We start from the raw sequence: 54,210 nt of genomic DNA on the forward strand, positions 1-54,210 counted from the left end.
CAGCTGTTATTCAAAAGGTTTGTGGTTCGCGCCCATCCGGGAGCGGTGTTGTGAAGTCTCAGATGTGACGTAAAAAGTCAAAGTTTTTCCACAATACCTGACGAACATTTAATCTTTGGGCTTCCGTTGCACAATGGTTAACGCCGTCGGCTGTTAACCGAAAGGTTGGTGGTTCGAGCCCATCCGGGAGCGGTGTTGTGAGGTCTTAGATGTAACGTAAAATTCAGAGTTTTTTAAAAATAACTGACGAACCTTTAATTTTTGGTCTTCCGTGGCGCAATGGTTAGAGCGTTCAGCTGTTATTCAAAAGGTTTGTGGTTCGAGCCCATCCGGGAGCGGTGTTGTGAAGTCTCAGATGTGACGTAAAAAGTCAAAGTTTTTCCACAATACCTGACGAACATTTAATCTTTGGGCTTCCGTTGCACAATGGTTAACGCCGTCGGCTGTTAACCGAAAGGTTGGTGGTTCGAGCCCATCCGGGAGCGGTGTTGTGAGGTCTTAGATGTAACGTAAAATTCAGAGTTTTTTAAAAATAACTGACGAACATTTAATTTTTGGGCTTCATTGGCGCAATGTTTAGAGCGTTCAGCTGTTATTCAAAAGGTTTGTGGTTCGCGCCCATCCGGGAGCGGTGTTGTGAAGTCTCAGATGTGACGTAAAAAGTCAAAGTTTTTCCACAATACCTGACGAACATTTAATCTTTGGGCTTCCGTTGCACAATGGTTAACGCCCTCGGCTGTTAGCCGAAAGGTTGGTGGTTCGAGCCCATCCGGGAGCGGTGTTGTGAGGTCTTAGATGTAACGTAAAATTCAGAGTTTTTTAAAAATAACTGACGAACATTAAATTTTTGGTCTTCCGTGGCGCAATGGTTAGAGCGTTCAGCTGTTATTCAAAAGGTTTGTGGTTCGAGCCCATCCGGGAGCGGTGTTGTGAAGTCTCAGATGTGACGTAAAAAGTCAAAGTTTTTCCACAATACCTGACGAACATTTAATCTTTGGGCTTCCGTGGCGCAATGGTTAGCGCGTTTGGCTGTTAACCGAAAGGTTGGTGGTTCGAGCCCACCCAGGAGCGGTGTTGTGAGATCTCACATGTAACGTAAAAATCCAAAGTTTTTCCACAATACCTGACGAACATTTAATCTTTGGGCTTCCGTTGCGCAATGGTTAACGCCGTCGGCTGTTAACCGAAAGGTTGGTGGTTCGAGCCCATCCGGGAGCGGTGTTGTGAGGTCTTAGATGTAACGTAAAATTCAGAGTTTTTTAAAAATAACTGACGAACATTTAATTTTTGGGCTTCCGTGGCGCAATGTTTAGAGCGTTCAGCTGTTATTCAAAAGGTTTGTGGTTCGAGCCCATCCGGGAGCGGTGTTGTGAAGTCTCAGATGTGACGTAAAAAGTCAAAGTTTTTCCACAATACCTGACGAACATTTAATTTTTGGGCTTCCGTGAAGCAATGGTTAGCGCGTTCGGCTGTTAACCGAAAGGTTGGTGGTTCGAGCTAACCCGGGAGCGGTGTTGTGAGGTCTTAGATGTAACGTAAAATTCAGAGTTTTTTAAAAATAACTGACGAACATTTAATTTTTGGGCTTCCGTGGCGCAATGTTTAGAGCGTTCAGCTGTTATTCAAAAGGTTTGTGGTTCGAGCCCATCCGGGAGCGGTGTTGTGAAGTCTCAGATGTGACGTAAAAAGTCAAAGTTTTTCCACAATACCTGACGAACATTTAATCTTTGGGCTTCCGTTGCACAATGGTTAACGCCGTCGGCTGTTAACCGAAAGGTTGGTGGCTCCAGCCCATCCGGGAGCGGTGTTGAGAGGTCTTAGATGTAACGTAAAATTCAGAGTTTTTTAAAAATAACTGACGAACATTTAATTTTTGGTCTTCCGTGGCGCAATGGTTAGAGCGTTCAGCTGTTATTCAAAAGGTTTGTGGTTCGAGCCCATCCGGGAGCGGTGTTGTGAAGTCTCAGATGTGACGTAAAAAGTCAAAGTTTTTCCACAATACCTGACGAACATTTAATCTTTGGGCTTCCGTTGCGCAATGGTTAACGCCGTCGGCTGTTAACCGAAAGGTCTGTGGCTCGAGCCCATCCGGGAGCGGTGTTGTGAGGTCTTAGATGTAACGTAAAATTCAGAGTTTTTTTAAAAATAACTGACGAACATTTAATTTTTGGGCTTCCGTGGCGCAATGTTTAGAGCGTTCAGCTGTTATTCAAAAGGTTTGTGGTTCGAGCCCATTGGGGAGCGGTGTTGTGAAGTCTCAGATGTGACGTAAAAAGTCAAAGTTTTTCCACAATACCTGACGAACATTTAATCTTTGGGCTTCCGTGGCGCAATGGTTAGCGCGTTTGGCTGTTAACCGAAAGGTTGGTGGTTCGAGCCCACCCAGGAGCGGTGTTGTGAGATCTCACATGTAACGTAAAAATCCAAAGTTTTTCCACAATACCTGACGAACATTTAATCTTTGGGCTTCCGTTGCGCAATGGTTAACGCCGTCGGCTGTTAACCGAAAGGTTGGTGGTTCGAGCCCATCCGGGAGCGGTGTTGTGAGGTCTTAGATGTAACGTAAAATTCAGAGTTTTTTAAAAATAACTGACGAACATTTAATTTTTGGGCTTCCGTGGCGCAATGTTTAGAGCGTTCAGCTGTTATTCAAAAGGTTTGTGGTTCGAGCCCATCCGGGAGCGGTGTTGTGAAGTCTCAGATGTGACGTAAAAAGTCAAAGTTTTTCCACAATACCTGACGAACATTTAATTTTTGGGCTTCCGTGAAGCAATGGTTAGCGCGTTCGGCTGTTAACCGAAAGGTTGGTGGTTCGAGCTAACCCGGGAGCGGTGTTGTGAGGTCTTAGATGTAACGTAAAATTCAGAGTTTTTTAAAAATAACTGACGAACATTTAATTTTTGGGCTTCCGTGGCGCAATGTTTAGAGCGTTCAGCTGTTATTCAAAAGGTTTGTGGTTCGAGCCCATCCGGGAGCGGTGTTGTGAAGTCTCAGATGTGACGTAAAAAGTCAAAGTTTTTCCACAATACCTGACGAACATTTAATCTTTGGGCTTCCGTTGCACAATGGTTAACGCCGTCGGCTGTTAACCGAAAGGTTGGTGGCTCCAGCCCATCCGGGAGCGGTGTTGAGAGGTCTTAGATGTAACGTAAAATTCAGAGTTTTTTAAAAATAACTGACGAACATTTAATTTTTGGTCTTCCGTGGCGCAATGGTTAGAGCGTTCAGCTGTTATTCAAAAGGTTTGTGGTTCGAGCCCATCCGGGAGCGGTGTTGTGAAGTCTCAGATGTGACGTAAAAAGTCAAAGTTTTTCCACAATACCTGACGAACATTTAATCTTTGGGCTTCCGTTGCGCAATGGTTAACGCCGTCGGCTGTTAACCGAAAGGTCTGTGGCTCGAGCCCATCCGGGAGCGGTGTTGTGAGGTCTTAGATGTAACGTAAAATTCAGAGTTTTTTTAAAAATAACTGACGAACATTTAATTTTTGGGCTTCCGTGGCGCAATGTTTAGAGCGTTCAGCTGTTATTCAAAAGGTTTGTGGTTCGAGCCCATTGGGGAGCGGTGTTGTGAAGTCTCAGATGTGACGTAAAAAGTCAAAGTTTTTCCACAATACCTGACGAACATTTAATCTTTGGGCTTCCGTGGCGCAATGGTTAGCGCGTTTGGCTGTTAACCGAAAGGTTGGTGGTTCGAGCCCACCCAGGAGCGGTGTTGTGAGATCTCACATGTAACGTAAAAATCCAAAGTTTTTCCACAATACCTGACGAACATTTAATCTTTGGGCTTCCGTTGCGCAATGGTTAACGCCGTCGGCTGTTAACCGAAAGGTTGGTGGTTCGAGCCCATCCGGGAGCGGTGTTGTGAGGTCTTAGATGTAACGTAAAATTCAGAGTTTTTTAAAAATAACTGACGAACATTTAATTTTTGGGCTTCCGTGGCGCAATGTTTAGAGCGTTCAGCTGTTATTCAAAAGGTTTGTGGTTCGAGCCCATCCGGGAGCGGTGTTGTGAAGTCTCAGATGTGACGTAAAAAGTCAAAGTTTTTCCACAATACCTGACGAACATTTAATTTTTGGGCTTCCGTGAAGCAATGGTTAGCGCGTTCGGCTGTTAACCGAAAGGTTGGTGGTTCGAGCTAACCCGGGAGCGGTGTTGTGAGGTCTTAGATGTAACGTAAAATTCAGAGTTTTTTAAAAATAACTGACGAACATTTAATTTTTGGGCTTCCGTGGCGCAATGTTTAGAGCGTTCAGCTGTTATTCAAAAGGTTTGTGGTTCGAGCCCATCCGGGAGCGGTGTTGTGAAGTCTCAGATGTGACGTAAAAAGTCAAAGTTTTTCCACAATACCTGACGAACATTTAATCTTTGGGCTTCCGTTGCACAATGGTTAACGCCGTCGGCTGTTAACCGAAAGGTTGGTGGCTCCAGCACATCCGGGAGCGGTGTTGAGAGGTCTTAGATGTAACGTAAAATTCAGAGTTTTTTAAAAATAACTGACGAACATTTAATTTTTGGTCTTCCGTGGCGCAATGGTTAGAGCGTTCAGCTGTTATTCAAAAGGTTTGTGGTTCGAGCCCATCCGGGAGCGGTGTTGTGAAGTCTCAGATGTGACGTAAAAAGTCAAAGTTTTTCCACAATACCTGACGAACATTTAATCTTTGGGCTTCCGTTGCGCAATGGTTAACGCCGTCGGCTGTTAACCGAAAGGTCTGTGGCTCGAGCCCATCCGGGAGCGGTGTTGTGAGGTCTTAGATGTAACGTAAAATTCAGAGTTTTTTTAAAAATAACTGACGAACATTTAATTTTTGGGCTTCCGTGGCGCAATGTTTAGAGCGTTCAGCTGTTATTCAAAAGGTTTGTGGTTCGAGCCCATTGGGGAGCGGTGTTGTGAAGTCTCAGATGTGACGTGAAAAGTCAAAGTTTTTCCACAATACCTGACGAACATTTAATCTTTGGGCTTCCGTTGCACAATGGTTAACGCCCTCGGCTGTTAGCCGAAAGGTTGGTGGTTCGAGCCCATCCGGGAGCGGTGTTGTGAGGTCTTAGATGTAACGTAAAATTCAGAGTTTTTTAAAAATAACTGACGAACATTAAATTTTTGGTCTTCCGTGGCGCAATGGTTAGAGCGTTCAGCTGTTATTCAAAAGGTTTGTGGTTCGAGCCCATCCGGGAGCGGTGTTGTGAAGTCTCAGATGTGACGTAAAAAGTCAAAGTTTTTCCACAATAACTGACGAACATTTATTCTTTGGGCTTCCGTGGCGCAATGGTTAACGCGTTCGGCTGTTAACCGAAAGGTTGGTGGTTCGAGCCCACCCGGGAGCGGTGTTGTGAGATCTCACATGTAACGTAAAAATCCAAAGTTTTTCCACAATACCTGACGAACATTTAATCTTTGGGCTTCCGTTGCGCAATGGTTAACGCCGTCGGCTGTTAACCGAAAGGTTGGTGGTTCGAGCCCATCCGGGAGCGGTGTTGTGAGGTCTTAGATGTAACGTAAAATTCAGAGTTTTTTAAAAATACCTGACGAACATTTAATCTTTGGGCTTCTGTGGCGCAATGGTTAGCGCGTTCGGCTGTTAACCGAAAGGTTGGTGGTTCGAGCCCACCCGGGAGCGGTGTTGTGAGCTCTCACATGTAACGTAAAAAGCCAAAGTGTTTCCACAATACCCGACGACCATTTAATTTTTGGGCTTCCGTGGCGCAATGGTTAACGCCGTCGGCTGTTAACCGAAAGGTTGGTGGTTCGAGCCCATCCGGGAGCGGTGTTGTGAGGTCTTAGATGTAACGTAAAATTCAGAGTTTTTTAAAAATAACTGACGAACATTAAATTTTTGGTCTTCCGTGGCGCAATGGTTAGAGCGTTCAGCTGTTATTCAAAAGGTTTGTGGTTCGAGCCCATCCGGGAGCGGTGTTGTGAAGTCTCAGATGTGACGTAAAAAGTCAAAGTTTTTCCACAATACCTGACGAACATTTAATCTTTGGGCTTCCGTTGCACAATGGTTAACGCCGTCGGCTGTTAACCGAAAGGTTGGTGGCTCCAGCCCATCCGGGAGCGGTGTTGAGAGGTCTTAGATGTAACGTAAAATTCAGAGTTTTTTAAAAATAACTGACGAACATTTAATTTTTGGTCTTCCGTGGCGCAATGGTTAGAGCGTTCAGCTGTTATTCAAAAGGTTTGTGGTTCGAGCCCATCCGGGAGCGGTGTTGTGAAGTCTCAGATGTGACGTAAAAAGTCAAAGTTTTTCCACAATACCTGACGAACATTTAATCTTTGGGCTTCCGTTGCGCAATGGTTAACGCCGTCGGCTGTTAACCGAAAGGTCTGTGGCTCGAGCCCATCCGGGAGCGGTGTTGTGAGGTCTTAGATGTAACGTAAAATTCAGAGTTTTTTTAAAAATAACTGACGAACATTTAATTTTTGGGCTTCCGTGGCGCAATGTTTAGAGCGTTCAGCTGTTATTCAAAAGGTTTGTGGTTCGAGCCCATTGGGGAGCGGTGTTGTGAAGTCTCAGATGTGACGTGAAAAGTCAAAGTTTTTCCACAATACCTGACGAACATTTAATCTTTGGGCTTCCGTTGCACAATGGTTAACGCCCTCGGCTGTTAGCCGAAAGGTTGGTGGTTCGAGCCCATCCGGGAGCGGTGTTGTGAGGTCTTAGATGTAACGTAAAATTCAGAGTTTTTTAAAAATAACTGACGAACATTAAATTTTTGGTCTTCCGTGGCGCAATGGTTAGAGCGTTCAGCTGTTATTCAAAAGGTTTGTGGTTCGAGCCCATCCGGGAGCGGTGTTGTGAAGTCTCAGATGTGACGTAAAAAGTCAAAGTTTTTCCACAATAACTGACGAACATTTATTCTTTGGGCTTCCGTGGCGCAATGGTTAACGCGTTCGGCTGTTAACCGAAAGGTTGGTGGTTCGAGCCCACCCGGGAGCGGTGTTGTGAGATCTCACATGTAACGTAAAAATCCAAAGTTTTTCCACAATACCTGACGAACATTTAATCTTTGGGCTTCCGTTGCGCAATGGTTAACGCCGTCGGCTGTTAACCGAAAGGTTGGTGGTTCGAGCCCATCCGGGAGCGGTGTTGTGAGGTCTTAGATGTAACGTAAAATTCAGAGTTTTTTAAAAATACCTGACGAACATTTAATCTTTGGGCTTCTGTGGCGCAATGGTTAGCGCGTTCGGCTGTTAACCGAAAGGTTGGTGGTTCGAGCCCACCCGGGAGCGGTGTTGTGAGCTCTCACATGTAACGTAAAAAGCCAAAGTGTTTCCACAATACCCGACGACCATTTAATTTTTGGGCTTCCGTGGCGCAATGGTTAACGCCGTCGGCTGTTAACCGAAAGGTTGGTGGTTCGAGCCCATCCGGGAGCGGTGTTGTGAGGTCTTAGATGTAACGTAAAATTCAGAGTTTTTTAAAAATAACTGACGAACATTAAATTTTTGGTCTTCCGTGGCGCAATGGTTAGAGCGTTCAGCTGTTATTCAAAAGGTTTGTGGTTCGAGCCCATCCGGGAGCGGTGTTGTGAAGTCTCAGATGTGACGTAAAAAGTCAAAGTTTTTCCACAATACCTGACGAACATTTAATCTTTGGGCTTCCGTTGCACAATGGTTAACGCCGTCGGCTGTTAACCGAAAGGTTGGTGGCTCCAGCCCATCCGGGAGCGGTGTTGAGAGGTCTTAGATGTAACGTAAAATTCAGAGTTTTTTAAAAATAACTGACGAACATTTAATTTTTGGTCTTCCGTGGCGCAATGGTTAGAGCGTTCAGCTGTTATTCAAAAGGTTTGTGGTTCGAGCCCATCCGGGAGCGGTGTTGTGAAGTCTCAGATGTGACGTAAAAAGTCAAAGTTTTTCCACAATACCTGACGAACATTTAATCTTTGGGCTTCCGTTGCGCAATGGTTAACGCCGTCGGCTGTTAACCGAAAGGTCTGTGGCTCGAGCCCATCCGGGAGCGGTGTTGAGAGGTCTTAGATGTAACGTAAAATTCAGAGTTTTTTAAAAATAACTGACGAACATTTAATTTTTGGTCTTCCGTGGCGCAATGGTTAGAGCGTTCAGCTGTTATTCAAAAGGTTTGTGGTTCGAGCCCATCCGGGAGCGGTGTTGTGAAGTCTCAGATGTGACGTAAAAAGTCAAAGTTTTTCCACAATACCTGACGAACATTTAATCTTTGGGCTTCCGTTGCGCAATGGTTAACGCCGTCGGCTGTTAACCGAAAGGTCTGTGGCTCGAGCCCATCCGGGAGCGGTGTTGTGAGGTCTTAGATGTAACGTAAAATTCAGAGTTTTTTTAAAAATAACTGACGAACATTTAATTTTTGGGCTTCCGTGGCGCAATGTTTAGAGCGTTCAGCTGTTATTCAAAAGGTTTGTGGTTCGAGCCCATTGGGGAGCGGTGTTGTGAAGTCTCAGATGTGACGTGAAAAGTCAAAGTTTTTCCACAATACCTGACGAACATTTAATCTTTGGGCTTCCGTTGCACAATGGTTAACGCCCTCGGCTGTTAGCCGAAAGGTTGGTGGTTCGAGCCCATCCGGGAGCGGTGTTGTGAGGTCTTAGATGTAACGTAAAATTCAGAGTTTTTTAAAAATAACTGACGAACATTAAATTTTTGGTCTTCCGTGGCGCAATGGTTAGAGCGTTCAGCTGTTATTCAAAAGGTTTGTGGTTCGAGCCCATCCGGGAGCGGTGTTGTGAAGTCTCAGATGTGACGTAAAAAGTCAAAGTTTTTCCACAATAACTGACGAACATTTATTCTTTGGGCTTCCGTGGCGCAATGGTTAACGCGTTCGGCTGTTAACCGAAAGGTTGGTGGTTCGAGCCCACCCGGGAGCGGTGTTGTGAGATCTCACATGTAACGTAAAAATCCAAAGTTTTTCCACAATACCTGACGAACATTTAATCTTTGGGCTTCCGTTGCGCAATGGTTAACGCCGTCGGCTGTTAACCGAAAGGTTGGTGGTTCGAGCCCATCCGGGAGCGGTGTTGTGAGGTCTTAGATGTAACGTAAAATTCAGAGTTTTTTAAAAATACCTGACGAACATTTAATCTTTGGGCTTCTGTGGCGCAATGGTTAGCGCGTTCGGCTGTTAACCGAAAGGTTGGTGGTTCGAGCCCACCCGGGAGCGGTGTTGTGAGCTCTCACATGTAACGTAAAAAGCCAAAGTGTTTCCACAATACCCGACGACCATTTAATTTTTGGGCTTCCGTGGCGCAATGGTTAACGCCGTCGGCTGTTAACCGAAAGGTTGGTGGTTCGAGCCCATCCGGGAGCGGTGTTGTGAGGTCTTAGATGTAACGTAAAATTCAGAGTTTTTTAAAAATAACTGACGAACATTAAATTTTTGGTCTTCCGTGGCGCAATGGTTAGAGCGTTCAGCTGTTATTCAAAAGGTTTGTGGTTCGAGCCCATCCGGGAGCGGTGTTGTGAAGTCTCAGATGTGACGTAAAAAGTCAAAGTTTTTCCACAATACCTGACGAACATTTAATCTTTGGGCTTCCGTTGCACAATGGTTAACGCCGTCGGCTGTTAACCGAAAGGTTGGTGGCTCCAGCCCATCCGGGAGCGGTGTTGAGAGGTCTTAGATGTAACGTAAAATTCAGAGTTTTTTAAAAATAACTGACGAACATTTAATTTTTGGTCTTCCGTGGCGCAATGGTTAGAGCGTTCAGCTGTTATTCAAAAGGTTTGTGGTTCGAGCCCATCCGGGAGCGGTGTTGTGAAGTCTCAGATGTGACGTAAAAAGTCAAAGTTTTTCCACAATACCTGACGAACATTTAATCTTTGGGCTTCCGTTGCGCAATGGTTAACGCCGTCGGCTGTTAACCGAAAGGTCTGTGGCTCGAGCCCATCCGGGAGCGGTGTTGTGAGGTCTTAGATGTAACGTAAAATTCAGAGTTTTTTTAAAAATAACTGACGAACATTTAATTTTTGGGCTTCCGTGGCGCAATGTTTAGAGCGTTCAGCTGTTATTCAAAAGGTTTGTGGTTCGAGCCCATTGGGGAGCGGTGTTGTGAAGTCTCAGATGTGACGTGAAAAGTCAAAGTTTTTCCACAATACCTGACGAACATTTAATCTTTGGGCTTCCGTTGCACAATGGTTAACGCCCTCGGCTGTTAGCCGAAAGGTTGGTGGTTCGAGCCCATCCGGGAGCGGTGTTGTGAGGTCTTAGATGTAACGTAAAATTCAGAGTTTTTTAAAAATAACTGACGAACATTAAATTTTTGGTCTTCCGTGGCGCAATAGTTAGAGCGTTCAGCTGTTATTCAAAAGGTTTGTGGTTCGAGCCCATCCGGGAGCGGTGTTGTGAAGTCTCAGATGTGACGTAAAAAAAGTCAAAGTTTTTCCACAATAACTGACGAACATTTATTCTTTGGGCTTCCGTGGCGCAATGGTTAACGCGTTCGGCTGTTAACCGAAAGGTTGGTGGTTCGAGCCCACCCGGGAGCGGTGTTGTGAGATCTCACATGTAACGTAAAAATCCAAAGTTTTTCCACAATACCTGACGAACATTTAATCTTTGGGCTTCCGTTGCGCAATGGTTAACGCCGTCGGCTGTTAACCGAAAGGTTGGTGGTTCGAGCCCATCCGGGAGCGGTGTTGTGAGGTCTTAGATGTAACGTAAAATTCAGAGTTTTTTAAAAATACCTGACGAACATTTAATCTTTGGGCTTCTGTGGCGCAATGGTTAGCGCGTTCGGCTGTTAACCGAAAGGTTGGTGGTTCGAGCCCACCCGGGAGCGGTGTTGTGAGCTCTCACATGTAACGTAAAAAGCCAAAGTGTTTCCACAATACCCGACGACCATTTAATTTTTGGGCTTCCGTGGCGCAATGGTTAACGCCGTCGGCTGTTAACCGAAAGGTTGGTGGTTCGAGCCCATCCGGGAGCGGTGTTGTGAGGTCTTAGATGTAACGTAAAATTCAGAGTTTTTTAAAAATAACTGACGAACATTAAATTTTTGGTCTTCCGTGGCGCAATGGTTAGAGCGTTCAGCTGTTATTCAAAAGGTTTGTGGTTCGAGCCCATCCGGGAGCGGTGTTGTGAAGTCTCAGATGTGACGTAAAAAGTCAAAGTTTTTCCACAATACCTGACGAACATTTAATCTTTGGGCTTCCGTTGCACAATGGTTAACGCCGTCGGCTGTTAACCGAAAGGTTGGTGGTTCGAGCCCATCCGGGAGCGGTGTTGTGAGGTCTTAGATGTAACGTAAAATTCAGAGTTTTTTAAAAATAACTGACGAACATTTAATTTTTGGTCTTCCGTGGCGCAATGGTTAGAGCGTTCAGCTGTTATTCAAAAGGTTTGTGGTTCGAGCCCATCCGGGAGCGGTGTTGTGAAGTCTCAGATGTGACGTAAAAAGTTAAAGTTTTTCCACAATACCTGACGAACATTTAATCTTTGGGCTTCCGTTGCGCAATGTTTAGAGCGTTCAGCTGTTATTCAAAAGGTTTGTGGTTCGAGCCCATCCGGGAGCGGTGTTGTGAAGTCTCAGATGTGACGTAAAAAGTTAAAGTTTTTCCACAATACCTGACGAACATTTAATTTTTGGGCTTCCGTGAAGCAATGGTTAGCGCGTTCGGCTGTTAACCGAAAGGTTGGTGGTTCGAGCCCACCCGGGAGCGGTGTTGTGAGGTCTTAGATGTAACGTAAAATTCAGAGTTTTTTAAAAATAACTGACGAACATTTAATTTTTGGGCTTCCGTGGCGCAATGTTTAGAGCGTTCAGCTGTTATTCAAAAGGTTTGTGGTTCGAGCCCATCCGGGAGCGGTGTTGTGAAGTCTCAGATGTGACGTAAAAAGTCAAAGTTTTTCCACAATACCTGACGAACATTTAATCTTTGGGCTTCCGTGAAGCAATGGTTAGCGCGTTCGGCTGTTAACCGAAAGGTTGGTGGTTCGAGCCCACCCGGGAGCGGTGTTGTGAGGTCTTAGATGTAACGTAAAATTCAGAGTTTTTTAAAAATAACTGACGAACATTTAATTTTTGGGCTTCATTGGCGCAATGTTTAGAGCGTTCAGCTGTTATTCAAAAGGTTTGTGGTTCGCGCCCATCCGGGAGCGGTGTTGTGAAGTCTCAGATGTGACGTAAAAAGTCAAAGTTTTTCCACAATACCTGACGAACATTTAATCTTTGGGCTTCCGTTGCACAATGGTTAACGCCGTCGGCTGTTAACCGAAAGGTTGGTGGTTCGAGCCCATCCGGGAGCGGTGTTGTGAGGTCTTAGATGTAACGTAAAATTCAGAGTTTTTTAAAAATACCTGACGAACATTTAATCTTTGGGCTTCTGTGGCGCAATGGTTAGCGCGTTCGGCTGTTAACCGAAAGGTTGGTGGTTCGAGCCCACCCGGGAGCGGTGTTGTGAGCTCTCACATGTAACGTAAAAAGCCAAAGTGTTTCCACAATACCCGACGACCATTTAATTTTTGGGCTTCCGTGGCGCAATGGTTAACGCCGTCGGCTGTTAACCGAAAGGTTGGTGGTTCGAGCCCATCCGGGAGCGGTGTTGTGAGGTCTTAGATGTAACGTAAAATTCAGAGTTTTTTAAAAATAACTGACGAACATTAAATTTTTGGTCTTCCGTGGCGCAATGGTTAGAGCGTTCAGCTGTTATTCAAAAGGTTTGTGGTTCGAGCCCATCCGGGAGCGGTGTTGTGAAGTCTCAGATGTGACGTAAAAAGTCAAAGTTTTTCCACAATACCTGACGAACATTTAATCTTTGGGCTTCCGTTGCACAATGGTTAACGCCGTCGGCTGTTAACCGAAAGGTTGGTGGTTCGAGCCCATCCGGGAGCGGTGTTGTGAGGTCTTAGATGTAACGTAAAATTCAGAGTTTTTTAAAAATAACTGACGAACATTTAATTTTTGGTCTTCCGTGGCGCAATGGTTAGAGCGTTCAGCTGTTATTCAAAAGGTTTGTGGTTCGAGCCCATCCGGGAGCGGTGTTGTGAAGTCTCAGATGTGACGTAAAAAGTTAAAGTTTTTCCACAATACCTGACGAACATTTAATCTTTGGGCTTCCGTTGCGCAATGTTTAGAGCGTTCAGCTGTTATTCAAAAGGTTTGTGGTTCGAGCCCATCCGGGAGCGGTGTTGTGAAGTCTCAGATGTGACGTAAAAAGTTAAAGTTTTTCCACAATACCTGACGAACATTTAATTTTTGGGCTTCCGTGAAGCAATGGTTAGCGCGTTCGGCTGTTAACCGAAAGGTTGGTGGTTCGAGCCCACCCGGGAGCGGTGTTGTGAGGTCTTAGATGTAACGTAAAATTCAGAGTTTTTTAAAAATAACTGACGAACATTTAATTTTTGGGCTTCCGTGGCGCAATGTTTAGAGCGTTCAGCTGTTATTCAAAAGGTTTGTGGTTCGAGCCCATCCGGGAGCGGTGTTGTGAAGTCTCAGATGTGACGTAAAAAGTCAAAGTTTTTCCACAATACCTGACGAACATTTAATCTTTGGGCTTCCGTGAAGCAATGGTTAGCGCGTTCGGCTGTTAACCGAAAGGTTGGTGGTTCGAGCCCACCCGGGAGCGGTGTTGTGAGGTCTTAGATGTAACGTAAAATTCAGAGTTTTTTAAAAATAACTGACGAACATTTAATTTTTGGGTTTCATTGGCGCAATGTTTAGAGCGTTCAGCTGTTATTCAAAAGGTTTGTGGTTCGCGCCCATCCGGGAGCGGTGTTGTGAAGTCTCAGATGTGACGTAAAAAGTCAAAGTTTTTCCACAATACCTGACGAACATTTAATCTTTGGGCTTCCGTTGCACAATGGTTAACGCCGTCGGCTGTTAACCGAAAGGTTGGTGGTTCGAGCCCATCCGGGAGCGGTGTTGTGATGTCTTAGATGTAACGTAAAATTCAGAGTTTTTTAAAAATAACTGACGAACCTTTAATTTTTGGTCTTCCGTGGCGCAATGGTTAGAGCGTTCAGCTGTTATTCAAAAGGTTTGTGGTTCGAGCCCATCCGGGAGCGGTGTTGTGAAGTCTCAGATGTGACGTAAAAAGTCAAAGTTTTTCCACAATACCTGACGAACATTTAATCTTTGGGCTTCCGTGGCGCAATGGTTAGCGCGTTCGGCTGTTAACCGAAAGGTTGGTGGTTCGAGCCCACCCGGGAGCGGTGTTGTGAGGTCTTAGATGTAACGTAAAATTCAGAGTTTTTTAAAAATAACTGACGAACATTTAATTTTTGGGCTTCCGTGGCGCAATGTTTAGAGCGTTCAGCTGTTATTCAAAAGGTTTGTGGTTCGAGCCCATCCGGGAGCGGTGTTGTGAAGTCTCAGATGTGACGTAAAAAGTCAAAGTTTTTCCACAATACCTGACGAACATTTAATCTTTGGGCTTCCGTTGCACAATGGTTAACGCCGTCGGCTGTTAACCGAAAGGTTGGTGGTTCGAGCCCATCCGGGAGCGGTGTTGTGAGGTCTTAGATGTAACGTAAAATTCAGAGTTTTTTAAAAATAACTGACGAACCTTTAATTTTTGGTCTTCCGTGGCGCAATGGTTAGAGCGTTCAGCTGTTATTCAAAAGGTTTGTGGTTCGAGCCCATCCGGGAGCGGTGTTGTGAAGTCTCAGATGTGACGTAAAAAGTCAAAGTTTTTCCACAATACCTGACGAACATTTAATCTTTGGGCTTCCGTTGCACAATGGTTAACGCCGTCGGCTGTTAACCGAAAGGTTTGTGGTTCGAGCCCATCCGGGAGCGGTGTTGTGAGGTCTTAGATGTAACGTAAAATTCAGAGTTTTTTAAAAATAACTGACGAACATTTAATTTTTGGTCTTCCGTGGCGCAATGGTTAGAGCGTTCAGCTGTTATTCAAAAGGTTTGTGGTTCGAGCCCATCCGGGAGCGGTGTTGTGAAGTCTCAGATGTGACGTAAAAAGTTAAAGTTTTTCCACAATACCTGACGAACATTTAATCTTTGGGCTTCCGTTGCGCAATGTTTAGAGCGTTCAGCTGTTATTCAAAAGGTTTGTGGTTCGAGCCCATCCGGGAGCGGTGTTGTGAAGTCTCAGATGTGACGTAAAAAGTTAAAGTTTTTCCACAATACCTGACGAACATTTAATTTTTGGGCTTCCGTGAAGCAATGGTTAGCGCGTTCGGCTGTTAACCGAAAGGTTGGTGGTTCGAGCCCACCCGGGAGCGGTGTTGTGAGGTCTTAGATGTAACGTAAAATTCAGAGTTTTTTAAAAATAACTGACGAACATTTAATTTTTGGGCTTCCGTGGCGCAATGTTTAGAGCGTTCAGCTGTTATTCAAAAGGTTTGTGGTTCGAGCCCATCCGGGAGCGGTGTTGTGAAGTCTCAGATGTGACGTAAAAAGTCAAAGTTTTTCCACAATACCTGACGAACATTTAATCTTTGGGCTTCCGTGAAGCAATGGTTAGCGCGTTCGGCTGTTAACCGAAAGGTTGGTGGTTCGAGCCCACCCGGGAGCGGTGTTGTGAGGTCTTAGATGTAACGTAAAATTCAGAGTTTTTTAAAAATAACTGACGAACATTTAATTTTTGGGTTTCATTGGCGCAATGTTTAGAGCGTTCAGCTGTTATTCAAAAGGTTTGTGGTTCGCGCCCATCCGGGAGCGGTGTTGTGAAGTCTCAGATGTGACGTAAAAAGTCAAAGTTTTTCCACAATACCTGACGAACATTTAATCTTTGGGCTTCCGTTGCACAATGGTTAACGCCGTCGGCTGTTAACCGAAAGGTTGGTGGTTCGAGCCCATCCGGGAGCGGTGTTGTGATGTCTTAGATGTAACGTAAAATTCAGAGTTTTTTAAAAATAACTGACGAACCTTTAATTTTTGGTCTTCCGTGGCGCAATGGTTAGAGCGTTCAGCTGTTATTCAAAAGGTTTGTGGTTCGAGCCCATCCGGGAGCGGTGTTGTGAAGTCTCAGATGTGACGTAAAAAGTCAAAGTTTTTCCACAATACCTGACGAACATTTAATCTTTGGGCTTCCGTGGCGCAATGGTTAGCGCGTTCGGCTGTTAACCGAAAGGTTGGTGGTTCGAGCCCACCCGGGAGCGGTGTTGTGAGGTCTTAGATGTAACGTAAAATTCAGAGTTTTTTAAAAATAACTGACGAACATTTAATTTTTGGGCTTCCGTGGCGCAATGTTTAGAGCGTTCAGCTGTTATTCAAAAGGTTTGTGGTTCGAGCCCATCCGGGAGCGGTGTTGTGAAGTCTCAGATGTGACGTAAAAAGTCAAAGTTTTTCCACAATACCTGACGAACATTTAATCTTTGGGCTTCCGTTGCACAATGGTTAACGCCGTCGGCTGTTAACCGAAAGGTTGGTGGTTCGAGCCCATCCGGGAGCGGTGTTGTGAGGTCTTAGATGTAACGTAAAATTCAGAGTTTTTTAAAAATAACTGACGAACCTTTAATTTTTGGTCTTCCGTGGCGCAATGGTTAGAGCGTTCAGCTGTTATTCAAAAGGTTTGTGGTTCGAGCCCATCCGGGAGCGGTGTTGTGAAGTCTCAGATGTGACGTAAAAAGTCAAAGTTTTTCCACAATACCTGACGAACATTTAATCTTTGGGCTTCCGTTGCACAATGGTTAACGCCGTCGGCTGTTAACCGAAAGGTTTGTGGTTCGAGCCCATCCGGGAGCGGTGTTGTGAGGTCTTAGATGTAACGTAAAATTCAGAGTTTTTTAAAAATAACTGACGAACATTTAATTTTTGGTCTTCCGTGGCGCAATGGTTAGAGCGTTCAGCTGTTATTCAAAAGGTTTGTGGTTCGAGCCCATCCGGGAGCGGTGTTGTGAAGTCTCAGATGTGACGTAAAAAGTTAAAGTTTTTCCACAATACCTGACGAACATTTAATCTTTGGGCTTCCGTTGCGCAATGTTTAGAGCGTTCAGCTGTTATTCAAAAGGTTTGTGGTTCGAGCCCATCCGGGAGCGGTGTTGTGAAGTCTCAGATGTGACGTAAAAAGTCAAAGTTTTTCCACAATACCTGACGAACATTTAATTTTTGGGCTTCCGTGAAGCAATGGTTAGCGCGTTCGGCTGTTAACCGAAAGGTTGGTGGTTCGAGCCCACCCGGGAGCGGTGTTGTGAGGTCTTAGATGTAACGTAAAATTCAGAGTTTTTTAAAAATAACTGACGAACATTTAATTTTTGGGCTTCCGTGGCGCAATGTTTAGAGCGTTCAGCTGTTATTCAAAAGGTTTGTGGTTCGAGCCCATCCGGGAGCGGTGTTGTGAAGTCTCAGATGTGACGTAAAAAGTCAAAGTTTTTCCACAATACCTGACGAACATTTAATCTTTGGGCTTCCGTGAAGCAATGGTTAGCGCGTTCGGCTGTTAACCGAAAGGTTGGTGGTTCGAGCCCACCCGGGAGCGGTGTTGTGAGGTCTTAGATGTAACGAAAAATTCAGAGTTTTTTAAAAATAACTGACGAACATTTAATTTTTGGTCTTCCGTGGCGCAATGGTTAGAGCGTTCAGCTGTTATTCAAAAGGTTTGTGGTTCGAGCCCATCCGGGAGCGGTGTTGTGAAGTCTCAGATGTGACGTAAAAAGTTAAAGTTTTTCCACAATACCTGACGAACATTTAATCTTTGGGCTTCCGTTGCGCAATGTTTAGAGCGTTCAGCTGTTATTCAAAAGGTTTGTGGTTCGAGCCCATCTGGGAGCGGTGTTGTGAAGTCTCAGATGTGACGTAAAAAGTTAAAGTTTTTCCACAATACCTGACGAACATTTAATTTTTGGGCTTCCGTGAAGCAATGGTTAGCGCGTTCGGCTGTTAACCGAAAGGTTGGTGGTTCGAGCCCACCCGGGAGCGGTGTTGTGAGGTCTTAGATGTAACGTAAAATTCAGAGTTTTTTAAAAATAACTGACGAACATTTAATTTTTGGGCTTCCGTGGCGCAATGTTTAGAGCGTTCAGCTGTTATTCAAAAGGTTTGTGGTTCGAGCCCATCCGGGAGCGGTGTTGTGAAGTCTCAGATGTGACGTAAAAAGTCAAAGTTTTTCCACAATACCTGACGAACATTTAATCTTTGGGCTTCCGTTGCACAATGGTTAACGCCGTCGGCTGTTAACCGAAAGGTTGGTGGTTCGAGCCCATCCGGGAGCGGTGTTGTGAGGTCTTAGATGTAACGTAAAATTCAGAGTTTTTTAAAAATAACTGACGAACCTTTAATTTTTGGTCTTCCGTGGCGCAATGGTTAGAGCGTTCAGCTGTTATTCAAAAGGTTTGTGGTTCGAGCCCATCCGGGAGCGGTGTTGTGAAGTCTCAGATGTGACGTAAAAAGTCAAAGTTTTTCCACAATACCTGACGAACATTTAATCTTTGGGCTTCCGTGGCGCAATGGTTTGCGCGTTCGGCTGTTAACCGAAAGGTTGGTGGTTCGAGCCCACCCGGGAGCGGTGTTGTGAGGTCTTAGATGTAACGTAAAATTCAGAGTTTTTTAAAAATAACTGACGAACATTTAATTTTTGGGCTTCCGTGGCGCAATGTTTAGAGCGTTCAGCTGTTATTCAAAAGGTTTGTGGTTCGAGCCCATCCGGGAGCGGTGTTGTGAAGTCTCAGATGTGACGTAAAAAGTCAAAGTTTTTCCACAATACCTGACGAACATTTAATCTTTGGGCCTCCGTTGCACAATGGTTAACGCCGTCGGCTGTTAACCGAAAGGTTGGTGGTTCGAGCCCATCCGGGAGCGGTGTTGTGAGGTCTTAGATGTAACGTAAAATTCAGAGTTTTTTAAAAATAACTGACGAACCTTTAATTTTTGGTCTTCCGTGGCGCAATGGTTAGAGCGTTCAGCTGTTATTCAAAAGGTTTGTGGTTCGAGCCCATCCGGGAGCGGTGTTGTGAAGTCTCAGATGTGACGTAAAAAGTTAAAGTTTTTCCACAATACCTGACGAACATTTAATCTTTGGGCTTCCGTTGCGCAATGTTTAGAGCGTTCAGCTGTTATTCAAAAGGTTTGTGGTTCGAGCCCATCCGGGAGCGGTGTTGTGAAGTCTCAGATGTGACGTAAAAAGTTAAAGTTTTTCCACAATACCTGACGAACATTTAATTTTTGGGCTTCCGTGAAGCAATGGTTAGCGCGTTCGGTTGTTAACCGAAAGGTTGGTGGTTCGAGCCCACCCGGGAGCGGTGTTGTGAGGTCTTAGATGTAACGTAAAATTCAGAGTTTTTTAAAAATAACTGACGAACATTTAATTTTTGGGCTTCCGTGGCGCAATGTTTAGAGCGTTCAGCTGTTATTCAAAAGGTTTGTGGTTCGAGCCCATCCGGGAGCGGTGTTGTGAAGTCTCAGATGTGACGTAAAAAGTCAAAGTTTTTCCACAATACCTGACGAACATTTAATCTTTGGGCTTCCGTGAAGCAATGGTTAGCGCGTTCGGCTGTTAACCGAAAGGTTGGTGGTTCGAGCCCACCCGGGAGCGGTGTTGTGAGGTCTTAGATGTAACGTAAAATTCAGAGTTTTTTAAAAATAACTGACGAACATTTAATTTTTGGGCTTCATTGGCGCAATGTTTAGAGCGTTCAGCTGTTATTCAAAAGGTTTGTGGTTCGCGCCCATCCGGGAGCGGTGTTGTGAAGTCTCAGATGTGACGTAAAAAGTCAAAGTTTTTCCACAATACCTGACGAACATTTAATCTTTGGGCTTCCGTTGCACCATGGTTAACGCCGTCGGCTGTTAACCGAAAGGTTGGTGGTTCGAGCCCATCCGGGAGCGGTGTTGTGAGGTCTTAGATGTAACGTAAAATTCAGAGTTTTTTAAAAATAACTGACGAACCTTTAATTTTTGGTCTTCCGTGGCGCAATGGTTAGAGCGTTCAGCTGTTATTCAAAAGGTTTGTGGTTCGAGCCCATCCGGGAGCGGTGTTGTGAAGTCTCAGATGTGACGTAAAAAGTCAAAGTTTTTCCACAATACCTGACGAACATTTAATCTTTGGGCTTCCGTGGCGCAATGGTTAGCGCGTTTGGCTGTTAACCGAAAGGTTGGTGGTTCGAGCCCACCCAGGAGCGGTGTTGTGAGATCTCACATGTAACGTAAAAATCCAAAGTTTTTCCACAATACCTGACGAACATTTAATCTTTGGGCTTCCGTTGCGCAATGGTTAACGCCGTCGGCTGTTAACCGAAAGGTTGGTGGTTCGAGCCCATCCGGGAGCGGTGTTGTGAGGTCTTAGATGTAACGTAAAATTCAGAGTTTTTTAAAAATACCTGACGAACATTTAATCTTTGGGCTTCTGTGGCGCAATGGTTAGCGCGTTCGGCTGTTAACCGAAAGGTTGGTGGTTCGAGCCCACCCGGGAGCGGTGTTGTGAGCTCTCACAAGTAACGTAAAAAGCCAAAGTGTTTCCACAATACCCGACGACCATTTAATTTTTGGGCTTCCGTGGCGCAATGGTTAACGCCGTCGGCTGTTAACCGAAAGGTTGGTGGTTCGAGCCCATCCGGGAGCGGTGTTGTGAGGTCTTAGATGTAACGTAAAATTCAGAGTTTTTTAAAAATAACTGACGAACATTTAATTTTTGGGCTTCCGTGGCGCAATGTTTAGAGCGTTCAGCTGTTATTCAAAAGGTTTGTGGTTCGAGCCCATCCGGGAGCGGTGTTGTGAAGTCTCAGATGTGACGTAAAAAGTCAAAGTTTTTCCACAATACCTGACGAACATTTAATCTTTGGGCTTCCGTTGCACAATGGTTAACGCCGTCGGCTGTTAACCGAAAGGTTGGTGGCTCCAGCCCATCCGGGAGCGGTGTTGAGAGGTCTTAGATGTAACGTAAAATTCAGAGTTTTTTAAAAATAACTGACGAACATTTAATTTTTGGTCTTCCGTGGCGCAATGGTTAGAGCGTTCAGCTGTTATTCAAAAGGTTTGTGGTTCGAGCCCATCCGGGAGCGGTGTTGTGAAGTCTCAGATGTGACGTAAAAAGTCAAAGTTTTTCCACAATACCTGACGAACATTTAATCTTTGGGCTTCCGTTGCGCAATGGTTAACGCCGTCGGCTGTAAACCGAAAGGTCTGTGGCTCGAGCCCATCCGGGAGCGGTGTTGTGAGGTCTTAGATGTAACGTAAAATTCAGAGTTTTTTAAAAATAACTGACGAACATTTAATTTTTGGGCTTCCGTGGCGCAATGTTTAGAGCGTTCAGCTGTTATTCAAAAGGTTTGTGGTTCGAGCCCATTGGGGAGCGGTGTTGTGAAGTCTCAGATGTGACGTGAAAAGTCAAAGTTTTTCCACAATACCTGACGAACATTTAATCTTTGGGCTTCCGTTGCACAATGGTTAACGCCCTCGGCTGTTAGCCGAAAGGTTGGTGGTTCGAGCCCATCCGGGAGCGGTGTTGTGAGGTCTTAGATGTAACGTAAAATTCAGAGTTTTTTAAAAAAAACTGACGAACATTTAATTTTTGGGCTTCCTTGGCGCAATGTTTAGAGCGTTCAGCTGTTATTCAAAAGGTTTGTGGTTCGAGCCCATCCGGGAGCGGTGTTGTGAAGTCTCAGATGTGACGTAAAAAGTCAAAGTTTTTCCACAATACCTGACGAACATTTAATTTTTGGGCTTCCGTGAAGCAATGGTTAGCGCGTTCGGCTGTTAACCGAAAGGTTGGTGGTTCGAGCTAACCCGGGAGCGGTGTTGTGAGGTCTTAGATGTAACGTAAAATTCAGAGTTTTTTAAAAATAACTGACGAACATTTAATTTTTGGGCTTCCGTGGCGCAATGTTTAGAGCGTTCAGCTGTTATTCAAAAGGTTTGTGGTTCGAGCCCATCCGGGAGCGGTGTTGTGAGGTCTCAGATGTGACGTAAAAAGTCAAAGTTTTTCCACAATACCTGACGAACATTTAATCTTTGGGCTTCCGTTGCACAATGGTTAACGCCGTCGGCTGTTAACCGAAAGGTTGGTGGCTCCAGCCCATCCGGGAGCGGTGTTGAGAGGTCTTAGATGTAACGTAAAATTCAGAGTTTTTTAAAAATAACTGACGAACATTAAATTTTTGGTCTTCCGTGGCGCAATGGTTAGAGCGTTCAGCTGTTATTCAAAAGGTTTGTGGTTCGAGCCCATCCGGGAGCGGTGTTGTGAAGTCTCAGATGTGACGTAAAAAGTCAAAGTTTTTCCACAATAACTGACGAACATTTATTCTTTGGGCTTCCGTGGCGCAATGGTTAACGCGTTCGGCTGTTAACCGAAAGGTTGGTGGTTCGAGCCCACCCGGGAGCGGTGTTGTGAGATCTCACATGTAACGTAAAAATCCAAAGTTTTTCCACAATACCTGACGAACATTTAATCTTTGGGCTTCCGTTGCGCAATGGTTAACGCCGTCGGCTGTTAACCGAAAGGTTGGTGGTTCGAGCCCATCCGGGAGCGGTGTTGTGAGGTCTTAGATGTAACGTAAAATTCAGAGTTTTTTAAAAATACCTGACGAACATTTAATCTTTGGGCTTCTGTGGCGCAATGGTTAGCGCGTTCGGCTGTTAACCGAAAGGTTGGTGGTTCGAGCCCACCCGGGAGCGGTGTTGTGAGCTCTCACAAGTAACGTAAAAAGCCAAAGTGTTTCCACAATACCCGACGACCATTTAATTTTTGGGCTTCCGTGGCGCAATGGTTAACGCCGTCGGCTGTTAACCGAAAGGTTGGTGGTTCGAGCCCATCCGGGAGCGGTGTTGTGAGGTCTTAGATGTAACGTAAAATTCAGAGTTTTTTAAAAATAACTGACGAACATTAAATTTTTGGTCTTCCGTGGCGCAATGGTTAGAGCGTTCAGCTGTTATTCAAAAGGTTTGTGGTTCGAGCCCATCCGGGAGCGGTGTTGTGAAGTCTCATATGTGACGTAAAAAGTCAAAGTTTTTCCACAATACCTGACGAACATTTAATCTTTGGGCTTCCGTTGCACAATGGTTAACGCCGTCGGCTGTTAACCGAAAGGTTGGTGGCTCCAGCCCATCCGGGAGCGGTGTTGAGAGGTCTTAGATGTAACGTAAAATTCAGAGTTTTTTAAAAATAACTGACGAACATTTAATTTTTGGTCTTCCGTGGCGCAATGGTTAGAGCGTTCAGCTGTTATTCAAAAGGTTTGTGGTTCGAGCCCATCCGGGAGCGGTGTTGTGAAGTCTCAGATGTGACGTAAAAAGTCAAAGTTTTTCCACAATACCTGACGAACATTTAATCTTTGGGCTTCCGTTGCGCAATGGTTAACGCCGACGGCTGTTAACCGAAAGGTCTGTGGCTCGAGCCCATCCGGGAGCGGTGTTGTGAGGTCTTAGATGTAACGTAAAATTCAGAGTTTTTTTAAAAATAACTGACGAACATTTAATTTTTGGGCTTCCGTGGCGCAATGTTTAGAGCGTTCACCTGTTATTCAAAAGGTTTGTGGTTCGAGCCCATTGGGGAGCGGTGTTGTGAAGTCTCAGATGTGACGTGAAAAGTCAAAGTTTTTCCACAATACCTGACGAACATTTAATCTTTGGGCTTCCGTTGCACAATGGTTAACGCCCTCGGCTGTTAGCCGAAAGGTTGGTGGTTCGAGCCCATCCGGGAGAGGTGTTGTGAGGTCTTAGATGTAACGTAAAATTCAGAGTTTTTTAAAAATAACTGACGAACATTAAATTTTTGGTCTTCCGTGGCGCAATGGTTAGAGCGTTCAGCTGTTATTCAAAAGGTTTGTGGTTCGAGCCCATCCGGGAGCGGTGTTGTGAAGTCTCAGATGTGACGTAAAAAGTCAAAGTTTTTCCACAATAACTGACGAATATTTATTCTTTGGGCTTCCGTGGCGCAATGGTTAACGCGTTCGGCTGTTAACCGAAAGGTTGGTGGTTCGAGCCCACCCGGGAGCGGTGTTGTGAGATCTCACATGTAACGTAAAAATCCAAAGTTTTTCCACAATACCTGACGAACATTTAATCTTTGGGCTTCCGTTGCGCAATGGTTAACGCCGTCGGCTGTTAACCGAAAGGTTGGTGGTTCGAGCCCATCCGGGAGCGGTGTTGTGAGGTCTTAGATGTAACGTAAAATTCAGAGTTTTTTAAAAATACCTGACGAACATTTAATCTTTGGGCTTCTGTGGCGCAATGGTTAGCGCGTTCGGCTGTTAACCGAAAGGTTGGTGGTTCGAGCCCACCCGGGAGCGGTGTTGTGAGCTCTCACAAGTAACGTAAAAAGCCAAAGTGTTTCCACAATACCCGACGACCATTTAATTTTTGGGCTTCCGTGGCGCAATGGTTAACGCCGTCGGCTGTTAACCGAAAGGTTGGTGGTTCGAGCCCATCCGGGAGCGGTGTTGTGAGGTCTTAGATGTAACGTAAAATTCAGAGTTTTTTAAAAATAACTGACGAACATTAAATTTTTGGTCTTCCTTGGCGCAATGGTTAGAGCGTTCAGCTGTTATTCAAAAGGTTTGTGGTTCGAGCCCATCCGGGAGCGGTGTTGTGAAGTCTCATATGTGACGTAAAAAGTCAAAGTTTTTCCACAATACCTGACGAACATTTAATCTTTGGGCTTCCGTTGCACAATGGTTAACGCCGTCGGCTGTTAACCGAAAGGTTGGTGGCTCCAGCCCATCCGGGAGCGGTGTTGAGAGGTCTTAGATGTAACGTAAAATTCAGAGTTTTTTAAAAATAACTGACGAACATTTAATTTTTGGTCTTCCGTGGCGCAATGGTTAGAGCGTTCAGCTGTTATTCAAAAGGTTTGTGGTTCGAGCCCATCCGGGAGCGGTGTTGTGAAGTCTCAGATGTGACGTAAAAAGTCAAAGTTTTGCCACAATAACTGACGAACATTTATTCTTTGGGCTTCCGAGGCGCAATGGTTAACGCGTTCGGCTGTTAACCGAAAGGTTGGTGGTTCGAGCCCACCCGGGAGCGGTGTTGTGAGATCTCACATGTAACGTAAAAATCCAAAGTTTTTCCACAATACCTGACGAACATTTAATCTTTGGGCTTCCGTTGCGCAATGGTTAACGCCGTCGGCTGTTAACCGAAAGGTTGGTGGTTCGAGCCCATCCGGGAGCGGTGTTGTGAGGTCTTAGATGTAACGTAAAATTCAGAGTTTTTTAAAAATACCTGACGAACATTTAATCTTTGGGCTTCTGTGGCGCAATGGTTAGCGCGTTCGGCTGTTAACCGAAAGGTTGGTGGTTCGAGCCCACCCGGGAGCGGTGTTGTGAGCTCTCACATGTAACGTAAAAAGCCAAAGTGTTTCCACAATACCCGACGACCATTTAATTTTTGGGCTTCCGTGGCGCAATGGTTAACGCCGTCGGCTGTTAACCGAAAGGTTGGTGGTTCGAGCCCATCCGGGAGCGGTGTTGTGAGGTCTTAGATGTAACGTAAAATTCAGAGTTTTTTAAAAATAACTGACGAACATTAAATTTTTGGTCTTCCGTGGCGCAATGGTTAGAGCGTTCAGCTGTTATTCTAAAGGTTTGTGGTTCGAGCCCATCCGGGAGCGGTGTTGTGAAGTCTCAGATGTGACGTAAAAAGTCAAAGTTTTGCCACAATAACTGACGAACATTTATTCTTTGGGCTTCCGAGGCGCAATGGTTAACGCGTTCGGCTGTTAACCGAAAGGTTGGTGGTTCGAGCCCACCCGGGAGCGGTGTTGTGAGATCTCACATGTAACGTAAAAATCCAAAGTTTTTCCACAATACCTGACGAACATTTAATCTTTGGGCTTCCGTTGCGCAATGGTTAACGCCGTCGGCTGTTAACCGAAAGGTTGGTGGTTCGAGCCCATCCGGGAGCGGTGTTGTGAGGTCTTAGATGTAACGTAAAATTCAGAGTTTTTTAAAAATACCTGACGAACATTTAATCTTTGGGCTTCTGTGGCGCAATGGTTAGCGCGTTCGGCTGTTAACCGAAAGGTTGGTGGTTCGAGCCCACCCGGGAGCGGTGTTGTGAGCTCTCACATGTAACGTAAAAAGCCAAAGTGTTTCCACAATACCCGACGACCATTTAATTTTTGGGCTTCCGTGGCGCAATGGTTAGCGCGTTCGGCTGTTAACCGAAAGGTTGGTGGTTCGAGCCCACCCGGGAGCGGTGTTGTGAGGTCTTAGATGTAACGTAAAATTCAGAGTTTTTTAAAAATAACTGACGAACATTAAATTTTTGGTCTTCCGTGGCGCAATGGTTAGAGCGTTCAGCTGTTATTCAAAAGGTTTGTGGTTCGAGCCCATCCGGGAGCGGTGTTGTGAAGTCTCAGATGTGACGTAAAAAGTCAAAGTTTTTCCACAATACCTGACGAACATTTAATCTTTGGGCTTCCGTTGCGCAATGGTTAACGCCGTCGGCTGTTAACCGAAAGGTTGGTGGTTTGAGCCCATACGGGAGCGGTGTTGTGAGGTCTTAGATGTAACGTAAAAAGTCAAAGTTTTTCCACAATACCTGACGAACATTTAATCTTTGGGCTTCCGTGGCGCAATGGTTAGCGCGTTCGGCTGTTAACCGAAAGGTTGGTGGTTCGAGCCCATCCGTGAGCGGTGTTGTGAGGTCTTAGATGTGACGTAAAAAGTCAAAATTTTTCCACAATACCTGACGAACATTTAATTTTTGGGCTTCCGTGGCGCAATGGTTAGCGCGTTCGGCTGTTAACCGAAAGGTTGGTGGTTCGAGCCCACCCGGGAGCGGTGTTGTGAAATCTCATATGTAACGTAAAAATCCAAACTTTTTCCACAATACCTGACGAACATTTAATCGTTGGGCTTCCGTTGCGCAATGGTTAACGCCGTCGGCTGTTACCGAAAGGTTGGTGGTTCGAGCCCATCCGGGAGCGGTGTTGTGAGGTCTTAGATGTAACGTAAAATTCAGAGTTTTTTAAAAATAACTGACGAACATTTAATTTTTGGGCTTCCTTGGCGCAATGGTTAGAGCGTTCAGCTGTTATTCAAAAGGTTTGTGGTTCGAGCCCATCCGGGAGCGGTGTTGTGAAGTCTCAGATGTGACGTAAAAAGTCAAAGTTTTTCCACAATACCTGACGACCATTTCATTTCTGAGCTTCCTTGGCTCCATGGTTAGCGTGTTCGGATGTTAACCTTAAGGTTTGTGGTTCGAGCCCACCCGGCAGCAGTGTTGTGAAGTCTCAAATGTAACGTAAAAAGTCAAAGTTTTTCCACATACCTGACGACCATTTAATTTTTGAGCTTCCGTGGCGCAATGGTTAGCGCGTTCGGCTGTTAACCAAAAGGTTGGTGGTTCGAGCCCATCCGGGAGCGGTGTTGTGAGGTCTCAGATGTGACGTAAAAAGTCAAAGTTTTTCCACAATACCTGACGACCATTTCATTTCTGAGCTTCCTTGGCGCAATGGTTAGCGCGTTCGGCTGTTAACCGAAAGGTTGGTGGTTCGAGCCCATCCGTGAGCGGTGTTGTGCGGTCTTAGATGTAACGTAAAAAGTCAAAGTTTTTCCACAATACCTGACGAACATTTATTCTTTGGGCTTCCGAGGCGCAATGGTTAACGCGTTCGGCTGTTAACCGAAAGGTTGGTGGTTCGAGCCCACCCGGGAGCGGTGTTGTGAGATCTCACATGTAACGTAAAAATCCAAAGTTTTTCCACAATACCTGACGAACATTTAATCTTTGGGCTTCCGTTGCGCAAGGGTTAACGCCGTCGGCTGTTAACCGAAAGGTTGGTGGTTCGAGCCCATCCGGGAGCGGTGTTGTGAGGTCTTAGATGTAACGTAAAATTCAGAGTTTTTTAAAAATACCTGACGAACATTTAATCTTTGGGCTTCTGTGGCGCAATGGTTAGCGCGTTCGGCTGTTAACCGAAAGGTTGGTGGTTCGAGCCCACCCGGGAGCGGTGTTGTGAGCTCTCACATGTAACGTAAAAAGCCAAAGTGTTTCCACAATACCCGACGACCATTTAATTTTTGGGCTTCCGTGGCGCAATGGTTAACGCCGTCGGCTGTTAACCGAAAGGTTGGTGGTTCGAGCCCATCCGGGAGCGGTGTTGTGAGGTCTTAGATGTAACGTAAAATTCAGAGTTTTTTAAAAATAACTGACGAACATTAAATTTTTGGTCTTCCGTGGCGCAATGGTTAGAGCGTTCAGCTGTTATTCAAAAGGTTTGTGGTTCGAGCCCATCCGGGAGCGGTGTTGTGAAGTCTCAGATGTGACGTAAAAAGTCAAAGTTTTGCCACAATAACTGACGAACATTTATTCTTTGGGCTTCCGAGGCGCAATGGTTAACGCGTTCGGCTGTTAACCGAAAGGTTGGTGGTTCGAGCCCACCCGGGAGCGGTGTTGTGAGATCTCACATGTAACGTAAAAATCCAAAGTTTTTCCACAATACCTGACGAACATTTAATCTTTGGGCTTCCGTTGCGCAATGGTTAACGCCGTCGGCTGTTAACCGAAAGGTTGGTGGTTCGAGCCCATCCGGGAGCGGTGTTGTGAGGTCTTAGATGTAACGTAAAATTCAGAGTTTTTTAAAAATACCTGACGAACATTTAATCTTTGGGCTTCTGTGGCGCAATGGTTAGCGCGTTCGGCTGTTAACCGAAAGGTTGGTGGTTCGAGCCCACCCGGGAGCGGTGTTGTGAGCTCTCACATGTAACGTAAAAAGCCAAAGTGTTTCCACAATACCCGACGACCATTTAATTTTTGGGCTTCCGTGGCGCAATGGTTAGCGCGTTCGGCTGTTAACCGAAAGGTTGGTGGTTCGAGCCCAAACGGGAGCGGTGTTGTGAGGTCTTAGATGTAACGTAAAATTCAGAGTTTTTTAAAAATAACTGACGAACATTAAATTTTTGGTCTTCCGTGGCGCAATGGTTAGAGCGTTCAGCTGTTATTCAAAAGGTTTGTGGTTCGAGCCCATCCGGGAGCGGTGTTGTGAAGTCTCAGATGTGACGTAAAAAGTCAAAGTTTTTCCACAATACCTGACGAACATTTAATCTTTGGGCTTCCGTTGCGCAATGGTTAACGCCGTCGGCTGTTAACCGAAAGGTTGGTGGTTTGAGCCCATCCGGGAGCGGTGTTGTGAGGTCTTAGATGTAACGTAAAAAGTCAAAGTTTTTCCACAATACCTGACGAACATTTAATCTTTGGGCTTCCGTGGCGCAATGGTTAGCGCGTTCGGCTGTTAACCGAAAGGTTGGTGGTTCGAGCCCATCCGTGAGCGGTGTTGTGAGGTCTTAGATGTGACGTAAAAAGTCAAAATTTTTCCACAATACCTGACGAACATTTAATTTTTGGGCTTCCGTGGCGCAATGGTTAGCGCGTTCGGCTGTTAACCGAAAGGTTGGTGGTTCGAGCCCACCCGGGAGCGGTGTTGTGAAATCTCATATGTAACGTAAAAATCCAAACTTTTTCCACAATACCTGACGAACATTTAATCGTTGGGCTTCCGTTGCGCAATGGTTAACGCCGTCGGCTGTTACCGAAAGGTTGGTGGTTCGAGCCCATCCGGGAGCGGTGTTGTGAGGTCTTAGATGTAACGTAAAATTCAGAGTTTTTTAAAAATAACTGACGAACATTTAATTTTTGGGCTTCCTTGGCGCAATGGTTAGAGCGTTCAGCTGTTATTCAAAAGGTTTGTGGTTCGAGCCCATCCGGGAGCGGTGTTGTGAAGTCTCAGATGTGACGTAAAAAGTCAAAGTTTTTCCACAATACCTGACGACCATTTCATTTCTGAGCTTCCTTGGCTCCATGGTTAGCGTGTTCGGATGTTAACCTTAAGGTTTGTGGTTCGAGCCCACCCGGCAGCAGTGTTGTGAAGTCTCAAATGTAACGTAAAAAGTCAAAGTTTTTCCACATACCTGACGACCATTTAATTTTTGAGCTTCCGTGGCGCAATGGTTAGCGCGTTCGGCTGTTAACCGAAAGGTTGGTGGTTCGAGCCCATCCGGGAGCGGTGTTGTGAGGTCTCAGATGTGACGTAAAAAGTCAAAGTTTTTCCACAATACCTGACGACCATTTCATTTCTGAGCTTCCTTGGCGCAATGGTTAGCGCGTTCGGCTGTTAACCGAAAGGTTGGTGGTTCGAGCCCATCCGTGAGCGGTGTTGTGCGGTCTTAGATGTAACGTAAAAAGTCAAAGTTTTTCCACAATACCTGACGAACATTTAATCTTTGGGCTTCCGTGGCGCAATGGTTAGCGCGTTCGGCTGTTAACCGAAAGGTTGGTGGTTCGAGCCCATCCGTGAGCGGTGTTGTGAGGTCTTAGATGTGACGTAAAAAGTCAAAATTTTTCCACAATACCTGACGAACATTTAATTTTTGGGCTTCCGTGGCGCAATGGTTAGCGCGTTCGGCTGTTAACCGAAAGGTTGGTGGTTCGAGCCCACCCGGGAGCGGTGTTGTGAAATCTCATATGTAACGTAAAAATCCAAACTTTTTCCACAATACCTGACGAACATTTAATCGTTGGGCTTCCGTTGCGCAATGGTTAACGCCGTCGGCTGTTACCGAAAGGTTGGTGGTTCGAGCCCATCCGGGAGCGGTGTTGTGAGGTCTTAGATGTAACGTAAAATTCAGAGTTTTTTAAAAATAACTGACGAACATTTAATTTTTGGGCTTCCTTGGCGCAATGGTTAGAGCGTTCAGCTGTTATTCAAAAGGTTTGTGGTTCGAGCCCATCCGGGAGCGGTGTTGTGAAGTCTCAGATGTGACGTAAAAAGTCAAAGTTTTTCCACAATACCTGACGACCATTTCATTTCTGAGCTTCCTTGTCTCCATGGTTAGCGTGTTCGGATGTTAACCTTAAGGTTGGTGGTTCGAGCCCACCCGGGAGCAGTGTTGTGAAGTCTCAAATGTAACGTAAAAAGTCAAAGTTTTTCCACATACCTGACGAACATTTAATTTTTGGGCTTCCGTGGCGCAATGGTTATAGCGTTCAGCTGTTATTCAAAAGGTTTGTGGTTCGAGCCCATCCGGGAGCGGTGTTGTGAAGTCTCAGATGTGACGTAAAAAGTCAAAGTTTTTCCACAATACCTGACGAACATTTAATCTTTGGGCTTCCGTTGCACAATGGTTAACGCCGTCGGCTGTTAACCGAAAGGTTGGTGGTTCGAGCCCATCCGGGAGCGGTGTTGTGAGGTCTTAGATGTAACGTAAAATTCAGAGTTTTTTAAAAATAACTGACGAACATTTAATTTTTGGGCTTCCGTGGCGCAATGGTTAGAGCGTTCAGCTGTTATTCAAAAGGTTTGTGGTTCGAGCCCATCCGGGAGCGGTGTTGTGAAGTCTCAGATGTGACGTAAAAAGTCAATGTTTTTCCACAATACCTGACGAACATTTAATCTTTGGGCTTCCGTTGCGCAATGGTTAACGCCGTCGGCTGTTAACCGAAAGGTTGGTGGTTTGAGCCCATCCGGGAGCGGTGTTGTGAGGTCTTAGATGTAACGTAAAATTCAGAGTTTTTTAAAAATAACTGACGAACATTTAATTTTTGGGCTTCCGTGGCGCAATGGTTAGCGCGTTCGGCTTTTAACCGAAAGGTTGGTGGTTCGAGCCCACCCGGGATCGGTGTTGTGAGCTCTCACATGTAATAAAAAAGCCAAAGTGTTTCCACAATAGCCGACGACCATTTAATTTTTGGGATTCCGTTGCGCAATGGTTAACGCCGTCGGCTGTTAACCGAAAGGTTGGTGGTTCGAGCCCATCCGGGAGCTGTGTTGTGAGGTCTTAGATGTAACGTAAAATTCAGAGTTTTTTAAAAATAACTGACGAACATTTAATTTTTGGGCTTCCGTGGCGCAATGGTTAGAGCGTTCAGCTGTTTTTCAAAAGGTTTGTGGTTCGAGCCAATCCGGGAGCGGTGTTGTGAAGTCTTAGATGTGACGTAAAAAGTCAAAGTTTTTCCACAATACCTGACGAACATTTAATCTTTGGGCTTCCGTGGCGCAATGGTTAGCGCGTTCGGCTGTTAACCGAAAGTTTGGTGGTTCGAGCCCACCCGGGAGCGGTGTTGTGAGATCTCACATGTAACGTAAAAATCCAAAGTTTTTCCACAATACCTGACGAACATTTAATCTTTGGGCTTCCGTTGCGCAATGGTTAACGCCGTCGGCTGTTAACCGAAAGGTTGGTGGTTTGAGCCCATCCGGGAGCGGTGTTGTGAGGTCTTAGATGTAACGTAAAATTCAGAGTTTTTTAAAAATAACTGACGAATATTAAATTTTTTGGCTTCCGCGGCGCAATGTTTAGAGCGTTCAGCTGTTATTCAAAAGGTTTGTGGTTCGAGCCCATCCGGGAGCGGTAATGTGAGGTCTTAGATGTAACGTAAAATTCAGAGTTTTTTAAAAATTCCTTACGAACATTTAATCTTTGGGCTTCCGTGGCGCAATGGTTATAGCGTTCAGATGTTATTCAAAAGGTTTGTGGTTCGAGCCCATCCGGGAGCGGTGTTGTGAAGTCTCAGATGTGACGTAAAAAGTCAAAGTTTTTCCACAATACCTGACGAACATTTAATCTTTGGGCTTCCGTTGCGCAATGGTTAACGCCGTCGGCTGTTAACCGAAGGTTGGTGGTTCGAGCCCATCCGGGAGCGGTAAGGTGAGGTCTTAGATGTAACGTAAAATTCAGAGTTTTTTAAAAATACCTGACGAACATTTAATCTTTGGGCTTCCGTGGCGCAATGGTTAGCGCGTTCGGCTGTTAACCGAAAGGTTGGTGGTTCGAGCCCACCCGGGATCGGTGTTGTGAGCTCTCACATGTAACGTAAAAAGCCAAAGTGTTTCCACAATAGCCGACGACCATTTAATTTTTGGGCTTCCGTTGCGCAATGGTTAACGCCGTCGGCTGTTAACCGAAAGGTTGGTGGTTCGAGCCCATCTGGGAGCTGTGTTGTGAGGTCTTAGATGTAACGTAAAATTCAGAGTTTTTTAAAAATAACTGACGAACATTTAATTTTTGGGCTTCCGTGGCGCAATGGTTAGAGCGTTCAGCTGTTATTCAAAAGGTTTGTGGTTCGAGCCAATCCGGGAGCGGTGTTGTGAAGTCTCAGATGTGACGTAAAAAGTCAAAGTTTTTCCACAATACCTGACGAACATTTAATCTTTGGGCTTCCGTGGCGCAATGGTTAGCGCGTTCGGCTGTTAACCGAAAGGTTGGTGGTTCGAGCCCACCCGGGAGCGGTGTTGTGAGATCTCACATGTAACGTAAAAATCCAAAGTTTTTCCACAATACCTGACGAACATTTAATCTTTGGGCTTCCGTTGCGCAATGGTTAACGCCGTCGGCTGTTAACCGAAAGGTTGGTGGTTTGAGCCCATCCGGGAGCGGTGTTGTGAGGTCTTAGATGTAACGTAAAATTCAGAGTTTTTTAAAAATTCCTGACGAACATTTAATCTTTGGGCTTCCGTGGCGCAATGGTTAGCGCGTTCGGCTCTTAACCGAAAGGTTGGTGGTTCGAGCCCACCCGGGAGCGGTGTTGTGAGCTCTCACATGTAACGTAAAAAGCCAAAGTGTTTGCACAATAGCCGACGACCATTTAATTTTTGGGCTTCCGTGGCGCAATGGTTAGCGCGTTCGGCTGTTAACCGAAAGGTTGGTGGTTCGAGCCCACCCGGGAGCGGTGTTGTGAGCTCTCACATGTAACGTAAAAAGCCAAAGTGTTTCCACAATAGCCGACGACCATTTAATTTTTGGGCTTCCGTGGCGCAATGGTTAGCGCGTTCGGCTGTTAACCGAAAGGTTGGTGGTTCGAGCCCATCCGGGAGCGGTGTTGTGAGGTCTTAGATGTAACGTAAAATTCAGAGTTTTTTAAAAATAACTGACGAACATTTAATTTTTGGTCTTCCGTGGCGCATTGGTTAGAGCGTTCAGATGTTATTCAAAAGGTTTGTGGTTCGAGCCCACCCGGGAGCGGTGTTGTGAAGTCTAAGATAAGACGTAAAAAGTCAAAGTTTTTCCACAATACCTGACGAACATTTAATCTTTGGGCTTCCGTGGCGCAATGGTTAGCGCGTTCGGCTGTTAACCGAAAGGTTGGTGGTTCGAGCCCACTCGGGAGCGGTGTTGTGAGATCTCACATGTAACGTAAAAATCCAAAGTTTTTCCACAATACCTGACGAACATTTAATCTTTGGGCTTCCGTTGCGCAATGGTTAACGCCGTCGGCTGTTAACCGAAAGGTTGGTGGTTCGAGCTCATCCGGGAGCGGTGTTGTGAGGTCGTAGATGTAACGTAAAATTCAGAGTTTTTTAAAAATACCTGACGAACATTTAATCTTTGGGCTTCTGTGGCGCAATGGTTACTGCGTTCGGCCGTTAACCGAAAGGTTGGTGGTTCGAGCCCATCCGGGAGCGGTGTTGTGAGGTCTCAGATGTAACGCAAAATATAAAAGTATTTCCACAATACCTGACGACCATTTAATTTTTGGGCTTCGGTGGCGCAATGGTTAGCGCGTTCGGCTGTTAACCGAAAGGTTGGTGGTTCGAGCCCACCCAGGAGCGGTGTTATGAGGTGTCAGATGTAACGCAAAATATAAAAGTATTTCCACAATACCTGACGACCATTTAATTTTTAGGCTTCCGTGGCGTAATGGCTGGCTCGTTCGGCTGTAATCCGAAAGGTTGGTGGTTCGAGCCCATCCGGGAACGGTGTAGTGAGGTCTCAGATGTAACTTAAGAAGTCATAGTTTTTCCACAATACCTGACGGCCATTTAATTTTTAGGCTTCTGTGGCGCGATGGTTAGGTTAGGGCGTTCGGCTGTTAACCGAAAGGTTGGTGGTTAGATCCCATGCTCGAGAGTTAGTGTGAAATGTTTTAAGTAACATAATAAGTCAAAGTTTTTCCGCCATACTTGACAACATTTTAAATTCTAAGCTTCCGTGGCGCAATGCTTAGTGCGTTCGGCCGTTAACCGAAAGGTTGGTGGTTCGAGCCCATCCGGGAGCGGTGTTGTGAGGTCTCAGATGTAACGTAAAAAGCCAAAGTTTTTCCACCTCACAACACCGTTCCCGGATGGGCTCGAACCACCAACCTTTCGGTTAACGGCCGAACGCACTAAGCATTGCGCCACGGAAGCTTAGAATTTAAAATGTTGTCAAGTATGGTGGAAAAACTTTGACTTTTTATGTTACTTAAAACATTTCACACTAACGCTCCAGCGTGGGATCTAACCACCAACCTTTCGGTTAACAGCCGAACGCCCTAACCTAACCATCGCGCCACGGAAGCCTAAAAATTAAATGGCCGTCAGGTATTGCGGAAAAACATTGACTTTTTACGTTACTTATAAAACATTAGAACAACCGTTCCCGGGTGGGCTTGAACCACCAACCTTTCGGTTAACAGCCGAACGCGCCAACCATTGCGCCACCGAAGCCCAAAAATTAAATGGTCGTCAGGTATTGTGGAAAAACTTTGGCTTTTTACGTTACATCTGAGACCTCACTACACCGCTCCCGGATGGGCTCGAACCACCAACCTTTCGGTAAACAGCCGAACGCGCTAACCATTGCGCAACGGAAGCCCAAAAATTAAATGGTTTTCAGGTATTGTGGAAAAACTTTGACATTTTACGTCGCATCTGAGACCTCACAACACCGCTCCCGGATGGGCTCGAACCACCAACCTTTCCGTTAACGGCCGAACGCACTAAGCATTGCGCCACGGAAGCTTAGAATTTAAAATGTTGTCAAGTATGGTGGAAAAACTTTGACTTTTTATGTTACTTAAAACATTTCACACTAACGCTCCAGCGTGGGATCTAACCACCAACCTTTCGGTTAACAGCCGAACGCCCTAACCTAACCATCGCGCCACGGAAGCCTAAAAATTAAATGGCCGTCAGGTATTGCGGAAAAACATTGACTTTTTACGTTACTTATAAAACATTAGAACAACCGTTCCCGGGTGGGCTTGAACCACCAACATTTCGGTTAACAGCCGAACGCGCCAACCATTGCGCCACCGAAGCCCAAAAATTAAATGGTCGTCAGGTATTGTGGAAAAACTTTGGCTTTTTACGTTACATCTGAGACCTCACTACACCGCTCCCGGATGGGCTCGAACCACCAACCTTTCGGATTACAGCCGAACGAGCCAGCCATTACGCCACGGAAGCCTAAAAATTAAATGGTCGTCAGGTATTGTGGAAATACTTTTATATTTTGCGTTACATTGACACCTCATAACACCGCTCCCGGGTGTGCTCGAACCACCAACCTTTCGGTTAACAGCCGAACGCGCTAACCATTGCGCCACCGAAGCCCAAAAATTAAATGGTCGTCAGGTATTGTGGAAAAACTTTGGCTTTTTACGTTACATCTGAGACCTTACTACACCGCTCCCGGATGGGCTCGAACCACCAACCTTTCGGTAAACAGCCGAACGCGCTAACCATTGCGCAACGGAAGCCCAAAAATTAAATGGTTTTCAGGTATTGTGGAAAAACTTTGACATTTTACGTCGCATCTGAGACCTCACAACACCGCTCCCGGATGGGCTCGAACCACCAACCTTTCCGTTAACGGCCGAACGCACTAAGCATTGCGCCACGGAAGCTTAGAATTTAAAATGTTGTCAAGTATGGTGGAAAAACTTTGACTTTTTATGTTACTTAAAACATTTCACACTAACGCTCCAGCGTGGGATCTAACCACCAACCTTTCGGTTAACAGCCGAACGCCCTAACCTAACCATCGCGCCACGGAAGCCTAAAAATTAAATGGCCGTCAGGTATTGTGGAAAAACATTGACTTTTTACGTTACTTATAAAACATTACACAACCGTTCCCGGGTGGGCTTGATCCACCAACCTTTCGGTTAACAGTCGAACGCGCTAACCATTGCGCCACCGAAGCCCAAAAATTAAATGGTCGTCAGGTATTGTGGAAAAACTTTGGCTTTTTACGTTACATCTGAGACCTCACTACACCGCTCCCGGATGGGCTCGAACAACCAACCTTTCGGATTACAGCCGAACGAGCCAGCCATTACGCCACGGAAGCCTAAAAATTAAATGGTCGTCAGGTATTGTGGAAATACTTTTATATTTTACGTTACATTGACACCTCATAAAGTTTTTCACTATTTTCAAATATAACCAATGAAACCATTATTTTTGTACTTTTTGCTTTAATTCAAGCAAATGTATCGATATTCATTCAAAAAACTGTTCAAATTGAATTTTCAATAAGAAATTGTTGTCACGGATCTTGTATCTTGAAGAAAAAAAACATGCGATTTTTTCGGTACACTTTTTAATGCATTTTTTTCTGGACAAATTTTTGACCGAATTCAGCTTAATTATCTATAAAATATTCATTAAAAGTGATTTCATCTCGATTGATCAATAAATAAAAATGTACCTCGATTTTTAATAACATTTTCAAAATCGACGTCTCTCGACCAGAGAAGCACATTTTGAGAATTTTTTCACTATTTTCAAATATAATCACTGAAACCATAGTTTTTGTACTTTTTGTTTTAATTCATGCAAATGTAACGATATTCATTCAAAAAACTGTTCAAATTCAATTTTAAATAAGAAATCGTTGTCACGGATTTTGTATCTTGATGAAAAAAAACATGCGATTTTTTCGGTACACTTTTTAATGCATTATTTTCTGGACATATTTATGACCCAATTCAGCTTATTTACCTAAAAAGTACTAATTAAAAGTGATTTCATCTCGATTGATCAATAAGTAAAAATGTACCTCGATTTTTAATAACATTTTCAAAATCGACGTTTCTCGACCTGAGAAGCACATTTTGAGAATTTTTTCACTATTTTCAAATATAATCACTGAAACTATTATTTTTGTACTTTTTGCTTTAATTCAAGCAAATGTAACGATATTCATTCAAAAAACTGTTCAAATTCAATTTTCAATAAGAAATCGTTGTCACGGATTTTGTATCTTGAAAAAAAAAACATGCTATTTTTTCGGTACACTTTTTAATGCATTTTCTTTTGGACAAATTTTTGACCGAATTCAGCTTAATTACCTATAAAATACTCATTAAAAGGGATTTCATCTCGATTGATTGATCAATAAATAAAAATGTACTTCGATTTTTAATAACATTTTCAAAATCGACGTTTCTCAACCAGAGAAGCACATTTTCCGAATTTTTTCACTATTTTCAAATATATTTACTGAAACCATAGTTTTTGTACTTTTTGTTTTAATTCATGTTAATGTAACGATATTCATTCAAAAAACTGTTCAAATTCAATTTTCAATAAGAAATCGTTGTCACGGAAATGTATCTTGAAGAAAAAAACATGCGATTTTTTCGGTACACTTTTGAACGGATTTTTTTCTGGACAAATTTTTGACCGAATTTAGCTTAAATACTTAAAAAATACTCATTAAAAGTGATTTCATCTCGATTGATCAATAAATAAAAATGTACCTCGATTTTTAATAACATTTTCAAAATCGACGTTTCTCGACCACAGAAGCATATTTTGAGAATTTTTTCACTATTTTCAAATATAACCAATGAAACTATTATTTTGTACTTTTTGCTTTAATTCAAGCAAATGTAACGATATTCATTCAAAAAACTGTTCAAATTCAATTTTCAATAAGAAATCGTTGTCACGGATTTAGTATCTTGAAGAAAAAAAACATGCGATTTTTTCGGTACACTTTTGAATGCATTTTTTTCGGGACAAATTTTTGACGAAATTATGCTTATTTACAAATAAAATACTCATTAAAAGTGATTTCATCTCGATTGATCAATAAATAAAAATGTACCTCGATTTTTAATAACATTTTCAAAATCGACGTTTCTCGACCAGAGAAGCACATTTTCCGAATTTTTTCACTATTTTCAAATATAATCACTGAAACCATAGTTTTTGTACTTTTTGTTTTAATTCATGTTAATGTAACGATATTCATTCAAAAATATGTTCAAATTCAATTTTCAATAAGAAATCGTTGTCACGGATTTTGTATCTTGAAGAAAAAAAACATGCGATTTTTTCGGAACAAATTTTTGACGGAATTATGCTTATTTACATATAAAATACTCATTAAAAGTGATTTCATCTCGATTGATCAATAAATAAAAATGTACCTCGATTTTTAATAACATTTTCAAAATCGACGTTTCTCGACCAGAGAAGCACATTTTGAGATTTTTTCACTATTTTCAAATATAACCAATGAAACCATTATTTTTTTACTTTTTGCTTTAATTCAAGCAAATGTAACGATATTCATTCAAAAAACTGTTCAAATTCAATTTTCAATAAGAAATCGTTGTCACGGATTTTGTATCTTGAAGAAAAAAAAACATGCGATTTTTTAGGTACACTTTTGAATGCATTTTTTTCTGGAGAAATTTTTGACCGAATTCAGCTTAATTACCTATAAAATACTCATTAAAAGTGATTTCATCTCGATTGATCAAAAATAAAAATGTACCTCGATTTTTAATAACATTCTCAAAATCGAGGTTTCTCGACCAGAGAAGCACATTTTGAGAATTTTTTCACTATTTTCAAATATAACCAATGAAACCATTATTTTTGTACTTTTTGCTTTAATTCAAGCAAATGTATCGATATTCATTCAAAAAACTGTTCAAATTGAATTTTCAATAAGAAATTGTTGTCACGGATCTTGTATCTTGAAGAAAAAAAACATGCGATTTTTTCGGTACACTTCTTAATGCATTTTTTTCTGGACAAATTTTTGACCGAATTCAGCTTAAATACTTATATAATACTCATTAAAAGTGATTTCATCTCGATTGATCAATAAATAAAAATGTACCTCGATTATTAGTACCATTTTCAAAATCGACGTTTCTCGACCAGAAAAGCACATTTTGAGTTTTTTTTCACTATTTTCAAATATAACCAATGAAACCATTATTTTTGTACTTTTTGCTTTAATTCAAGCAAATGTAACGATATTCATTCATAAAACTGTTAAAATTCCATTTTCAATAAGAAATCGTTGTCACGGATTTTGTATCTTGAAGAAAAAAAACATGCGATTTTTTCGGTACACATTTTAATGCATTTTTTTCTGGACAAAGTTTTGACCGAATTCAGCTTAATTACCTATAAAATACTCATTAAAAGTGATTTCATCTCGATTGAGACCTTGCAAACCCGCTCCCGGATGGGCTCGAACCAAAAACCTTTTGAATAACAGCTGAACGCGCTAACCATTGCGCAACGGAAGCCCAAAGATTAAATGTTCGTCAGGTATTGTGGAAAAACTCTGAATTTTACGTTACATCAAAGACCTCACAACACCGCTCCCGGATGGGCTCGAACCACCAACCTTTCGGTTAACAGCCCACGGCGCTAACCATTGCGCAACGGCATCCCAAAGATTAAATGTTCGTCAGGTATTGTGGAAAAACTTTGGATTTTTACGTTACACTTGAGATCTCACAACACCGCTCCCGGGTGGGCTCCATCCACCAACCTTTCGGTTAAGAGCCCACGGCGCTAACCATTGCGCCACGGAAGCCCAAAAATTAAATGGTCGTCAGGTATTGTGGAAAAACTTTGGCTTTTTACGTTACATTTGAGACTTCACAACACCGCTCCTGGGTGGGCTCGAACCACCAAACTTTTGGTTAACATCCGAACGAGCTAACCATGGAGCCAAGAAAGCTCACAAATGAAATGGTCGTCAGGTATTGTGGAAAAACTTTGACTTTTTACGTCACATCTGAGACCTCACAACACCGCTACCGAATGGGCTCGAACCAGCAACCTTTCGGTTAACAGCCGAACGCGCTAACCATTGCGACACGGAAGCCCAAAAATTAAATGGTCGTCAGGTATTGTGGAAAAACTTTGGTATTTTACATTACATTTGAGATCCCGCAACACCGCTCCCAGGTGTGCTCGAACCACCAACCTATTGGTTAACAGCCGATCGCGCTAACCATTGAGCCACGGAAGCTCAGAAATTAAATGGTTGTCACGTTATGTGGAAAAGTTTTGACTTTTTACGCTACTTCTGAGACCCCACAGCACCACTTCCGGGTGGGCTCGAACCACCAGCCTCTCGGTTAACAGCCGAACGCGCTAACCATTGCACCAAGGAAGCCCAAAAATTAAATGGTCGTAAGGTATTGTGGAAAAACTTTGGCTTTTTACGTCACATCTGAGACCTCACAACACCGCTCCCGGATGGGCTTGAACCAACAACCTTTCGGTTAACAGCCAAACGCGCTAACCATTGCGCCACGGAAGCCCAAAAATTAAATGGTCAACAGGTATTGTGGAAACACTTTGGGTTTTTACGTTACATTTGAGTTCTTACAACACCGCTCCCGGGTGGGCTCGAACCACCAACCTTTCGGTTAACAGCTTTACGCGCAAACCATTGCGCCACGGAAGCCCAAAAATTAAATGTTCGTCAGGTATTGTGGAAAAACTTTGGCTTTTTACGTTACATTTGAGACTTCACAACACCGCTCCTGGGTGGGCTCGAACCACCAAACCTATTGGTTAACAGCCGAACGCGCTAACCATTGAGCCACGGAAGCTCAGAAATTAAATGGTTGTCACGTATTGTGGAAAAGGTTCGACATTTTACGTCACATCTGAGACCTCACAACACCGCTCCCGGATGGGCTCGAACCACCAACTTTTCGGTTAACAGCCGAACGCGCTAACCATTGCGCCACGGAAGCTCAGAAATTAAATGGTTGTCACGTATTGTGGAAAAGTTTTGACTTTTTACATTACATCTGAGACCTCACATCACCGCTCCCGGGTAGGCTCGAACCACCAACCTTTTGAATAACAGCTGAACGCGCTAACCATTGCGCCACGGAAGCCCAAAAATTAAATGTTCGTCAGTTATTGTGGAAAAACTCTGAATTTTACGTTACATCTAAGACCTCACATCACCGCTCCCGGATGGGCTCGGACCACCAACCTTTCGGTTAACAGCCGACGGCGCTAACCATTGCGCCACGGAAGCCCAAAAATTATATGGTCGTCAGGAATTGTGGAAAAACTTTGGCTTTTTACGTTACATTTGAGATACCACAACACCGCTCCCGGGTGGGCTCGAACCACAAACCTATTGGTTAACAGCCGAACGCGCTTACCATTGAGCCACGGAAGCTCAGAAATTAAATGGTTGTCACGTATTGTGGAAAATCTTTGACATTTTACGTCACATCTGAGACCTCACAACACCGCTCCCGGATGGGCTCGAACCACCAACTTTTCGGTTAACAGCCGAACGCGCTAACCATTGCGCCACGGAAGCCCAAAAATTTAATGGTGGTCAGGTATTGTGGAAAAAGTTTGGCTTTTTACGTTACATTTGAGATCCCACAACACCGCTCCCGGGTGGGCTCGAACCACAAACCTATTGTTTACCAGCTGAACGCGCTAACCATTGAGCCACGGAAGCTCAGAAATTAAATGGTTGTCACGTATTGTGGAAAAGTTTTGACATTTTACGTCACATCTGAGACCTCACAACACCGCTCACGGATGGGCTCGAACCACCAACCTTTCGGTTAACAGCCAAACGCGCTAACCATTACGCCACGGAAGCCCAAAAATTAAATGTTCGTCAGGTATTGTGGAAAAACTTTGACTTTTTACATCACATCTGAGACCTCACAACAACGCTCACGGATGGGCTCGAACCACCAACCTTTCGGTCAACAGCCGAACGCGCTAACCATTGGGCCACGGAAGCCCAAAAATTAAATGGTCGTCAGGTATTGTGGAAAAACTTTGGGTTTTTACGTTACATTTGAGATCTTACAACACCGCTCCCGGGTGGGCTCGAACCACCAACCTTTCGGTTAACAGCTTTACGCGCTAACCATTGCGCCACGGAAGCCCAAAAATTAAATGGTCGTCAGGTATTGTGGAAAAACTTTGGCTTTTTACGTTACATTTGAGATCCCACAACACCGCTCCCGGTTGGGCTCGAACCACACACCTATTGGTTAACAGCTGAACGCGCTAACCATTGCGCCACGGAAGCCCAAAAATTAAATGGTCGTCAGGTATTGTTGAAAAACTGACTTGGTATGTCACATCTGAGACCTCACAACACCGCTCCCGGGTGGGCTCGAACCAGCAACCTTTCGGTTAACAGCCGAACGCGCTAACCATTGCGACACGGAAGCCCAAAAATTAAATGGTCGTCAGGTATTGTGGAAAAACTTTGGTATTTTACATTACATTTGAGATCCCACAACACCGCTCCCAGGTGGGCTCGAACCACCAGCCTCTCGGTTAACAGCCGAACGCGCTAACCATTGCGCCACGGAAGCCCAAAAACTAAATGGTCGTCAGGTATTGTGGAAAAACTTTGGCTTTTTACGTCACATCTGAGACCTCACAACACCGCTCCCGGATGGGCTTGAACCACAAACCTTTTGAATAACAGCTGAACGCGCTAACCATTGCGCCACGGAGGCCCAAAAATTAAATGGTCGTCAGGTATTGTTGAAAAACTGACTTGGTATGTCACATCTGAGACCTCACAACACCGCTCCCGGGTGGGCTCGAACCAGCAACCTTTCGGTTAACAGCCGAACGCGCTAACCATTGCGACACGGAAGCCCAAAAATTAAATGGTCGTCAGGTATTGTGGAAAAACTTTGGTATTTTACATTACATTTGAGATCCCACAACACCGCTCCCAGGTGGGCTCGAACCACCAGCCTCTCGGTTAACAGCCGAACGCGCTAACCATTGCGCCACGGAAGCCCAAAAACTAAATGGTCGTCAGGTATTGTGGAAAAACTATGGCTTTTTACGTCACATCTGAGACCTCACATCACCGCTCCCGGATGGGCTCGAACCACCAACCTTTCGGTTAACAGCCGACGGCGCTAACCATTGCGCCACGGAAGCCCAACAATTATATGGTCGTCAGGAATTGTGGAAAAACTTTGGCTTTTTACATTACATTTGAGATACCACAACACCGCTCCCGGGTGGGCTCGAACCACAAACCTATTGGTGAACAGCCGAACGCGCTAACCATTGAGCCAAGGAAGCTCAGAAATTAAATGGTTCTCACGTATTGTGGAAAAGGTTTGACATTTTACGTCACATCTGAGACCTCACAACACCGCTCCCGGATGGGCTCGAACCACCAACTTTTCGGTTAACAGCCGAACGCGCTAACCATTGCGCCACGGAAGCCCAAAAATTTAATGGTGGTCAGGTATTGTGGAAAAAGTTTGGCTTTTTACGTTACATTTGAGATCCCACAACACCGCTCCCGGGTGGGCTCGAACCACAAACCTATTGTTTACCAGCTGAACGCGCTAACCATTGAGCCACGGAAGCTCAGAAATTAAATGGTTGTCACGTATTGTGGAAAAGTTTTGACATTTTACGTCACATCTGAGACCTCACACCACCGCTCACGGATGGGCTCGAACCACCAACCTTTCGGTTAACAGCCAAACGCGCTAACCATTACGCCACGGAAGCCCAAAAATTAAATGTTCGTCAGGTATTGTGGAAAAACTTTGGCTTTTTACATTACATTTGAGATACCACAACACCGCTCCCGGGTGGGCTCGAACCACAAACCTATTGGTGAACAGCCGAACGCGCTAACCATTGAGCCAAGGAAGCTCAGAAATTAAATGGTTCTCACGTATTGTGGAAAAGGTTTGACATTTTACGTCACATCTGAGACCTCACAACACCGCTCCCGGATGGGCTCGAACCACCAACTTTTCGGTTAACAGCCGAACGCGCTAACCATTGCGCCACGGAAGCCCAAAAATTTAATGGTGGTCAGGTATTGTGGAAAAAGTTTGGCTTTTTACGTTACATTTGAGATCCCACAACACCGCTCCCGGGTGGGCTCGAACCACAAACCTATTGTTTACCAGCTGAACGCGCTAACCATTGAGCCACGGAAGCTCAGAAATTAAATGGTTGTCACGTATTGTGGAAAAGTTTTGACATTTTACGTCACATCTGAGACCTCACACCACCGCTCACGGATGGGCTCGAACCACCAACCTTTCGGTTAACAGCCAAACGCGCTAACCATTACGCCACGGAAGCCCAAAAATTAAATGTTCGTCAGGTATTGTGGAAAAACTTTGACTTTTTACATCACATCTGAGACCTCACAACAACGCTCACGGATGGGCTCGAACCACCAACCTTTCGGTCAACAGCCGAACGCGCTAACCATTGGGCCACGGAAGCCCAAAAATTAAATGGTCGTCAGGTATTGTGGAAAAACTTTGTGTTTTTACGTTACATTTGAGATCTTACAACACCGCTCCCGGGTGGGCTCGAACCACCAACCTTTCGGTTAACAGCTTTACGCGCTAACCATTGCGCCACGGAAGCCCAAAAATTAAATGGTCGTCAGGTATTGTGGAAAAACTTTGGCTTTTTACGTTACATTTGAGATCCCACAACACCGCTCCCGGTTGGGCTCGAACCACACACCTATTGGTTAACAGCTGAACGCGCTAACCATTGCGCCACGGAAGCCCAAAAATTAAATGGTCGTCAGGTATTGTTGAAAAACTGACTTGGTATGTCACATCTGAGACCTCACAACACCGCTCCCGGGTGGGCTCGAACCAGCAACCTTTCGGTTAACAGCCGAACGCGCTAACCATTGCGACACGGAAGCCCAAAAATTAAATGGTCGTCAGGTATTGTGGAAAAACTTTGGTATTTTACATTACATTTGAGATCCCACAACACCGCTCCCAGGTGGGCTCGAACCACCAGCCTCTCGGTTAACAGCCGAACGCGCTAACCATTGCGCCACGGAAGCCCAAAAACTAAATGGTCGTCAGGTATTGTGGAAAAACTTTGGCTTTTTACGTCACATCTGAGACCTCACAACACCGCTCCCGGATGGGCTTGAACCACAAACCTTTTGAATAACAGCTGAACGCGCTAACCATTGCGCCACGGAGGCCCAAAAATTAAATGGTCGTCAGGTATTGTTGAAAAACTGACTTGGTATGTCACATCTGAGACCTCACAACACCGCTCCCGGGTGGGCTCGAACCAGCAACCTTTCGGTTAACAGCCGAACGCGCTAACCATTGCGACACGGAAGCCCAAAAATTAAATGGTCGTCAGGTATTGTGGAAAAACTTTGGTATTTTACATTACATTTGAGATCCCACAACACCGCTCCCAGGTGGGCTCGAACCACCAGCCTCTCGGTTAACAGCCGAACGCGCTAACCATTGCGCCACGGAAGCCCAAAAACTAAATGGTCGTCAGGTATTGTGGAAAAACTTTGGCTTTTTACGTCACATCTGAGACCTCACATCACCGCTCCCGGATGGGCTCGAACCACCAACCTTTCGGTTAACAGCCGACGGCGCTAACCATTGCGCCACGGAAGCCCAACAATTATATGGTCGTCAGGAATTGTGGAAAAACTTTGGCTTTTTACATTACATTTGAGATACCACAACACCGCTCCCGGGTGGGCTCGAACCACAAACCTATTGGTGAACAGCCGAACGCGCTAACCATTGAGCCAAGGAAGCTCAGAAATTAAAGGGTTCTCACGTATTGTGGAAAAGGTTTGACATTTTACGTCACATCTGAGACCTCACAACACCGCTCCCGGATGGGCTCGAACCACCAACTTTTCGGTTAACAGCCGAACGCGCTAACCATTGCGCCACGGAAGCCCAAAAATTAAATGGTGGTCAGGTATTGTGGAAAAACTTTGGCTTTTTACGTTACATTTGAGATCCCACAACACCGCTCCCGGGTGGGCTCGAACCACAAACCTATTGGTTACCAGCTGAACGCGCTAACCATTGAGCCACGGAAGCTCAGAAATTAAATGGTTGTCACGTATTGTGGAAACGTTTTGACATTTTACGTCACTTCGAGCCCACCCAGGAGCGGTGTTGTGAGGTCTCACATGTAACGTAAAAATCCAAAGTTTTTCCACAATACCTGACGAACATTTAATTTTTGGGCTTCCGTGGCGCAATGGTTAGAGCGTTCGGCTGTTAACCGAAAGGTTGGTGGTTCGAGCCCATCCGTGAGCGGTGTTGTGAGGTCTCAGATGTGACGTAAAAATCCAAAGTTTTTCCACAATGCCTGACGAACATTTAATCTTTGGGTTTCCGTGGCGCAATGGTTAGCGCGTTCGGCTGTTAACCGAAAGGTTGGTGGTTCGAGCCCACCCGGGAGCGGTGTTGTGAGCTCTCACATGTAACGTAAAATGCCAAAGTGTTTCCACAATACCCGACGACCATTCAATTTTTGGGCTTCCGTGGCGCAATGGTTAGAGCGTTCGGCTGTTAACCGAAAGGTTGGTGGTTCGAGCCCATCCGTGAGCGGTGTTGTGAGGTCTCAGATGTGACGTAAAAAGTCAAAGTTTTTCCACAATGCCTGACGAACATTTAATTTTTTGCTTCCGTGGCGCCATGGTTAGCGCGTTCGGCTGTTAACCGAAAGGTTGGTGGTTCGAGCCCACCCGGGAGCGGTGTTGTGAGCTCTCACATGTAACGTAAAAAGTCAAAGTTTTTCCACAATACCTGACGAACATTTAATTTTTGGGCTTCCGTGAAGCAATGGTTAGCGCGTTCGGCTGTTAACCGAAAGGTTGGTGGTTCGAGCCCATCCGGGAGCGGTGTTGTGAGGTCTTAGATGTAACGTAAAATTCAGAGTTTTTGAAAAATAACTGACGAACATTTAATTTTTGGGCTTCCGTGGCGCAATGGTTAGCGCGTTCGGCTGTTAACCGAAAGGTTGGTGGTTCGAGCCCACCCGGGAGCGGTGTTGTGAGATCTCACATGTAACGTAAAAATCCAAAGTTTTTCCACAATACCTGACGAACATTTAATCTTTGGGTTTCCGTGGCGCAATGGTTAGCGCGTTCGGCTGTTAACCGAAAGGTTGGTGGTTCGAGCCCACCCGGGAGCGGTGTTGTGAAATCTCACATGTAACCTAAAAATCCAAAGTTTTTCCACAATACCTGACGAACATTTCATATTTGGGCTTCCGTGGCGCAATGGTTAGCGCGATCGGCTGTTAACCGAAAGGTTGGTGGTTCGAGACCATCCGGGAGCGGTGTTGTGAGGTCTTAGATGTAACGTAAAATTCAGAGTTTTTTAAAAATAACTGACGAACATTTAATTTTTGGGCTTCCGTGGCGCAATGGTTAGAGCGTTCAGCTGTTATTCAAAAGGTTTGTGGTTCGAGCCCATCCGGGAGCGGTGTTGTGAAGTCTCAGATGTGACGTAAAAAGTCAAAGTTTTTCCACAATACCTGACGAACATTTAATCTTTGGGCTTCTGTGGCGCAATGGTTAGCGCCGTCGGCTGTTAACCGAAAGGTTGGTGGTTCGAGCCCATCCGGGAGCGGTGTTGTGAGGTCTTAGATGTAACGTAAAATTCAGAGTTTTTTAAAAATACCTGACGAACATTTAATCTTTGGGCTTCTGTGGCGCAATGGTTAGCGCGTTCGGCTGTTAACCGAAAGGTTGGTGGTTCGAGCCCACCCGGGAGCGGTGTTGTGAGCTCTCACATGTAACGTAAAAAGCCAAAGTGTTTCCACAATACCCGACGACCATTTAATTTTTGGGCTTCCGTGGCGCAATGGTTAGAGCGTTCGGCTGTTAACCGAAAGGTTGGTGGTTCGAGCCCATCCGTGAGCGGTGTTGTGAGGTCTCAGATGTGACGTAAAAATCCAAAGTTTTTCCACAATGCCTGACGAACATTTAATCTTTGGGTTTCCGTGGCGCAATGGTTAGCGCGTTCGGCTGTTAACCGAAAGGTTGGTGGTTCGAGCCCACCCGGGAGCGGTGTTGTGAGCTCTCACATGTAACGTAAAATGCCAAAGTGTTTCCACAATACCCGACGACCATTCAATTTTTGGGCTTCCGTGGCGCAATGGTTAGAGCGTTCGGCTGTTAACCGAAAGGTTGGTGGTTCGAGCCCATCCGTGAGCGGTGTTGTGAGGTCTCAGATGTGACGTAAAAAGTCAAAGTTTTTCCACAATGCCTGACGAACATTTAATTTTTGGGCTTCCGTGGCGCAATGGTTAGCGCGTTCGGCTGTTAACCGAAAGGTTGGTAGTTCGAGCCCACCCGGGAGCGGTGTTGTGAGCTCTCACATGTAACGTAAAAAGTCAAAGTGTTTCCACAATACCCGACGACCATTTAATTTTTGGGCTTCCGTGGCGCAATGGTTAGCGCGTTCGGCTGTTAACCGAAAGGTTGGTGGTTCGAGCCCATCCGTGAGCGGTGTTGTGAGGCCTCAGATGTGACGTAAAAAGTCAAAGTTTTTCCATAATACCTGACGAACATTTAATTTTTGGGCTTCCGTGAAGCAATGGTTAGCGCGTTCGGCTGTTAACCGAAAGGTTGGTGGTTCGAGCCCATCCGGGAGCGGTGTTGTGAGGTCTTAGATGTAACGTAAAATTCAGAGTTTTTTAAAAATAACTGACGAACATTTAATTTTTGGGCTTCCGTGGCGCAATGGTTAGCGCGTTCGGCTGTTAACCGAAAGGTTGGTGGTTCGAGCCCACCCGGGAGCGGTGTTGTGAGATCTCACATGTAACGTAAAAATCCAAAGTTTTTCCACAATACCTGACGAACATTTAATCTTTGGGTTTCCGTGGCGCAATGGTTAGCGCGTTCGGCTGTTAACCGAAAGGTTGGTGGTTCGAGCCCACCCGGGAGCGGTGTTGTGAAATCTCACATGTAACCTAAAAATCCAAAGTTTTTCCACAATACCTGACGAATATTTCATTTTTGGGCTTCCGTGGCGCAATGGTTAGCGCGATCGGCTGTTAACCGAAAGGTTGGTGGTTCGAGCCCATCCGGGAGCGGTGTTGTGAGGTCTTAGATGTAACGTAAAATTCAGAGTTTTTTAAAAATAACTGACGAACATTTAATTTTTGGGCTTCCGTGGCGCAATGGTTAGAGCGTTCGGCTGTTAACCGAAAGGTTGGTGGTTCGAGCCCACCCGGGAGCGGTGTTGTGAGATCTCACATGTAACGTAAAAATCCAAAGTTTTTCCACAATACCTGACGAACATTTAATCTTTGGGTTTCCGTGGTGCAATGGTTAGCGCGTTCGGCTGTTAACCGAAAGGTTGGTGGTTCGAGCCCACCCGGGAGCGGTGTTGTGAGCTCTCACATGTAACGCAAAAAGCCAAAGTGTTTCCACAATACCCGACGACCATTTAATTTTTGGGCTTCCGTGGCGCAATGGTTAGCGCGTTCGGCTGTTAACCGAAAGGTTGGGGTTCGAGCCCATCCGTGAGCGGTGTTGTGAGGTCTCAGATGTGACGTAAAAAGTCAAAGTTTTTCCACAATACCTGACGAACATTTAATTTTTGGGCTTCCGTGAGGCAATGGTTAGCGCGTTCGGCTGTTAACCGAAAGGTTGGTGGTTCGAGCCCACCCGGGAGCGGTGTTGTGAAATCTCACATGTAACCTAAAAATCCAAGGTTTTTCCACAATACCTGACGAACATCTAATTTTTGGGCTTCCGTGGCGCAATGGTTAGCGCGTTCGGCTGTTAACCGAAAGGTTGGTGGTTCGAGCCCATCCGGGAGCGGTGTTGTGAGGTCTTAGATGTAACGTAAAATTCAGAGTTTTTTAAAAATAACTGACGAACATTTAATTTTTGGGCTTCCGTGGCGCAATGGTTAGAGCGTTCAGCTGTTATTCAAAAGGTTTGTGGTTCGAGCCCATCCGGGAGCGGTGTTGTGAAGTCTCAGATGTGACGTAAAAAGTCAAAGTTTTTCCACAATACCTGACGAACATTTAATCTTTGGGCTTCCGTTGCACAATGGCTAACGCCGTCGGCTGTTAACCGAAAGGTTGGTGGTTCAAGACCATCCGGGAGCGGTGTTGTGAGGTCTTAGATGTAACGTAAAATTCAGAGTTTTTTAAAAATAACTGACGAACATTTAATTTTTGGTCTTCCGTGGCGCAATGGTTAGCGCGTTCGGCTGTTAACCGAAAGGTTGGTGGTTCGAGCCCACCCGGGAGCGGTGTTGTGAAATCTCACATGTAACCTAAAAATCCAATGTTTTTCCACAATACCTGACGAACATTTAATTTTTGGGCTTCCGTGGCGCAATGGTTAGCGCGATCGGCTGTTAACCGAAAGGTTGGTGGTTCGAGCCCATCCGGGAGCGGTGTTGTGAGGTCTTAGATGTAACGTAAAATTCAGAGTTTTTTAAAAATAACTGACGAACATTTAATTTTCGGGCTTCCGTGGCGCAATGGTTAGAGCGTTCGGCTGTTAACCGAAAGGTTGGTGGTTCGAGCCCACCCGGGAGCGGTGTTGTGAGATCTCACATGTAACGTAAAAATCCAAAGTTTTTCTACAATACCTGACGAACATTTAATCTTTGGGTTTCCGTGGCGCAATGGTTAGCGCGTTCGGCTGTTAACCGAAAGGTTGGTGGTTCGAGCCCACCCGGGAGCGGTGTTGTGAGCTCTCACATGTAACGTAAAAAGCCAAAGTGTTTCCACAATACCCGACGACCATTTAATTTTTGGCTTCCGTGGCGCAATGGTTAGCGCGTTCGGCTGTTAACCGAAAGGTTGGTGGTTCGAGCCCATCCGTGAGCGGTGTTGTGAGGTCTCAGATGTGACGTGAAAAGTCAAAGTTTTTCCACAATACCTGACGAACATTTAATTTTTGGGCTTCCGTGAAGCAATGGTTCGCGCGTTCGGCTGTTAACCGAAAGGTTGGTGGTTCGAGCCCACCCGGGAGCGGTGTTGTGAAATCTCACATGTAACCTAAAAATCCAAAGTTTTTCCACAATACCTGACGAACATTTAATCTTTGGGCTTCTGTGGCGCAATGGTTAGCGCGTTCGGCTGTTAACCGAAAGGTTGGTGGTTCGAGCCCACCCGGGACCGGTGTTGTGAGATCTCACATGTAACGTAAAAATCCAAAGTTTTCCCACAATACCTGACGAACATTTAATCTTTGGGCTTCTGTGGCGCAATGGTTAGCGCGTTCGGCTGTTAACCGAAAGGTTGGTGGTTCGAGCCCACCCGGGAGCGGTGTTGTGAGCTCTCACATGTAACGTAAAAAGCCAAATTGTTTCCACAATACCCGACGACCATTTAATTTTTGGGCTTCCGTGGCGCAATGGTTAGCGCGTTCGGCTGTTAACCGAAAGGTTGGTGGTTCGAGCCCATCCGTGAGCGGTGTTGTGAGGTCTCAGATGTGACGTAAAAAGTCAAAGTTTTTCCACAATACCTGACGAACATTTAATTTTTGGGCTTCCGTGAAGCAATGGTTAGCGCGTTCGGCTGTTAACCGAAAGGTTGGTGGTTCGAGCTCACCCGGGAGCGGTGTTGTGAAATCTCACATGTAACGTAAAAATCCAAAGTTTTTCCACAATACCTGACGATCATTTAATCTTTGGGCTTCCGTTGCGCAATGGTTAACGCCGTCGGCTGTTAACCGAAAGGTTGGTGGTTCGAGCCCATCCGGGAGCTGTGTTGTGAGGTCTTAGATGTAACGTAAAATTCAGAGTGTTTTAAAAATAACTGACGAACATTTAATTTTTGGGCTTCCGTGGCGCAATGGTTAGAGCGTTCAGCTGTTATTCAAAAGGTTTGTGGTTCGAGCCCATCTGGGAGCGGTGTTGTGAAGTCTCAGATGTGACGTAAAAAGTCAAAGTTTTTCCACAATACCTGACGAACATTTAATCTTTGGGCTTCCCTTGCACAATGGTTAACGCCGTCGGCTGTTAACCGAAAGGTTGGTGGTTCGAGCCCATCCGTGAGCGGTGTTGTGAGGTCTCAGATGTGACGTAAAAAGTCAAAGTTTTTCCACAATACCTGACGAACATTTAATTATTGGGCTTCCGTGAAGCAATGGTTAGCGCGTTCGGCTGTTAACCGAAAGGTTGGTGGTTCGAGCCCACCCGGGAGCGGTGTTGTGAGGTCTTAGATGTAACGTAAAATTCAGAGTTTTTTAAAAATAACTGACGAACATTTAATTTTTGGGCTTCCGTGGCGCAATGTTTAGAGCGTTCAGCTGTCATTCAAAAGGTTTGTGGTTCGAGCCCATCCGTGAGCGGTGTTGTGAGGTCTCAGATGTGACGTAAAAAGTCAAAATTTTTCCACAATACCTGACGAACATTTAATTTTTGGGCTTCCGTGAAGCAATGGTTAGCGCGTTCGGCTGTTAACCGAAAGGTTGGTGGTTCGAGCCCACCCGGGAGCGGTGTTGTGAAATCTCACATGTAACGTAAAAATCCAAAGTTTTTCCACAATACCTGACGATCATTTAATCTTTGGGCTTCCGTTGCGCAATGGTTAACGCCGTCGGCTGTTAACCGAAAGGTTGGTGGTTCGAGCCCATCCGGGAGCTGTGTTGTGAGGTCTTAGATGTAACGTAAAATTCAGAGTGTTTTAAAAATAACTGACGAACATTTAATTTTTGGGCTTCCGTGGCGCAATGGTTAGAGCGTTCAGCTGTTATTCAAAAGGTTTGTGGTTCGAGCCCATCTGGGAGCGGTGTTGTGAAGTCTCAGATGTGACGTAAAAAGTCAAAGTTTTTCCACAATACCTGACGAACATTTAATCTTTGGGCTTCCCTTGCACAATGGTTAACGCCGTCGGCTGTTAACCGAAAGGTTGGTGGTTCGAGCCCATCCGTGAGCGGTGTTGTGAGGTCTCAGATGTGACGTAAAAAGTCAAAGTTTTTCCACAATACCTGACGAACATTTAATTATTGGGCTTCCGTGAAGCAATGGTTAGCGCGTTCGGCTGTTAACCGAAAGGTTGGTGGTTCGAGCCCACCCGGGAGCGGTGTTGTGAGGTCTTAGATGTAACGTAAAATTCAGAGTTTTTTAAAAATAACTGACGAACATTTAATTTTTGGTCTTCCGTGGCGCAATGGTTAGAGCGTTCAGCTGTTATTCAAAAGGTTTGTGGTTCGAGCCCATCCGTGAGCGGTGTTGTGAGGTCTCAGATGTGACGTAAAAAGTCAAAGTTTTTCCACAATACCTGACGAACATTTAATATTTGGGCTTCCGTGAAGCAATGGTTAGCGCGTCCGGCTGTTAACCGAAAGGTTGGTGGTTCGAGCCCACCCGGGAGCGGTGTTGTCAAATCTCACATGTAACGTAAAAATCCAAAGTTTTTCCACAATACCTGACGATCATTTAATCTTTGGGCTTCCGTTGCGCAATGGTTAACGCCGTCGGCTGTTAACCGAAAGGTTGGTGGTTCGAGCCCATCCGGGAGCTGTGTTGTGAGGTCTTAGATGTAACGTAAAATTCAGAGTGTTTTAAAAATAACTGACGAACATTTAATTTTTGGGCTTCCGTGGCGCAATGGTTTGAGCGTTCAGCTGTTATTCAAAAGGTTTGTGGTTCGAGCCCA

The 54,210-nt window shown here is 45.0% G+C and overlaps 11 non-coding genes across 11 annotated transcripts; all 11 read left to right on the plus strand.

Annotated features, from left to right (window-relative positions):
* The first annotated feature begins 14,049 nt into the window (after positions 1 to 14,049).
* On the plus strand, positions 14,050 to 14,122 carry TRNAN-GUU (transfer RNA asparagine (anticodon GUU)). The gene has a single exon. It is a non-coding gene; the product is annotated as a tRNA-Asn (tRNA).
* A 1,832-nt stretch (positions 14,123 to 15,954) lies between these two features.
* Positions 15,955 to 16,027, plus strand: TRNAN-GUU (transfer RNA asparagine (anticodon GUU)). Its single transcript has one exon. It is a non-coding gene; the product is annotated as a tRNA-Asn (tRNA).
* Positions 16,028 to 25,921: 9,894 nt separating this feature from the next.
* Positions 25,922 to 25,994, plus strand: TRNAN-GUU (transfer RNA asparagine (anticodon GUU)). Its single transcript has one exon. It is a non-coding gene; the product is annotated as a tRNA-Asn (tRNA).
* Positions 25,995 to 26,508: 514 nt separating this feature from the next.
* On the plus strand, positions 26,509 to 26,581 carry TRNAN-GUU (transfer RNA asparagine (anticodon GUU)). The gene has a single exon. It is a non-coding gene; the product is annotated as a tRNA-Asn (tRNA).
* Positions 26,582 to 29,147: 2,566 nt separating this feature from the next.
* Positions 29,148 to 29,220, plus strand: TRNAN-GUU (transfer RNA asparagine (anticodon GUU)). The gene has a single exon. It is a non-coding gene; the product is annotated as a tRNA-Asn (tRNA).
* A 953-nt stretch (positions 29,221 to 30,173) lies between these two features.
* On the plus strand, positions 30,174 to 30,246 carry TRNAN-GUU (transfer RNA asparagine (anticodon GUU)). The gene has a single exon. It is a non-coding gene; the product is annotated as a tRNA-Asn (tRNA).
* Positions 30,247 to 32,954: 2,708 nt separating this feature from the next.
* Positions 32,955 to 33,027, plus strand: TRNAN-GUU (transfer RNA asparagine (anticodon GUU)). The gene has a single exon. It is a non-coding gene; the product is annotated as a tRNA-Asn (tRNA).
* Positions 33,028 to 33,247: 220 nt separating this feature from the next.
* Positions 33,248 to 33,320, plus strand: TRNAK-CUU (transfer RNA lysine (anticodon CUU)). The gene has a single exon. It is a non-coding gene; the product is annotated as a tRNA-Lys (tRNA).
* A 74-nt stretch (positions 33,321 to 33,394) lies between these two features.
* TRNAN-GUU (transfer RNA asparagine (anticodon GUU)) lies at positions 33,395 to 33,467 on the plus strand. The gene has a single exon. It is a non-coding gene; the product is annotated as a tRNA-Asn (tRNA).
* Positions 33,468 to 47,546: 14,079 nt separating this feature from the next.
* On the plus strand, positions 47,547 to 47,619 carry TRNAN-GUU (transfer RNA asparagine (anticodon GUU)). Its single transcript has one exon. It is a non-coding gene; the product is annotated as a tRNA-Asn (tRNA).
* Positions 47,620 to 49,307: 1,688 nt separating this feature from the next.
* Positions 49,308 to 49,380, plus strand: TRNAN-GUU (transfer RNA asparagine (anticodon GUU)). The gene has a single exon. It is a non-coding gene; the product is annotated as a tRNA-Asn (tRNA).
* Positions 49,381 to 54,210: the final 4,830 nt, after the last annotated feature.

This window comes from Phalangium opilio, unplaced genomic scaffold (genome assembly GCF_054372755.1).
Source record: "Phalangium opilio isolate 3A_F unplaced genomic scaffold, DU_Popi_V2 ptg000352l_1, whole genome shotgun sequence".
In the NCBI taxonomy this organism is placed as follows: Eukaryota; Metazoa; Arthropoda; class Arachnida; order Opiliones; family Phalangiidae; genus Phalangium; species Phalangium opilio.